The following is a 72,089-nucleotide window of genomic DNA, read 5'->3' as shown; positions in this document are numbered from 1 at the left end:
TTATTATTATTATTATTAATATATAACTATATATATATAAGGCACTTCAGGAAGTTTTTTTATTTCGTGGTTTGGCCCATTTGCGGCATCCGTTCGTCACCAGTAGCTGCGTTCAAATACCCACAAGGCTTGCGGTCTTTGCCAATCGAGAGCGTGGGCAATCGACAGGAAGTAAGTGGCAAACTGCAGTGCCCTTAACCCAAACTAAACCCACACTAGTCGAATCCCGCCTCGGAGCATATGCAACTTTTATTTGTAGCCTACGTTATTGTAAGTTAATAAATGTATATCACAAAACGGAAAGTTTTAAACATTTCATTGGTGCAAACATTGTTACGTATATTTTAAAACATCTGCAAATGCCTTTATGACATAATTAGAAACATCATTAATTGTGTCATTTATTCAGGGACTACTGAAATAAACAATACACTTGAATAAAGCTGCATGCACGAAGAATTCTAGCCTAACTGTGAAAGTTTTAGAAGAGTTGGCAAATCTTTATTTCCGATCGTTTATGTGTTCATTTTATTTAAAGTAAACTTACAAATATATATTTTAAGTAGCCTTAATAAAAAATGAATCCGTTTTGATGCAAATTGCTGCCGCTACCTGGATTAACATTTTTAGTGTACACTAAGGGGCAGTTTCCGGATAGGGTATATCCCAGACTAAAATGCATGTTTTAGCTGCTTTAATTTAAAAACTTTTAAACTAATTTTTAACATATTTCATTGTTTTGTTTTTGTAAGGTCTGCTTGTAAAAAACATCTTAAATGACCTAACAATAATAAGGCCCACTCTAAAAACAAACGGTGCTATATAGCACCAAAAGTGGTTCTTTGCTCGTAATCAAAGAACCATTTTTAGTGCCATATATGAAGAACCATATAGTGCTATGTAGAATCATATGTGGTGCTATAGTTGTGCTATATGGCCCCTATATGGTTCTACACAGCTGCTTCACTGGTGCCATATGGCAATAAAAATGGTTCTTCTATGATTACGAGCAAAGAACCACTTTTGGTGCTATATAGCACCGTTTGTTTTTAGAGTAGTCCTGGGTTAACCTAAACCCTGTCTGGGAAACTACCGCTTAGTGCAGTGGTTCTCAAACGTTTTCAGTGTGTGGCCCTCCTTGTGTACGGTACATTCCTTTGCGGCTCCCCAAAGAAAATTTATGACAAAAACAGTTCTAAAATGTAACATTTGAATTAAACAAAACATATTAAATTATACAAAGTAGTGCTGTTGGTGTAATTACACAGAATTCATGATAAATTTATGTACTTTATAAAATGCCCCCCTCAGCACCATCTCGCGGCCCCCAGTTTGAGAACCACTGCCTTAGTGTACAGTCAAATGTTAATTCAGGTAGTGGCAGCAATTTGCACCAAAACGGATTCCTTTTATATATATATATTGTAAGTGTGTATATCTTATCTTAGTGTCCCATCAGATGAAGCTACATGCACGCTTAAAGGAGTGATCTTCACAACCACTAGAACGCTTGGGCAAAATAGCCTACAGGAAATAACTCATTTAAGTAGTCAAGTGGTCAAATGCAAAGACCGCAAGTGTAGGCAGCCGCGCGCGCGTGCGTCTGTGCTCAAAGTCCCCCGGACGTGCACAGTTTCATATCCAATGTAGAAAATCATAGAAGGTATTTTCGCTTTTGTTTTCAATTACTATATAGTTTCTCTTTCTCTGTGTTCCTATCATATATTTGAGACTTTATCTGCTTCACGAAAATATTAACCATAATGTGACATTAAAAGATTTAGTCAGCTTGTCCCACCCTGCATATAAACGCACGCGCACTGTGGACATGGATGATGTCAAATTTATTTTGGTGCTGCTGCTGCTACCTGCACACAGAGCAGTTAAAGGGACAGTGAGGTAAGTTTGATGTTTTCGTTCCAGACGTATTTAAATAAATCAAATTAGGAAGTAAGAAATAAATAAAGAAATAAAATGATCACAATTACCCATAAAAACACTACAAAGCAAGTGTTTACTGGCTGTTGCTAATACAGGTGATTGTTCAGGTGCATACCGCCATCTACTGTACCGGGATGTGCAACTTCAGGGGTTCATGCACTTATCATATGAAAAAATCCTAAAAATAATCATAAATACTGTGCTCTAACCCTGTGTCTTTAAGAAACTTAAATATGGCTTTACTAGATTCCATCATTTTCTCATATCTTATTTTGCAAGATCCTCCTTTCAGCATTATATCTTATGCTCCACATTTTCTGTAACATTACACTCATGACACTTATCTGATATACATGTTACCATTAAATATAGAGTTGACTTTAAACCAGTATGGCCAAGTCTTAGTCTTGATAAAATCACCTTTTACCCTTTTCTGCAATTCCCTTTAAAAATCATGACATTAATTGAATATTGTATATATATATATATATATATATATTTGGATATTGTAATAATATCACCCTTTGTTATCTATTTTCGCCTTTTCTTGCCATTATTCTCTTACTTTTGTTTTAATTAATGACAATGAGCTGTAAAATAAGCTTTTTTAAAAGTGGAGTGTCCCTTTAAGTACTTTAATACATTTAATTTCAATCTGTTTAACATGTGTCCACCAGAGCCATTTCTCATCAAACCATAATCCTAAATATTTGAATTTTGTGACCCTTTCCAAATTTTAAGCTGTATATTTCACTGAAAAATTATTTATTCAATTTAAGGTAAGTGGTAGCAGACAATTTATTTAAGCTACATTAAAAAATGTAGAAAAACAATACAAAACAAAAAACTTTTGTTTAAATATAGCTTAAATAAATTTATTGCAACCACTTACCTTAAAAAAAAAGAGTAAATTGAATGTATTTTTTTTCAGTGTACCAGGAAAAGAAAGTTAGGAACACTGAAAAAAAGTAATAATTTTCATTCATTAACATGATTTAGCAATTCACATCTTAAATCCATATGTCCATCTTTCAATTTTTATTATAGCATTCTGAATATTATCAATCATATGTCTAATAGTTTCCCTCTTTTTATATATGGTCCCATCATCTGTGTATAATGCATGCCCATGCCTGTACCAATATTCTCAAAAATGTCATTTATCATGATGTTAAACAGAATTGCACTACCTTGTGAAATATCATTTACTATATTAAAACCATTTAAAATATCATCTCCAACTTTAACACGAAATGTCAGATCTGATAAGAAGTCTAAAATCCGATTATGCATCCTTCCTCTAATACCCATATTATGTATTTTAATCAGTAGTACCACATTGAGTCATATGCTTTATCAAATACTATAACCATGATCTTTTTCACACCAGTTCTTTTGAACTGCTTGGGCTATAGCGCCACATGCTGCAACATCAATAATGATGCATTTCATGAATGCAGGTTGATTCATGAATGAGTTTTTTTATCCCATTACACATATAACCAGCTGATTAAATCATGATTCATGCATCTAATCATGATCTAAAACTCATACACCATCTGCATGAATCTGCATGAATCAAACAAACAAACACAAGAATCTTAAAAAAATCTGTAAAAGAATCAGTATAAAATCTAGCACCATCTTGTGACAAGATAGTGTTAGATTAAGACTAAATGGTGCAAGAACTCACTTCTGGTGTCAACTCATTGCGTATTGCAGTTTGTGACTGCAAAGTGCAGACCATTTTATTTACCACAGAAATTCTTCTCCAGCACTAATACTAAAGGAGGTACTTTTTTTGAACTCTACTGGGATATAAGCGAGCTACAGAATGCTCACCCCGACATATCGCTTGAGATTTCAATCATTCAAATCTCAAATCGGTGCTTCCAAGACCTTTAGAAAGAGAGTTATGACTATATACATTATATACATAAACGCCTCATAAACTGACTCTGCCTATTGGAGCTGACGTCAAGCTATTTGATTTTAGAGATAAATCCTCTAGTGTTGAAGTTATGAACAGTGTGACAACTTACCCCACTCTCCCCTACTGACATCGTGCTTAATAGCCTGTATCTCTAATTACACAATAATGGATGAATCTGCATAAAGAAAATGAAATTTACTATTAAAAGACTTTTGTTGCCAATGTTATCCTCAGACTTTCCTAGCCTGACCCGTTTTCTACTCACATCCCCTAAATGTATCCTAAATAATCCACTACAAATGCATTGATAAACAGTCATTTGATTCACATGTAGTGCATCTTAATTTTTAAACGTCTTAAGTCTTAAAACTTTCTTAAAGTTCATCCCACTAAGTCTTTTCTGCTGCAGCTAGCTGACAGTAACTTCCAGGAACTCTTGAGAGGCTCCATGATCCTGAATTCCTGTAAAAAACTCTTCCATTGGAGTGAACAGTGTTGACACAACAAATGGGTCTGGTGCCTCCTAAATACACTGCAGCAGGGAACTCATATTTTTGTAGGCTAGCCAGGAAGTTAGCAGGACACTGGTTCTCTTGAAAAAGCCCATATTTTTCCCATAGACTTTTGGATTATTGCAAAAATAAGCTCTCTGTTTAACAAAAGTTAAAGACACTTACATGTTTTCTCCAACAAGGTAATTTGCACAGATGAATACAAATTGTATGAATTTTGAAGTGCAAATGCGTTTACTAGAAAATATAAAAGCCGAATTTTTACTTCAAAATTCATAAAAGTTTTGTTCATATGTGTAGACTTACTTGTTGGACAAAAAATCACATCAATACTATTACTACTACTACTACTACTACTCCTACTACTACTAATAATAATAATAAAAATAATAATAATACATTTTATCACCAATTGCATCTCTGACAGCAAATCCAGCCTGCTGGGAATCTTGTTGCAGAATTGCTTCATGAGCCACTTCTGCTTCATGGCTCTCCACTTCATCCTTTTCAAAGGCAGACTACGTCTTTGACATGTTGAAAAGAACCACACAATCCACAACCATTTTGCAAACCCTTGACGGCTCAGTGCACAGCTCGCTGAAATTTGTGTTTAAAGGAACAGTATGGGATTGTGGCCAAAACTGGTACTGCAATCACAAAACTTGTGGCTAAAACTGGTACTGTCTAGTGACATATCAGGGCCATTTTATGATTAATTGATATACATTTCTTACATACTGTTCCTTTAAGCTTTCCAATATTCCTTTCAGTTCCAGACATTGTGTGTGTAAAAGCGTTGTTGTATGTTTCCTACAGGTGTAAAAAATGAACATCATTAGTTTAAGCAAGTCACAGCGTGAAAAAATCCGGTTCACATTACTAAATAAGTTAAGTTATAAGTTATAAATTAATTTTTTTTAAGTCAGCTGATGTCATTCAAGTTTAATGACTTATGTTGTTAAGTTGCCTGTGCACATTAAGGGGATTCATGATGGCGTCATGAGCCATGATCCGCAGGGTCTCCAAAACAAAAAAGCCACTGTAAATTCCAGCCTTGAAATCTCTCCCTATCTTGCTCTGTGCCAAATTTGTAAGTATAATCCAATTGGCTTGACATATAAAGTTCAGTGTTTCATACCTTAATATGTCATGTGTATATTTTAATGTGTTAGTATAATATTGTCATATATTTTGCTGTTTATAGTAAAACAGGAAGCAAATGTTGCTTCTTTCCTGTTATGTAATTATACTGTCACAATGAGACCCTATATAAGAAGCACATGCAAAATTTAAGAAAGAAAGTGATCTGTGACACTGAATTATTAAGGTAAGGTTTTTTTTAAAGGTATTTAGGGTTTGCTTCTTTCATTTCTTCAAGTTCACTTTGTGACTGTAAAATCATTGTACCATGTCAATTTTAATAAATAATGTGTGAAACATATTGAAGTTTCTCATTGCCATAAAACTCTTATTATTATTTATTTATTATTATTGTCATATTGATTTAGTACAATACAATGAAATGCATTTTGCTCCATCACACACAGTATATCAGACATCAAGGAATACTTACAAGATTTTTCCTCAAACAATACTTGTTTGCAGTGTTCATGATTGTTCAAGGTAATTAAAGGAAGGGCTAGGGGTGCCGCCTAAAAATAAAATGTAGAATTAATTTAGTGATTTATTGATTCAAACATAAAAATGAAACAAATTAATGCACATGTTGAATGATGTTTTTCTTTTATTAAAGGAATAGCCTACTCATTTTCAATAAAAAGTAGCACTTTTCTAAGCGGATTTAAAAGAGGAACTACACTTATGGCGCAATAGCACTCTTGGGAGCACCTCGACTCGCCTGAAAAGTCTGCTCCCCTTCTCACTCTCATAATGGGAGATGGAGGGTGTTACTGCGCCGAGTCGAAGTACTCCCAAAAGTGCTATTACGCCATAAAATATAGTTCCTCTTTTAAATCCGCTTAGAAAAGCGCTACATTTTATTTTATACCACCAAACTTGCTCGTATAACTACTCGTCTTAAAGAGTAACTAAACCCTAATCCAACTTTTTTTAGTTAATGATCTTTAAGAATGATGGTTTATTAGTGCTGTTCATTGATTTAAGTAAGTTTTTTGACATTTGGATATAAAGTGTTTCAATACTAAAATATATGATGTAAAAACGTCTGAGTGCTGCCCTCTTCAGGTTGAACGGTGGCTACTGCAGTTGAATTTTCCTATTGGATGTTGGGTCCAAAAAATGACTCGTGACGTAAGCAGGTTCACGCTCACCACGCCCTTGTTACGATCTCACCACACACTTGGTACGAGCTTAGTTCGTCCCCTCTATCTCCGTTGGGATCTGCCCACTTTTCTTGCATTTTTCAAATATTGCAGTGGGTGGAGTCAGGCTCTGACCAGGGGTTTAGTTACGCTTTAAAATAGGAAAAACGTTGAAGTGTTTGGTCACTTCTAACTTTATCTCTAAATGGTACCATTGAATGAATGGGGCTAAGCTAAATGCTATCGAAGCGTCGCAGCGCGCTCCAGCGCTTACGTGCACGCACACAGATGATAGAGGGATGTATCAACAATTCTTAGTTAAGGTAATAACATATTTTAATATTGAAAATGAGTAGACTATTCCTTTAATGTTCTTAAAAATGAAGGTAAAAATACATTTGTGAATTTAAAATCATCTTTTAAATTAAAAAATATATATATTTTAAACTCTTTATTTAATTATTGATTTAAAACATATAAATTAAACTATAAAATATTACATTCATTAATCATTCTGTTAAAAATTTAAAATAAGAATGTATCCTAATTTATTTATACAGAAATATATAAAATTATAAAAAATGATACAAAAAATATATAAAATATTAATTAATGCACCTTGAACTAACATGAATAACTGTATTGACATTAACTAACATTAACAAGAATTATTATATGCTGAAAAACTGTATTGTTCATTGTTTGTTGTAACGCATTTAGTCATGTTTATAATGCAACCTTATAACATGTTCCCATAATTTTAAATGCCATTTTTAAATTGCGTAATTTGCCAATTGTTTTTCTTTTTTCATTTTCCCAAATCTTTTTCTGCAAAAATAACACAAAATACTCACAAACACTTTAATACAGAGCTAAAATAAATGTGTTTGCTTACAGCTGCTGAGATGAGAGTCACTAAACAATTGTGAGTCATTTTCTGGGCCTTTAGCAAGACAACACATGCTGTTGTGCAAAAAAACTTTTTCAATGAATGTGAAATCAAGAGTGAATCAAAAGTCCTGTGGGCATTTTTTTTACTTGATTCACATTCATTGAAAAAGCAAGTTTTTTGCACAACAGCATGTGTTGTCTTGCTGAAGGCCCAGAAAATGACTCACAATTGTTTAGTGACTTTCATCTCAGCAGCTGTAAGCAAACACATTTATTTTAGCTCTGTATTAAAGTGTTTGTGAGTACACTGAAAAAAATGATTCATTGAATTTAATCAATTTTTTTAAGGTAAGTGGTTGCAATCAATTAAACAAAAGTTTATATTTTATTTTACTTTACTAATTTTTTTTTGTTTAAATGTAGCTTAAATAAATTGATTGCAACCACTTACCTTAAAAAATTGATTAAATTCAATGAATCATTTTTTTCCAGTGTATTTTGTGTTATTTTTGCATATATTTTTATAGTGTGTTCCCTTTAAAAGTGCTGATTAAATCTAGATCAAAACATGATGATTTTCTATGTTGGGACACACTTGGTTATGTTGGTTAATACTGATCTAGCACAGTTAAAATAGTATGTTTCAGCTAGTCAGGCTGGTGGGGTGACCAGTATGCATGTAATTTGACCTAGTATGTGAAAATTCACAGTACGTTTTTATGATTTATTGTTTTCTACATAAAACCGTAAAGAACATTGTGTGAAAATAACGTTAATATCTTTGCATCAAACGTCGATGCTGCAGATCTTTTCATTAGATTATCAGAATTGATATCTTTGGGCCTGGATTTCACAGAAAGGTCACATACTGTGTGACAGCAGATGTGAAAATGATTCAAAATACTTCAATGGTTCATGCATTCATTATTGTTGTTTCTATTCCAGGGTTGTAGAAATGGCGTGGACAGTGCTTCTCAGTAACCTGGTGTTAGGAATTTATGGATTCACTCTCATCACAGGTCTTCCTGCCAACCTCCTGGCTTTTTACACCTTCTGCCGGAAGATTCGCCAGAGGTCCACCCCTATAGATGTCCTCCTACTGAGTTTAACTATTTCAGACCTGGTTTTCCTGCTCTTTCTGCCATTTCGTATGATAGAGGCGGCAAACATGAAGTGGACGCTGCCGAACTTTCTCTGTCCGCTGTCGGGTTTTATCTACTACTCCACCATCTACAACAGCACCCTTCATCTGACGGCCATCAGCGTCGAGCGCTACCTTAGTGTGGCCTTTCCCATAAAATACAAGTTAAAACGCAATCCCAGACATGCGGCGATAGCTGTGGTTTTTTTCTGGTTGATTTCCTTTGCGCACTGCAGCATCGTCTACATTATGCGAATTGAATATTATTCAGTCCTGGAGTCCACCAGCGTGTGCGGTGAGGAATTCAGCAACAATCAGCTGTTAATCCACAGCAAGGTTCGCCTGGAGATTTTTATTGTGCTCTTCTGTGCACCGCTTCTCATCTGTTGCTTCTGCTACATCAAGTTCATTCACATCCTCTACAATCTACCACACATCAACACCATGAAGCGAATGAGAGCCATCGGGATTGCTTTGGGAACACTGCTGATGTTTATTATCTGTTTCATGCCCTTCAACATATTACAATTTCGGAGATTTTTGGGCAAATACGAAGTTAGGCTATATACTTTGGTTACCTGCACGCTGAATGCGTGTCTCGATCCTTTCATCTTCTACTTTTCTTCTTCAGCATTCAGAGAGACTCTCAAGAGCATCTTGCGAGAGCTGATCAGGCGCATGGCCATGCTTTCCTGCCACTCAGCTCTCTACTGCCCCCTGCTGAAGGTGAGACAGCAGAGGAAAGAGCACAGAGATCTGACAGTTCCCGAAGATGTCACAACATAACATTTGCGGTGGTGGATGTGTTGATGGCTGTGGCTGAGAATCGCCGGGGCTTATATAAGCATCAGTGCTGTTTCTTTTTGCATGTTTATTATGTCATCAATAGATGTAAATGAAAGCTAGAGCCAACTTCATGAAATTCTGATGCATTGATGTGACTGAAGTTATTCTTAGTACTCAGACCACAGAGAAATTCAAGTGGATGCTGAATGCAAAACATTTGCACATTCTGTATGTGACCCTACCTGCAGTGTCGGCGCCAGAGAATACAGAATGAGGGGGCCTCCTGTTTTACTAGGGGGGCACCTGGTTCATCTTATTATTTTATTATTAACATGGCACTGTAAAATGCTTGGTACTGATTGGCCAGTCGCAACATTCAAAGGTATTTTATTCCTTAAACAACCGCCTGAAAAACAGCCTCACCCAGGTACTGTGAGCGAGTCACGTTAACAGGGACAATTTAATACCTACGAATTAATACAGAATAAATATGCATAATTAATAACGTATATGAGATTGTATGTACAATGATTAAACCGAATGTTCGTCTTTTGACTTTTAACTTGTTTTAACGCGTCTGGAAACGTTTTCCCAGAGGGTTTGTATTTCTTAAAAATAAGCTAATAAAAGACATCAAATCAAAATGTCTATATATTTACTCATATAGCAACTAAGTTAGCCGTGAAATTAACGGGATTGTTACAGCCAGCCAAGTTGCATGTTGTCGCAAATAAAACCCTCACTATAGTAAAACCATAACTTATAATGACGTTAAAGTGCAAGACTGGATAACTCACGCAAATCATAAAGACCAGTAACTTACATAACCAAATAACAGCAAAAGAAAACAATGTAACTGACATATCTAACACCAGAATGAACCATGCGTTTACCTTCAGAAGAGCTGCAGGCGACGAGAGGACTTTTTAAAACTTTTTAAGAACGTCCTTTTATTTGTCGCGAAATTTCTTTGTCTTGCTCAAATGCCAAGACTTACAAGTATACATTATTTAGACAGAAAATGAGTTCTCACGCATGGCGATTGAGCCCCCGAACGTGACAGTAACTTTCAGTGCAGACAAAACACTGGGGATAGAATTTGTGTTGTGTATGTAACTGGCTGACTATGTTAGCATTGCATTGTGGGTTAGTATTTTAATTATTATTTTTTATTAATTATACTCCGAATTTTAATCAGTATTCATTGTATAACCAAATGTATTTGCAGCACATTTTTTTAATTATTAAGTCCCTAGGGCCCGCTCGTGGCGCCGACACTGCCTACCTGTAAAAACACAGCTAAAGTCATATATTACACTGCAAAACATGATTTAAGAATTTTTTTATCTTGTTTTCTTTACAAATATCTGAAAATTCTTAAATTGGGATGCTTTTTCTTGATGAGCAGGACGACCCAATAAAAGAAGTCTAGTTTTGGACCAAAAAATATCAAATTTAAGTGGTTTTGTGCATAAAACAAGCAATAAATCTGCCAATGGGGTAAGCAATTTTTTCTAGAATTTTTCTTGAATTTTATGTTTAAAATTTTTTTTTTAAAGATTTTTTGCTTACCCCGTTAGCAGACCTTTTGCTTGTTTTATTAACATAATCACTTAAATTTAAATTTTCTTGGGTCATTTTGCTCATCAAGAAAAAAGCATCTTAATTTAAGAATTTTTAGATATTTTTAAGACAAAAATACTAAGAATTTTTTTCTTGAAAATCATTTTTGCAGTGAAGTGACTTACTGTTTTCTCCATAAAACCATAAAGAACATACAATCTTGATATCTTTAATATTGACTAAGTAAGGTTATGTAAAAAAATGATATCAAACTTTGATGCTCCGAATCTCATAATTAGATTGAGAATTTAGTCTCATAGAAAGGGTCACTTATTTTAAATATCCACAAATGTGATACAGAACCTTCATGTACTTATATATATATATATATATATATTATATATATATATATATATATATATATATATATATATATATATATATATATATATATATATATATATTCTGAATTTGATATATATTCTTTATAATTTGCATTAAGTGTATTTGAAATACCTGTTTGTGGCAGCTGTATTTTACATTTAACTGATCTCTGTCCTTTAAGATACAATGCTGCATTATCTTATTTTTATACATTATCTATCATTATATTATTTGCTATGAGTAAAATCATGTGTAACATTTCTTTATACATTGTTTTATTAATAAAGTTAAACCATATTACTCATAACTCCTAATGATCCAGTCATTCATTATTTTACCAGATGTCACACCAGACCCTTACCAACATCACACCCCTCAAAGCCGACACGTCCAGGAATCTGGTCTGTCTGTTTTAAAGTGCTGTGTTTATTTCAGCATTTATTTGTTCATTCAGATCCAGTAAAACTGATTGCAACATTCGACCAATATTCAGAGTAAAAAACTTGAGTATTGATTCATTTGAAGAAAGATTTCCAAACACATGATGTTCCAGATCAAGTGGACACAATTAGGACTAAACTTTCTGATTAAAGGAATAGTCTACCCTTTTGCCATATTAAACTATGTTATTACCTCAACCTAGATGAATGAATACATACCTATCTTTTTTCAATGCGTGCACTGTACAGCACGTTGTGAATGTGTTAGCATTTAGCCTAGCCCCATTCATTCCTATGGTACTTAAAAAGTTTTATTTTATGGCACCATACTTACTGGTATAACTCCTCATGTAACAGTCTTTAAATAGGGAAAACATGGAAGTGTTTGGTGGATTCCCTGTTTGGTACCATAGGCACGCACGCACGCACACACAGTACACAAATACATACACACGCGCACACACACACACACACACACATTCTGGTTTCCATGTTTTGTGGGGACATTCCATTCACGTAATGCATTTTATACCGTACAAACTGTATATTCTTTTCCCCTTACCTACCCCATTCCCTAACCCCAACCATCACAGAAACCCTTCTCCTACTTCACATTTTCAAAATATACATAATTTTGTTTGATTTATAAGCTTGTTTCCTCATGGGGACGTCAAAATGTCCCCACAAGGTCACAAAAACACTGGTATTCCTATCTTTGTGGGGACAATTGGTCCCCACAACGTGATAATTACCAGGTACACACACACACACGCACGCACGCACGCACGCGCACGCACGCACGCGCACACACACACACACACACACACACACACACACACACACACACACAACTATACACCTGTACCTGCTGCCATAAAAATCACCTTGTACACCCAAATCTCTCTCAACATGTCAATGTATGTCAATTATATTTCAGTGCTGTTTTATGCGTTACTTTGCACATCATATTTAAATGCTGTCCTTTGCACATTACACTTTTACCACACTGGTACAGACAGCTTCTGTAACACATAGAGATGTTTACAAGCACTTTCTTCTGTAATCAGAATCTGTATCTGGTGCGTTTCCCAAAAGCATCATTTGCCAACCATAGTCGCAAGTTCCGTTGTTACATCATTTTTTAAAGAATTGGTGTGTTTTCAGAAACCAAATTTCCAACGAACATTTACAAACTGGTGTGGTTTAAACTACAGTTATCGAGCTGTGGTCTGTGCCATGACATGTATTACAGCGAAAAAGTTACTATGCTTTCGGGAAACAGTCGTGAGTTAGTTCCTCCAATGATGCAACGTATCATGATGGCTAAGCAGAGAGTACCTGGTTGGCATTTTTTGTTGTTATTTCTTTTTATTGTAGGCAGTGTTGTATTGTATTGTTTTGTATTGTTGTTGCACTATTCTTCTGTCTTGCACTAGGTTGCACACATGCACTTTATGTGGTTAAAAATACTTTGAGTCCTTAGTTTTGTGTTGTTTTGTAGTTCAGTGTCATGGAGAAACGTTGTCTCATTTTATTATGTACTGCATTGCTATACGTTGAAATGACAATAAAGCCTCTTGACTTGACTATTATTGCATACATCTTCTATTCAAAATACTTTACATTTGCAATTAGATATAGATCTAGCCTAATAGTAGTTGTGTTTCAAAAGTCATTGCATTAATACTAAATAGTCATGCTGTAAAAACAATGTTGTTAATCTGTTAGTATAATATTGTATTTAATTATAACTTGTTGAATTAAAATAGGAAGCAAATGTTGCTTCTTTCCTGTTATGTCATTATACTGTAGGTATGTCACCACGAGACCGTTTATAAGAAGCACAAGCAACATTTAAGAGTGAAAGTGATTTGTTACACTGAATTATTAAGGTAGGTAAAGTCTTCTTTTATTTTTTTTTAAAGTTTACTTTAAAATCATTATTGTGCAATGAAAATGACACCATTGTGCATTTTAATAAATAATGTGTGAAACATATTGAAGCTTTTTCATCAAACATGTTGTTCGCTTTAATATTTCCTAGATAGGTTTAATTACTAATAAGGGAGTGCAGGGGCGAAAGTATAATTTTTCAGAAATTTTTTATTTTTTAAGATAATGTTTTAGGCAGAGATATATTTTTGCTGTGGCCAACAACTCACAAGTGTGGTCTATCATGACCAGGTAAAATATTGCACAAATGTAAAACGACTCGGTATAATTTACTTTTGACCCCGTCAGCCTGGAGGAAAGTAACACAACAGTACAAGATAGATTTTTTTTGTGTTTTTAGTAAATATACATGGCTATGAAATCGTTTATATGCAACTGCAAACATATTTTGTCGTTTATTTTGCAAAAAAAAAGAAATTACATTTTCATTTTAAATTTTAGTTTATATCAAATGTTTCAAAAGCAGTCCGACAGTAAGAACTTGAATTGTTGAGAATAAAACTTTTTTTCAACATTATGAGCACTATAAAAATTTTATTAAATCAAATTAGAATAATATAAATCTTCAACATAATGTAACAGTATTACAACGACAGGAACTCCTGACATTTAAACCCGATTTACTTTTATTTGGAAAAACTCTGAGATAGAGCTGCAACTAACGACTATTTCTTCTGTCGACTAATCTAGCAATTATTTTTCAGATTAGTCGACTACCCTAACGACTATTTTTTATTATTAATATAGTGTTATTTTTTTGATTAGCTATTTAATCTGTTGGATAATCTGTTTTTCTACTCTCTGTCTGATCTGACAGTCATTGTTTGTTTTATTGTATTTTAACGCAACTGAATGCTATTTTCACATATTATCTGTTCTGTTGTCAGACATATAGTGGCGTTTTCCCAGACAGGGATTAGACTAGTCCTAGACTAAAATAAATATAAGAGCTGTCCAAACTGAAAACATCTTGCACTGACATATCTTTAAATACATCAATGCCTTTAGTTTGTCCTCAAAATGCACACAAGTAATGTTTTTAGTAAGGCATGTTTGTTTAAAATTATATTTCCTAATTAAACTAAGGTCTAGTCCTGGCTTAAACTAATCTCTGTTCAGGAAACCACCCCAAAGGCTATTAAAATAGTGACTAAACATGACCCAATAATCCAATCAGCTGTTACTTTAACTACTAAGTTTCTAAAATCTTGATTTATAAACGCGACATTGCAGACAATTCGGCACAAATAAAAAAATTGCCATTCCACAGAGTTACTACAGAAGGCATGCGCGGGCATAGGAGAGAGAGAGAGCTCGCGCACAAGCACATAGAGAACCAGTGTGTGTGGAAAAACACTGCTAACCTTTCATGATAAACTCGAATTAGTCGTCTTCTCTGTCAGTAACATCTGACGTTTACGTGAAAATGCAAGTACACAGAGGAATCCGCATGGAAAACACAGCCAACTTTTAATTCTTTCACTCAGTGTCATGTATGAGAGGCGCTGTCTATGGGCTTCACGCAGAGAGAGAGAGAGAGAGAGAGAGAGAGAGAGAGAGAGAGAGAGAGAGAGAGAGAGAGAGCGCGCACAAAAGAGGCACCACCGAGCGCTCACAACAATAAATGAAGCCGTTTTAAATGAAAATAAAAATGTAAATGTTGCGGCCATTGTTGATTTTGTGTCGCACACAAACAAATCAATGTGTGGAAAACACTGCCAGGAGCAGAAGCCGCCATTACGCGAGATGAATGTAAACAGCGTGACGCGGCGACGCATTTTACGCATGTCGACGTATTTTCGTAGTCGACGTAATCGATGACGTCGACGCGTTGTTGCAGCACTACTCTGAGAAAGCAAACTTCAGGATGGGTTACAGCACTTAAATAACCTGTAGATTGATCAGTAGTTTAACAAATGAAACAAGAAACACAACGCGTTATAAGAAAAAAATGACCACTTTAGGAATTTACTTATCATTGTTGAAAAACAGCTTTCTGGACCTACACGCGCAAAACGATGACCAAATGAATGCAATATTTGTCAGCTTTCAAAAAATAGATTTTTATTGCTGCTTGTTTGCATTACTGATGCTTCCTCTAGGCAATTAAACGAAACTTAGTTTCTATTGAAAATTCTTATGAAAAATATGTTTCTATAGGTTGTGTAACCACAAGGTTAAAGATTTGGGGTTAGAAATTAAAAGGTAGCAATGTCAACCCAGACAAGGTCACATTTAATGCTGGCCTGCTAAGGGAAGGTTGTACTGTCCAAATGAATTTTACCAGAGACATACACTTATCTGATTATAAAATTTGATAAGTGTCATTTTACACTCACCAAAATCCCAAAAAGACTATTGATTCATTTATTGGAAAGTTGATGCTCTTTAGATGCACAACAGCATTTGTTTGTCTTACTGAAGGGACACTGACTCACAAAGCTCTCATCTCAGCAGCTGTAAGCAAACAAAATTATTTTAGTTCTGTATTGATAAATTTTACGTGTGTAAGTATGTCATTTTTTATGATTGTTTTGTACATTCCACATAATGTAAAGAACATTCGGTCAAAATATAATTTGATAATATTGAGTAAAATCATCTGAACGATTTAAATCAATCTTTGATGCTCCAAATCGCATCATTAAATTATGAGACATTATGCATTTGTTAATCTTTTTGTCTCTATTAAGGCTGGTAGAAATGACGTGGACAGTGACTCTCAGTAACCTGGTGTTAGGAGTCTATGGATTCACTCTCATCACAGGTCTTCCTGCCAACCTCCTGGCTTGTTACACCTTCTGCCGGAAGATTCGGCAGAGGTCCACCCCTATGGATGTCTTCCTAATGAGTTTAACCATTTCAGACCTGCTCTTCCTCCTCTTTCTGCCGTTTCGTATGGTAGAGGCGGCAAACATGAAGTGGACCCTGCCAGACTTCCTCTGTCCGCTGTCAGGTTTTGTCTTCTTCTCCATGATCTACAACAGCACCCTTCATCTGACGGCCATCGCCGTCGAGCGCTACCTGGGTGTGGCCTTCCCCATAAAATACAAGTTAAAACGCCATCCCAAAAATGCAGCGATAGCCATCGTTTTCTTCTGGTTGATTTCCTTTGCGCACTGCAGTATGGTCTATGTCATGCAATACCATTATTTAAACCCGAACATCACCGCCACATCCAAGAGGAACACATGCTACGAGGAATTCAATGACGAACAGCTGAGGATCCTTCTGCCGTATCGTCTGGAGCTTTTCATTGTGCTTTTCTGTGCGCCGCTTCTCGTCTGCTGCTTCTGCTACATCAAGTTCATCCACATCCTCTACAATCTACCCAACATCAACACCATGAAGCGAAGGAGAGCCATCGGGATGGCGGTGGGAACCCTTCTCGTCTTCATTGCCTGTTTCATGCCATTCAGCCTAACACATGTTGTGGGATATATTGGAGGCTACAGCACCGAATGGAGGCAGTATGCATTGCTTACCAACACGCTGAACGCGTGTCTCGATCCTTTCATTTTTTACTTTTCTTCTTCAGCGTTCAGAGAGATTTTTAAGAGCATCTTGCGAGAGTTGCTCAGGCGCATTGCCATGCTTTGCTGTCAGTCAGTTCTCTACTGCCCCCTGTTGAGAGGTGGGATAGCGGGGGAGAGAGCACAGCGATCGGACAGTTCCCACTGATGTCACAAGATAACATTTGTGATGATGAATGTGTTGTGGCTGAGTATGAAGAATTAGATGAGCACCGGTGCTATGCTTATTTTTACTTATGTTTATTATTTATACAGCTGTGGAAAAAATTAAGAGACAATTTTAATGGTCCTTTTCTTTTCTTAAAGGTGCAGTGTGTAATTTTTAGAAGGATCTCATGACAGAAATACAAAATAAGATACAAAACTATATTATCAGGGGTGTATAAAGACCTTACATAATGAACCGTTATGTGTTTATTACCTTAGAATGAGACCTTTTTATCTACATACACAGAAGGTCCCCTTACATGGAAGTCGCCATTTTGTGCTGCCATTTTTCTACAGAAGCCCTTAAAGGACAATTTTTTTTAAAGGCCGTTGGTTGCAATTCGCAACCTCACCACTAGATGCAGCTAAAATTTACACATTGCACCTTTAAGTAAAATTATAATTTTACCGACAACATTTTTGCCAAATTCCTAATAAAAATTTGGTTTTTATTTGCATTTATTTACAGAAAGTTGAAATGGGGGAAACATGGTCAAAATAAAAAAATAGATGCATTGTTTTATGATTTTTTAAAACTTGAAAGAAAACAAGTTCAAATTAATTTCTCAACAACAAAATACTAATTTGTTCATGTATTTTACGAAAAATTCCAAAATGAAATATTTTTTCTTGTCATTTGTCTTTTACATTCGCTGTTGGATGACTTAATGTCATCTCCCGATGTTTGCTTTTACAGAAACTAGACTAAAAAGGTAACAATATATCTAGAATAATGATTAAAGTCAAAACTAAAGTGGTCTCCTAATTTTTTCCACGACTGAATATTTTTTAACAGTCAACCTTTGTCAATAGACGATGTAAATTAACGCTGATGCCAATTTATGCACCGATGTGACCAAAGTTACATTCCTAGTATTCAGACCACAGAGATGCTCAAGCGGATGCTGAATGCAAAACATTTGCACATTTTGTATTTGACCCTACCTGTGAAAACCCAGCTAAAGTCATATATTATTAACTAAGTAAGATCATGTCAAAGACTTTGATGACCCCAAATATGAGACTTTAGTCTGCACTGTAATTTTTGTTGTTGAATCAATTTACAAGTAATGTCAACTTACTATCATTTATTTTGAAAAGAGATGAGTTGCTACAACTTATAAAATGAAGTTGGCCTTTTTCAGCTCATCTGTAGTTATAACAACTCATAATAGTCAAGATAAGTAATAGTAAGTTAAAATAACTTATACATCTGAGTTGATTCAACAAAACAATTATATATTTTTTCATAATTTTAAATATTTAAATATTTTTAAATATTCACAAAGGTAATTACAAACCTGAATGTAATTTCATTTTTTAAATATATATTTTTATCATTTGTATTAAATGTATCTGAAATGTACATGTTTATGGCAACTGTATTTTACATTTAACTGTATCTCTGTATTTTAAGCTAAAATGCTGCATTATCTAACATACATCATCAGACATCAGACTTATCGGCAATGAATTTAATCATGTGTAACATTTCTTTGCTACTTTTTTTATTAATAAAAGAAATACTCATAACTTCTTATGATGCAGTCCTGTCCCCCAAATGTCACATCAGACCCAGACCAACATCACACCCAGTACAAAACAAAACCAGAAATCTGGACTGTCTGTTTAAAAGTGCTGTGTTTATTTCAGTATTCATTCATTCAGATACTGCAAAACAAACTGCCGTACTTGACCAAGACTCAAAGCAGGAAATGTACAATCGAGACCAAGACCGCAATCTAGACCCCACCCCAGATGTGTGATCAACAACAGCGAGATGTCAAATGAGGTCATGCAATATTTTAGGACACACAAAGTTTTATCCACCCTTAAAATGTTTATGTGAACTTTTATGTCTTCTACATTCTGTATGACTATCAGTGATGAACTGACAACATATGTAGATGTAGATCAGTCACAGCCTTTAGTTTCTGTGGGACTGCTAGTTAATGTGCAATTAACCGTTACCCCCCAAATGTCATCTAGGGTTAGTATGCATTGGATTTCATATCAAATAGTTTCTGTGGTAAAACATGTATGACTTGCATCAAATATACAAAACAGCCATGTTGAGTTGTGAAATGTGTAGCAGCAGAATAGTTTATCTATGTGTTTGTACTCGCAAAACTTTGCAAATATAAAATGTTTCTAATATGGGTCATTTCTGAACCAGCATCTGTGTAAAATTAATGCATACAAAACACATTTGTTTTAGAGAGTAGCCTAAGGAAAAATAAATATAATGATCTGTGGAAATCAGAAACAAGATATTAAAATAATAACTGCATTAATAGACTAAATACATTTCTTTTAAAAATTCAGCAAAGAAACACTCATACTTGATTAAAAATAGCATAAGAAATGAATACAGGTCATTTTAGATATGTTGTGCATTAGAAGTGTGTTACAAAAAGAAACAAATGAAAATAAGAATTTGTGATAATCAAAAAAAAAAAGTTAATTAAGGAATACCTGGAACAATGAATGATAAAATTAATTTCTTGCTAAGATATAGTAAATAAAAACTACAGAACAAAAGACCAACATAAGACTATGAGCTGGTTTTACCTATAAGGCAAAGAAATGCACTTCTCTGGCCAAAAATATGTTTTAAATATATGCCAAATGCATGCTCAATTGAATATACTTTTTAATTTGGAAAATAGGAAATATATCAACATATATTTCAAAATGTATTTCAAGGGCAAGCAATTACATTTCTAATTTTACATATAAAAATATAATATATTTAAATATAAAAATAGATCTTTGAAAAATTTATCTTTGAAAAATAATCTTTGTAAACATATTACAAAATATATTTTAGCAAATATATATTTTTTTGGCCATTTTTGTACATTTTAAAATATATAGCCTATATATTTTTGCCTTATGGGTCTCCCAGTTTAGTTTTAACTGGTTTTGCTGGTGTACCTAGCTTGCCAGGCTGGAAGGACCAGCTTAAACTACTGCCACCTTAAACCAGCTAAAACCAGCTACCAGCTTGTCCTTGATGGATTTTTCAAGGTTTTGACCCATGTTGTGCATCAAAGGGTTAAAATAATTTGACTGCGGGTCAAAATCTCTTCCGGATGAACGCAAATAAAATGCAAGCATCAAATGTTTTATTTTTGTAAAAATAAATAAATATAAAATAAAAAACTACAAACTGCTATTTGATTTTCAAATATAAATGAGTTTAAACAAGGAAAATAATTGGTATTTGGTTTATCTCTTCACAAGTTTGAATACAAATAATTTTTTAAATATATTTTAGTGTTTTATAGTCTGATGACATCATAAACATACGGTATCTGTTTACCTTCTCAGTAGTTTGCCCAAACTTGTTGAGATCAGAAGAGAAAATTCCTCATGTAGTAAGAAGTTGGCCAAGGTAAGGAATGGCTGTCAGCTTTCTCTCTTTTGTTTGCATAAATTGCTATAATGTTTTAAAGTGTTCATTTAAGTTTTGGTGTTCGCTAATTAGTGTTTAATAGCCCAGGCAAAAGAATTTACATAATATACTTGAAAGCTATATGCGGAGCAGCACATTAGCTTGCTACTTTTAGCTTATGTTAAGTTTACCCGTTGTGCAAGAAAAAAATTAATAAAGCGTTTCAATGTTATACAGCATTACAAGTTTAAACCACGATATTTGTGTATCCGACCGGCAGCAGGGCAGAGGCAGTGCGCATTTTTGCGGTACGCATGTTAACAATGAATGCTTTTACACCGGACGCTGCAGCAGCTCAGCAGCGGTTTTGGCGTCGAATCTGCGCAAGTACAAGATCGAAGGACGATTTGACAGAAATTGAGTTGATACAAAAAAGTATAAGGTAAGTTTACCCATTTAGCCCACCAAAATCTACTTTTATTTTTTTTAATAGATATTGAGATGGTTTATAGGAAATACAATTTGTTAAAATGCAAGATTTATCTCTTTATTAATTGGTTATTGATTTCAGAGTAGCCTATAAAATGAAGGTATTTTATGAATTAAGTAAAAAGTCTGAAGTGGGCTTAATGCAGGGCATTTCTGTTCCTGGAGGGCTACATGCAAATTTAACCTCCAACCCTAATCAAACACACCTGAATTTCATTTCTAAGTAATCCTGTTGCCTTTAATTTGGTTTTTCAGGTGTTTGATTAGGATTGGAGCTAAACTTTGCAGGACAGTGGTCCTCTAGTAACTTACCATTTAAACTCACATGTGTTCCAAATAACTCATTTCATGATTGATTTAAAAAAATAAACAAATAAACTATAGTAAAACATTACATTAATACATTCAGTGCAGTGGCATGACTAGAATTGTTTTAATGTAGTGAGCAGGAGTGGCCAAGGCTATTCTGACATTTGAGCATTTGTTCCTTTTAAGCAAAAAACTCAAAACATGAACTCGCATGCGCGTTATCAAGTTCAAGGCGACAGTACAGTCCAATTAATAATCACAGTAGCCTATAAAATCACCATATAGAAAAAAAGCACAGCTTTGGGTTTTGTGGTAAAAAAACAGTGCAAACAGAAAAAGACTATATAAAGACAATAGACTTTCAATTACTATACAAACTTCGGTAACACTTTATTATAATGTTCATTAGTTAACATTAGTTAACTGCATTAGTTAACATGAACTAATGATGAACTGCACTTGTGCAGCATTTATTAATCTTTATTAATGTTAATTTCAACAATTGCTATTATTTTGTTAAAATTTGGTTAACGTTAGTTAATGCACCGTGAACGAACAAACAATGAACAGCTTTATTTCTATTAACTAACATTAACAAAGATGAACAAATACTGTTACAAATGTATTGCTCATGGTTTGTTCATGTTAGTTAATACATTAACTAATGTTAAATCATGAACATTATAATAAAGTCCCAGCCAACATTGCAAGGTGGGTCCCATGTGGGCCCCATATGGGCTTCCTATGTGGGCCCTATATGGGTTTGTCCATGGGTTCCACTATGGCCCCACGTGGGTTGCCCACATGAATTTGATATAAAAACTGAGTGGGGCTTATGTGGGGCCCAGCTGGGCAACACACATGGGGCCCATGTGGGCCCTATATGGGCCCCATATGGGCTTCCAATGTGGGCTGTACATGGGTTTGTCCATGGGTTCCACTGTGGCCCCACCTGGGTTGCCCACATGAATTTGATATAGAAACTGAGTGGGGCCTATGTGGGGCCCATGTGGGCAACACACATAGGGCCCATATTGCACCCACGTAATGAAGCCCACGTTACATATCAGGGCCCAGAATGGATTTTTAATGGGTACTGGACTGGTCCCTTATTATGAAATAATTATACTTTTAATGCTTAATTGTAATTTACTTAAATAATATATTTGTTTTAAATTGAAAACCGATAAAAGCAAATCATCTCAGTTCGGTAAATATCAGATTTCAGCATAAATATTCAACAGTTCATTCATCTGTAACATCACAAAACATGAAGGAGGTGCAATATGAGAAATCAAATTAAAAAACTGTAAAGGTTCAATATATCAAAATACTGTATTGTCAATTTATAACAATAAAATGCTAAAATAATCATGAACATTTAAAAACTGCTAAGGCAGGTAATGACTAACAATTTAACATAACACTTAAAATAAGCATTGAAAGAAGTCAAACTCTTAAAATACTTTGAACTCAAAAACAACACAAACATTGCTCACTCTTCTGGAGATGGTCTTCTGATCATCAATTAATCTTTGCTCAAACGTTTTATGAAGAACTTCCAAAGCATTCACAGCCAAACTCATTAAATGTCCAATGTTGCTTTGATTCATCCCTGTGCAGTCCGTGAACTTGTACCGTAGTATTACATTTTCTAAAAACACAACTCAGGATAAATTACAAGTATAACAGTTGTGAGAGACTCCTGCTGCTCCGATAGAAACCGTATCCTTGCGTCTGAGCGGAAATTCTTGTAGTTTAAATGTTTATCATCTTTATAGTTGTAATTTTAAAAGTCTGCCTATTTTAGCAAAAATTATTTAAAATATCATATTATATTATGTGATAAAAATCACAATTAAAAACATTTGAAGCAGGACTACTTTGTCAAGCGTAATGTGTCGTTGCAGTGAGCAGATCGTAATGAGGTCTCGTTATATGAAACACCTGACTCCACTAATCAGGCTTTTTTCAGAATGTTTGAAACATTTCTTTAATTAACACACTTATCAAACTGATGAACTTTCTGACATTTCTTATTTTCACTCATGCTCAGCTGTGCAAATTAAAATTCATAATTGGCAGGTTAAAATTAGAAATATCACAAATAAATGTTAACAATAATGCATTTTTATTTAAAATGTTTTATACTGATCATATCCTATCTGTGATATAATTTGCTCTTTGTATAAAAGTGACTATAAACCAAAAGTAATAATTTTAAGAGTTTAAATGTATATAAAATGTATTTTAAGCATAAAATGTTTTGCCCACATAGGTGCCATGAGGGCCCCACATTACTATCCCACATGGGCAAACCTATATGGGGCCCACATAGGGAAACCCACATGGGACCCACATAGTCAACCCACATGGGACCCATATATATTGCCCATGTTAAGCCCATGGCCACATAAAACCCATGTTGCCCATATGGGACCCATGTGGTGCCCACATATCAATGTTAATTAAATGTAAAAAATAATGCATTTTTATTTAAAATGTTTTATACTGATCAAATCATATCTGTTATATTATTTGCTATTTGTTTAAAAGTGACAATCAACCAAAAGTTATTATTTTAAGATTGTAAATGTATAAAGATATATTTCAAGCATAACATTTTTTTGCCCACATAGGTGCCATGAGGGGCCCACATTATTATCCCACATGGGCAAACCTATATGGGGCCCACATAGGGAAACCCACATGGGACCCACATAGTCAACCCACATGGGACCCATATATATTGCCCATGTTAAGGCCATGGCCACATGAAACCCATGTTGCCCATATGGGACCCATGTGGGGCCCACATATCAATGTTAATTAAATGTAAAAAATAATGCATTTTTATTTAAAATGTTTTATACTGCTCACAGCAGATCTCTTATATTATTTGCTATTTGTTTAAAAGTGACAATCAACCAAAAGTTATTATTTTAAGATTGTAAATGTATAAATATGTATTTCAAGCATAAAAATGTTTTGCCCACATAGGTGCCATGAGGGGCCCACATTATTATCCCACATGGGCAAACCCTTATGGGGCCCACATAGGAAACCCACATGGGACCCACATATATTGCCCATGTGAAGCCCATGCCCACATGTAACCCATGCTGCCCAGATGGGACCCACGTGGGGCCCACATGTCAATGTTGGCTGGGGTGTTACCCAAACTTCCAGCCTACGCAGAAATCACGTCCTGTATTAGCAATGTACGTTAATATTCACTTTATATTTGTTTTAACAATGTACTGCGCTGCCGCACTTCGAAATAAAATGCAAAATTATTTGAGGGAGTGAAAGTATAGTGCATTAAATTTGGGATGGTACAGATGTCAGGGTCAAGTGCCATAATAAATATATTATTTAGTGACAGGAAAACAACTAAAAATAATTTTACCAATGTTTGCAAGTGCCTGTACAAAATAACATTCAAAACCAATATCATGCACTATTCAAAATGTATACAGCCCTTTGCAATAATCACTGTTTTGTCACTAAGAAGATTTCGAGCATATAGACAAAAAAATTTAATGCGACATGCTTCTGCAAGTCTTGGTAAAGTGCTGTAGTTTTTTCTCCTCAGACGGGCTTAAATGGTACCATGGTAAATAATGGTGAATAAAGACAATGTTTTGCATTCAAAATATAAATGTTTACAAAGACATGCAGTACACTGTTGACTCAAGAGGGTCGCACACTGGACACAAATCGGAAAAAAAAATCGAGCACATTGCTTTTTATGAGTATACGCACACTGGCGCCGACAGGTTGCTCAAAATCCCTGTCCCAAATCATTAATGATTAACATTGTCTGCTAATGTATATTTTGCATTTTAAAGTAGACCCTATCTGACGAAGTTCGCGCTATTGCCCACTTCCAGTTTACGATACCTCCGAGTTTTCCTAGATGCGACTTGACGTGACGGAGAACTGCGCGTCTGGTGTGCGATCCCCTTAAGGCCGTTTACACTAGAACGCTCGAGGGTGAAAACCTAAAAATATTTCACCGGATGTGCCTTTCGTTTACACAGCGACAGCGTTTTTGGGGCTTGAAACGTAAAAAAGTGAAACCACCCTCCAGAGTGGAAATCTTAAAAACGCTCTACCATCGCATTCCCGTCTAAAGGGTAAAAACGCAAAAGTCTGCTTACGGTGACTCTCCTCGCATACGCGTTTACGTCTAGGGCTGTGCAAAATATAGATACAGCTAACTATCGTGATACATTTCCCCCGGAAATGTGTATCGATATTTCAGTCTCTACTATCGATATTTTTAAAAACCCACCAAATCCCTCTGTGTGCGTCAAACGACCTCCTTCGTCGCCGCTGTAGTTGTCGCTGTCCAGTTGTCTATCATATACGGCTATTCGGCCAATGTCTCAGAAGTTAGCGGGAGTGAGAAAATGGCAGAACATTGTTCAATTTCTTTATTCAAAGCTGACATGTGGAAGCACTTTGGCTTAAAAAAGTTTTTTTTTAAATTCAGCTCTATTTTTTTTTACATTTTTGAAAGAAAAAAGAAAAGTATTGCAATGTATCGCAACATGCAACGTATTGCATGTATCGTGATGCGTACCGTATCGTGAGGCCCTTGCCAATACCCAGCCCTATTTACGTCACAGGCATACACCAGTTCAGGAAAATACCAACAAACATGTCGGATTATTTCCATACGTCGGAACTTCAAGTTGTCATAGCAGCTCTGATAAATATACAAGAGTCTTTTCCAGCAATTGTATTTTAAATATTCACAGCTAGTATTACTGATCAGAGAAGGTGCATTAAAGGTATAGCGGAAGATTTTCGTTTTCCGGGTGGATCACCTCTGTTATTGGTCATCCCAGATGTCAATCATTCTGATTATATGTTGATGTATAACCGTCGTACGTGCTCGCCTCTAGGTTCGCTTTCTGCACATGCGCACTTTCACGTGTATGTGTGTTGTGCTACGGTTTCAACCATTCATTGAAGGTCGCGTTCTCACTGTGTTTTTTTTTCTTTTAAATAATTTGGGGAAAATCTTCCGCTATACCTTTAATAACCCCAATCAAATTGTTGATGTGCCAATTTGTCAGAGGCAAACCAGACGGCTTTGGACCTGGGAGAACAAAGAAGAAGGTTGTACGCAGGCCCGTGGACTTGGTGTAGTTGTGTGTCAGTGCTTCACATTGCCACCTAGCTGCCTGGAGTGCATACTACATCGAATATCACACACTTTTGCGTCATCATATGCACAGAGATTTCCCCCCAAAACGCTCGTATAAATAAAAAGCGATAATGCAACACCACTTTTGCAATTTCTCTTCAGATAATTTCCGTGTAAACGTAGCCTTAGTATCATATTATAAATATATAAAGTATCACCATATTATAAATTATGTGTCAATGATGTATACAGTAATACAATCTGTTAAATTATTGCATGACTCGGGCAGAGAAAAGCTGTTGCTTTCAAATATAGTTTACTTCAGGGGTCACCAATCCTGGTCCTGGAGGGCTGGTGTCTCTGCAGAGTTTAGCTCCAACCCTAATCAGTGTTTGTTTAGGGTTGGAGCTTAACTCTGCAGAGACACCGGCCCTCCAGGACCAGGATTGGTGACCCCTGGTTTACTTAATCAAGTCAGTGTAATAATGGTGATAGATCAAATAGGACAATCGAAGGAAGGATTTGCAAAGAAATTTCATTATATAAAATTCCTCAATTATCTATGCATTCATTGTTGTTTCTATTCCAGGGTGGTCAAATGGCGTGGACAGTGACTCTCAGTAATCTGGTGTTAGGAGTCTATGGATTCACTCTCATCACAGGTCTTCCTGCCAACATCTTGGCTTTTTACGCCTTCTGCCAGAAGATTCGCACCGGATCCACCCCTATAGTTATCCTCCTACTTAGTTTAACTATTTCAGACCTGATCTTCCTCTGCTTTCTGCCGTTTCGTATGATAGAGGCGGTAAACATGAAGTGGACGCTGCCGTACTTCCTCTGTCCGTTGACGGGTTTTATCTACTACTCCACCATCTACAACAGCACCCTTCATCTGACGGCCATCAGCGTCGAGCGCTACCTGGGTGTGGCCTTCCCCATAAAATACAAGTTAAAAAGCAATCCCAGAAATGCAGTGATAGCCGTCATTTTTTTCTGGTTGATTTCCTTTGCGCAGTGCAGTATCATCTATATCACATACTACCGCTATACTTCAAACCAGAACTTCACCAACCCATCTGATAGGAACAGCTGCCAAGAGGAATTCAGCGACATACAGCTGAAGATTTCCGTGCCGTATCGTTTGGAGATTTTTGTTGTGCTTCTCTGTGCACCGTTTCTCATCTGCTGCTTCTGCTACATCAAGTTTATCCACATCCTCTCCAATCTACCAGATATGAATGCCAAGATGAGAAAGCGAGCCATCGGGATGGCTGTGGTAACACTTCTGGTCTTCATTATCTGCTTCATACCCTTCAACATATTTCTTGTTGAGGGTTATGATGGCAGCGACAGCACCGAATGGAGGCTGTGTACTCTGGTCCCCTGTACACTAAACGCGTGTCTCGATCCTTTTATATTCTACCTTTCTTCTTCAGCATTCAGAGAAACTTTCAAGAGCGCCTTGCGAGAGCTGACCAGCCGCATGGCCATGCTTTCGTGCCAACCAGCTTCTTCTGTCTTTTGTTTAAAGATGGGACCGCAAAGTAGAGAACAGAGAGATCACATCCCAATGACATAATAACAATATTTGTGATGCAGGATTTTGGGAGAATCTCTAAGGATTAAAAGCCCACCGCTGCTTTGACCGAAGTTACAATATTAGTATTTAGACCAGTCGAGATGCTCAAGCGGATGCTGAATGCAAAACATTTGCACATTCTGTATTTATGTAATCATGTGTAACATTTCTTTGCTATTTCTTATTAATAAAGGAAAACTATTTTACTCATAACTGCTTATGATGCAGCCATTTCTCATTTTACCAAACGTCACACCACCAGACCCAAACCAACATCACACCCAATATAAAGCAAAACCAATCCACTGTCTGTTTTAAAGTTCTGTGTTTACTTCGGCATTCATTCATTCAGATACTGCAAAACAGACTGCAGCACGCGACCAAGACTCAAAGCAGGAAATTGAGCATTGAGACCAAGACAGAGATCTAGAGCCCAGATGTGTGATCGACAACAGATGTCAAATGAATCAGTCCTGTATATGGTCACTGTCGTCGTTAATTGTTAAAAAATCTTCTGCATTTAATGGCTTAACATAATTTGACTTTCAAAAACTTGTAACTTTACTTTGATTCACAAATCAAGTTGGGCAAGATGATGGTCATTTCAGTTTTGTAGGTGTTTAGCCTCGTAAGCCGTGGCAGCTCGTGACTTCTTTTTCGAGGAAACTTGTGTAAACATCAGCTTGTGTGTGGCTCTTCATGTAAAAATGTGGGTGATTCTCATGAAATCCAGATTTAGAAGGTGTCCAGCATCAGATTTTTTTGCACATATAATATTAAGGTCTGAATTTACTATAACCATTATTTTTAGAGGATTTAACAAATATTTCCTATAAAATTATTATCATTTTTTTTAAAAATTATCATTATCAAAAATTGTCATTACCGCAACATGATATTACATTAAATATATGCATTTACAAACTCATGTTTCGGTAATGAGAACTAAAAAGTTGTCTAGGTACTATGACAAACTAAATTTTTACTTTTATCTGAAGAGAAAAAATAAGAACTGCTTACCTGGTAGCCATCTTGAGTGTCACAGTCAATTATGTCCCTTCCAACATTTTTTTGTTGTTGAAAAAGTTAGTTCCTTGAGGGCTTAAAAAATGATTAAAAATGCAGAAGATGAGTAAATTGGTCTTGGACACATTTATATTCCTTATTATTGTCTCTACATTAACCAATGATCGGCAAATACCACCTGTTTCTTTACTGTAAATGTTTAACATGCACTGAAGCTTTTATTTTTTTAGATTTTTTAATTATAAATATTTCCATGTCAAAGAACCCAAATCCAGTCATGGACACATTGCGGTAATTAAAAATTTTCCCTTAAATGTGGAAAAAACAACAAAATTGGGTTGTATGATGTCATTTGAAATCATGTGCAAAATAGTACATGAAGAGATGTTTGTACACTGTAAAAAATTAGCTGTAATTATGCAGCTGTTTGCCAGTAACTTACTGTAGAAGATAAAGACTGAAAATGTTTCATGTTCATTTAACTTTGAACAAACTGTTGCCAGTAAATAACATAAATGTAAAATCTACAGTAAGTTACTGGCAGCTAGTTGCCAGTAATACCCATTAATACTGTAATTTGTACAGAATTTGTTACAGTGTATGCTTCTTATTTTGATAGCATTTACTTTTTTATCAAAATGTTTTATGACATTTTCTCTAAAATCACCCATATGTGTTTCTTGCGTCATGTGGACCCATGTGAATTGCATGTCATGCCTGCTACGTAACGCTTTATAAGGGTTTATGATAAAAGAGATGCTCGCATTTGCTAGATACTCGCTTAACCTTATATGTAATAAGAGTTTAGTGTTAGTGTCTTGCGAGAAATGAGCGTCTCTTTATCATAAACTCTTTTGACAGGTATGCAGCAAGCACGTATTTTGACATGACACGCAATGCACATAGGTTCCCATGACATCCCAAACACATACTTTGCTTTTTTCCGAGGAGGCACCGCCCGCCAATATTTGTTAAGTTATAAATGTTTTAACAAAAACGAATAGCAATAATAAAACATGAATACTGGGCCTTTGGACCTGTGCCACATGAATTCACAAAAATCATAATGAATAGAATGTGATGATGTTTACCGAATGTGAAACTGCTAAACTTTATGGTGATCTTTAACTGCAGGACAGAATGGTCATCTAAATCTTCCGGGTCAATGCAAATAAAATGCAAGAATCAAATTGTGCATTTTTGTAAAACTGAAAGTAAGTGTTGTTATGAGTATTTTGTGTATGTTATTTATGCATTTTTTATAGGGCGTTGATCAAATCTAGATCTGATGTTCTATGTTGGGATACACTGGTTTATGCCGGTTGGTACTAGCTAAAATGTTCACCAGAGCTTGTTTAGTCAAAATTAGTTTACACGCTGGTGGTGTGATCCAGTCTATGAAAACACAAACTGTTTTCTACATAAAATCATCCTATAAAGGACATTAATTGACTTAGTAAGGTCATCTTAAAGATTGAAATCAATGTCAAACCTAATATTTCAATGATTTATGCATTCATTATTGTTGTCTGTATATTACAGGGTTGTAGAAATGACTTGGACAGTGGCTCTCAGTAACCTGGTGTTAGCAGTGTATGGATTTACTTTCATCACAGGTCTTCCCGCCAACCTTTTGGCTTTTTACGCCTTCTGCCGGAAGATTCACAAGAAGTCCACACCTATGGATGTCCTCCTGCTCAGCTTAACTATTTCAGACCTGATCTTCCTCTTTATCTTGCCGTTTCGTATGATAGATGCGGCAAACACCGAGTGGATGCTTCCGTACGACTTCTGTCTTTGGACGGGTTTTATCTCCTACTCCACCATCTACAACAGCACCGTTCATCTGACGGCCATCAGCGTCGAGCGCTACCTGGGTGTGGCCTTCCCCATAAAATACAAGTTAAAACGCAATCCCAGAAATGCAGCAATAGCTGTCATTTTTATCTGGTTGATTTCCTTTGCGCACTACAGTATAGTCTATAGCATGCAATACCACAATCGCTCAAGCCCGAACATCACCGACCCATCTGAGAGGAGGGACACCTGCTACAAGGAATTTAGCCAGAAAGAGGCGAGGATCCCTGTGCCGCTTCGTCTGGAGATTTTCGGCGTCCTCCTCTGTGCACCGTTTCTCATCTGCTGCTTCTGCTACATCAAGTTCATCCACATCCTCTACAATCTACCAGACATGAATGCCAAGATAAGAAAGCGAGCCATCGGGATGGCTGTGGCAACACTGTTTGTGTTTATTATCTGTCTCATGCCCTTCAGCATATCAAATGTTGTGGGATATGGTGACAGCAACGGCACCGAATGGAGGCTGTATGCTTTGGTTACCTGCACACTGAACGCGTGTCTCGATCCTTTCATCTTCTACTTTTCTTCTTCAGCGTTCAGAGAGACTTTCAAGAGCGTCTTACGAGAGCTGATCAGGCGCATGGCCATGCTTGGGTGTCACTCAGCTTCTACTGTCTCTTGTTTAAAGATGGGACAGCAGAGGAGAGAACAGAGAGATCACATCCCAATGGTATAATAAAATAACATTTGTGGTGTTGGATATGTTGAGTGCTGTGGTTGTGAGGATTGGGAGAATCTCTGAGATTTAGAAGAGTGTCAATGTTATGCCTGTTATTTAGTTAACTGAAACCAATGGATGTAAATCAAAGCCAATTTAACTTCTTCCACCCTGAAGCTATTTTGGGGATTTTCGCCTGGATTTGGCCTACCCAATTTCAAAAGCTTCCCATACCCACATGCAGAGGTTTACATACAAATGTTTGGTATCATTTTACAGGAAACCCTTTGAAATTACATAAAACACTGTTGAAAGTGCTAAACATGGTTGTATGTGATGTCAGTCCTCTAATAAACACAAAAATAAATAGGCGCTTTTTGATGTTTTTTTTTCTAAAGTTTTTATTTAAAAGTGTATAACTCTGGCCCTGAGTGCCTCAGCTCCCTGCAGACAGTTTTGTTTGATTCCAGCAATTGCCAGCTTACAGAGGAAAAAAGATTTTTTTCTCTATCATAATCTATGCAAAAGTTATTTTACTCCAACTGATGGGAGGAATAATACCCTTTTTGTATACAATTTCTGCCTAAAAACATTTGAAGTGCTACCATAACCACATACAGTGGAATAAATGCAATTGCTTTATATCATTTTAAAGAAAACCCTTTGAAGTTACATAAAAAGCTGCTGTTGGTGACAAATAGTGTTATTTATGTTGTTTTTCATATGAGGAAACACCAAATTTTCTTTTTTTATGTTGTAAATACTACCTCTGATAGTGTATAACTCTGGTTCTGGGTGCTCTAGCAGACTGCAGACAGTTCTGGTTGTTACCAGCAGCAGACAGTAAACACCCAAAAAAAGAATGATCTCTTTAGCATGTCGCATTCAAAAGTTATTTTCATTTTACTGAAGTGTCCGAAAATACATTTTTCATATAAATATTAATTTTTTGTTTTGGACATATAATAAATAACAAGGGATTATTCATGCACACAACCTAAGAAAATGCTGTGAATGGACTCATTTTTTAGAGTAGGACCTAAGAGAAAAGATGGTGTATCATTTGTGGCTATATGTGCTATCTGAGGCAGTCCACACTCTGTTTACAAAAGACGATTTTTTACCTTATTATTCATTCAACTATTGTTGGATATGTGTTGATAATAGAACAAAAATAACGCTGAAGCCTTATTCCTGAGAATGAGAGCTTTCATTTGATATAAGACTTGCCCATGTTTGTCATACTTGAAAAATATGAAATATGTGAATATTAAATCATATAAAAAATTATGGGGGGGGTGATAGTGTAAATTAAGTGTAAATAACTTTCTTACAGTAAAAGATTTCTCAAAGTGATGCATATCTGGAGAAAGTAGAGAGTCTAAGCTTTCAAACAGTATCTCATATGTGTTACTGGGGTCCATGATGGACCATTAAAGATTAAAAGAATTTTTTATTTGAGTCAAAATACGAAATTTTGTACCCGGGACTGGGTCCTCAGGGTTTAAGAGGTTAATGAAATTCTGCAGAAATTCTATATTTTCATTATTTTCTTTACATTATGTAGGATGATGTGTATAGACAACAAAACGGGGATTTACATTTTCACAGACCCGGTCACATATTTTAACCTGCATGTTGGCTTTTTGGCTCTATCATTCAAAATATATTTAAGTTAGATTAATATTTTTTACACAATCGACACACATCTTTGCTACAATTGAACACCTAAAGTTTGTTTGTGGGACCGTTATCAAACAATTACCCCGAAACTAAGTGACCTAATCCATAGATGGGATTCATTGTAACAAACAGAGGGTTTATTGTTTAATTTAACACAAATAATTCAATAAAATTCTGTCTATATACTAAAGGTGGATATTGTTTCTATATCTGCCTATAATAGATAGATACCCATACATTCATCCATCCATAATCCTTCATCTAACCATCCTTGTGTTATGCAGCAATGCATAGAAATAGATTTTCTGAAAAAAAAAGTTCATAATTGTGAGTTATTTCTCTTGTTATCATTTTGATGAATAAGTATTTAGCTGTCTTACAATTAACCCCACGCCACAATTCCCATTATAAAAGGGTGTGCATACTTATGCAACCAGGTTATTTTACTTTTTATTTATTTATAATTCTGCAATTTCGCAGTAAAGGTGGAACAGGGTCCAACGTGATTCATCTTGATGTCATTATTTTACATAACAAAAACCTGCAATTTTTACAGGGACTTTTTGTATCGACTAACTCCTAATGATACAGTCATTTTTTGTCAGGCAAGACCCAGACCAACATCACACCCCTCAAAGCCTATGATTATACCTGACACAAGCCAGAACCTGTACAGGAATCTGGACTGTCTGTTTCAATGTGTTGTGTTTATTTTACCATTCATTCATTCAGATACTGTAAAACAAACTTCATGATGCAACTAAGATTTAAAGCAGAAATCTTTAGTACTAAGATCCAGACACCAGATCAGCAGAAATGTTGTATGTGTAATTGATTCACATCTGTGACCCAAGAAAGACCGCAAAACCTTAAGTCGCACGGTATATTTGTAGCAATAGCCAGGATATTAAGTAAAGATCATGTTGCATGAAAATCTTTTCTAAATTTCCTACTGCAGTTGCTGCTGGGAACTTAATTTCTTTAAAGGCGATTTTCTCAATAAATGTTTGCAACTTCAGATTCCAGTTTTTTAAATAATTGTGTATAATCAATGAAAAGATTATCCACTGGCAGTGGGAAGTGTCATTCCCATTAGACAACTGCTTTTATACGGTTTGAATAATGATCAACAAGACATTTAAATTAGACCAGGGGCCTCATTTATAAAATGCTGCGTAAAACCATCCTACATTTGATCTTACGATCATTTAACAAAAATGCGTAGGTGTGATTCATAAACCGAACGTACGTGCAGAAAACGCGTGTACCCCTTTCAAATCTATAACAAATGAACTTGAAACGATGCCTAATTAATGTCATAGACATATAAAAGAGCGCTTGTCAATGTTTAAACCCAATTTTAAACAACAAGAATGGCTTATATTTCAAAAAACCTGCAGCAATCAGACAAGCAAAAAGTGCGTACGTCTGCTCAGACCCTGACGTGGCGCTAAGCACTTTTCCGCGTCAAAGACAGTTTTTATTAATATACCGTGGATTTTTGCATACGCACACTTTACGATTAAATCTGTGCGTATGCACGCTTTATAAATGAGGCCCCTGAACTTACGCTCAAACTGATTTTGCCAAGTGGTTGATGTCCTCAGGGCAACATATTGTGTTGACCCAAGGACAACATTTTTCTAAATAAAACCTAAACCCACCCCAAACCCCAACCATAACCAAACCCTAAAATCAGAGGGACATGATAAGTGAAAAACGATGGTCTAGAAATAGCTAATCCTAGTTGTAAGCTTAAACTTAAAACAAACTGTAAACTTATTTCTTAAATCTGATTGGTTGATTGAAATGTTGTCCCAGGGTCAACATAATGTTGCTCTGAGGACATCATCCACTTGGCAAAATCAGGAGAACCCTGAAGGCTCCAGTCAGAACTGCATTTCTGAGCGATACGTGTACCGTGTGTTTTGGTCATACCCAGTTTACTATATGACAGGCCAAAGCGGACGTTACATATTTGATATTTCGGTATTAGTTGTGTCTGTGCAGCGTTGTCAATTTTAAATTTGGAGTGGTGATGGCGCAATGGATAAGACACTCGCCTTTGGTGTGAGAGACTTGGGTTCGAATCCACTGTGAGACACCATTGTGTCCCTGAGCAAGAAACTTAACCCCTAGTTGCTCCAGAGGCGTGCGACCTCTGACATATATAGCAATTGTAAGTCACTTTTGGATTAAAGCGTCATGTAAATGTGAAATTAGGTTATACTGACCTATTTCCACTTTAAAGATTTCACATAGCTTGCATAACAGAGTCTAGAAGAGACCTTTTTTAATTCCTGTGGAGGCATCGTGTGAAAATAATTTATATTTCCGTAAAACCAGCGGTTCTTATTTTTGCCTCATTTTGCCATGAAATGACGACCAACGGGGTAACAAAAAGTCATTACATTCAAAGATGATGTTTAAATATTATCATTGGCTGCATTGGCTCAACAACATGCTAAATTATTAACATGACAGATCAAGGCTGAAGAGGAAAACTGACGAAACAGTTTGCGGATACATAATTGAATTAAAATCACTGGGCCAAATATGATATATTACCAAGTGTTGCTTTTGATTTGATTTATTCTGTGATGAAAACATTTTTCTGTACCAGGCAGTTATGGCTCTTAAACTACACATTAGCTGAGCATTAAAACCCTGAATGTTTCCTAACATTTGTACAAGAAATATTTTGATATAATATCTGCCTAAATTGTCCAAATATAGCAACATGTTTCAAGTACATTATTGTTATTGTCAGAATTAGTTTTTTGTGTGTATTTAAATGAGTCTCATCCACAACAGGAGGAAACTGCATATCTCAATATAAGGAAGAAACCTCAACATTAAAGATCTTTAATGACTGACAGTCAACTTAACTCAAACCATTTAAGGAAACCGGTTGCCTTAAACCATTTAAGTTTTAAAACATATACATTTAAGTACTATGAACTTGAGTCATGTTATGCACTTATATTTAACTTAAATATAAGTGCATAACTGCATATGACTCAATTTGTTTAAGTTTACAGTACTCAAATGTATGTGTTTTTAAACTTAAATGGTTTAATGCAACCGGTTTCCCTAAATGGTTTTGAGTTGAGTTAACTTTTAGGTTTTACAGTGTATTGAGACATCTGCCATCTCCATCTACTAAAAAGTTTTCATTTGATTTTTCTTTATTTAATCTTGTTAATCAATTATGAAAACCAGTGATGGGCAGTATTTATATGATCCATGTATTTCAATTATAAAATAGGGTTTTGTATTTAAAAGTGTTGATGAAAATGGTTCATATTTTGTATTAAAATAGGTTAGTGTACTTTAATGTTTTGTGGTTTTAAAATATTGTAAAACACTTTGTAAGAAGTCATGATGACATCATAAAAAATGTGGTCTCTGATTGGTGCCTGTTCAGTAGTTTGTCCTGACTTGTTGGGATCAGAACAAACATCCTTTGTACTGTATGTACTGTAAGAAGGTGGTAAAGGTAAGAAATGTGCCGGCTTTCTACCAATTTTATTTTATTTTTGCATAAATTGCTATGATTTTTTTTATACGTTTATGTTAAGTTTTGGTGTTTATCTTAGTAGCCTGGAACTATAGTTTACCTAATTTACATAATGTTCTTGAAAATTATTATACCGAGTAGCAGCCACATAGTTAACAGTTAGCTTGCTACTTTTAGCCTATGTTAACCTTGTCGGTTGTTCGCGAGAAAATGATAATAAAGTGTTTCAGTGTTGTACAACGTTGCATTTTAATGCAGATGACACAAGTACTGAGGTCTGTAAGATGTCTGCTAAAGATCTGTAATACATATGATGTGTAAAATATCTGATAAATGTCTTAAAATGCATTTTAAATCAAATACATCTTCATGTCTATGTCTATATTACATCTTTTAGGAAAAGTCTCAGAGATGTACTGCAAATGAGCAAACAATAAAAAAATACATCTTGCAGATGCAATCTTTTACACTTTAACATTTGATGATATATGTACAATATCAAAAAAGCATTTATTTATTTACACTATGTTCTGCTGTTATCTAATGGTAGGGTATGATGCTATCCTGTATTCCATGCAGTCGGGCTATTTCTTTTTTTCTGGACAATGTGAGACGACATCGATTAAATATTTAAAACGAATTTTGAGATCAAGATTCGATTTAGGATTTTATAAGAAGGTGTATATGAAACAATTATCACTCAGTTCAAGTGCAAATTAAACTTCTGGATTTGATCTTCATGATAACGTGGATCTAACTTATATGATAATAATGTTTCTTTTTTTTTTAAAAAAAGGGGATTATTTATGTTTTTATGTTCATGTCATTAAATTGATAACCTACAAAACATTATATATTGACATTCAATACTGACATTGCCAATGTTGACAACCAGGGACCAATTTAAATCTCATTTGAATGGAACTAAAACGTTGCTATTGTTTAGGCCAGTGGTTCTCAAACTGGGGTCCGGGGCCCCCAGGGGGGCCGCGAGATGGTGCCAGGGGGGCCCCAGTTTTATGACATTTTTATAAAATACATGAATTTATCTTGAATTCTGTGAAATTAAACTTAAAAAAATAAGGTAGTACTTTGTATAATTTCATGTTTTGTTTAATTAAAATGTGAAGTTTTAGAACTGTTTTTTTTGTCATAAATTTTCTTTGGGGGGGCCGCAAAGGAATGCACCGTACACAAAGGGGGCCGCACACTGAAAAAGTTTGAGAACCACTGGTTTAGGCTATACTATGTAGTTTACTAGCCCTTTGCTAGGTGCCACAAACAGCTTTACACCCTAAAAATGGTTATTTTTGACCCATAATGGGTAAATATTGGACAGAACATGTGCTGGGTTAAAAATTACTCAATGTTGGGTTGTTGTTATGCAACCATGGGGTATAACAACCCAGTAGTTGGGTTAAAATGGCCCAGCATTGGGTAAGTTTTTGGCCCAGCATGTGTTCTGTCCAACCCATTATGGGTCAAAAATAAACCAGCCATTTTTAGAGTGTAAACATATTTCAATGATTTAATGCCCCCTGCTAAAACAGCATCAAACCGGCATGGACCAGCATGGGAATTATGCTGGTCTACGCTAGTTTAACTGGTGGCCACCGGCATGACCAACATGAGATGCTGGTGCTAGTGCCGGTTTGGTGCTTGTTTAGCTGGTGCTGATACTGGTTTGGTGCTGGTTTAACTGGTGTTCACTAGCAAACCAGCACCAAAACACAACATATGCTGGTACAGTATGCTGTTTTTTCAGCAAGTTTGGTTCAGCTCATTCCAAAAATATATATTGTGTCAATCCTGGTATTTTTAAAATCATTAATGTGTGCGCAATATACATAGGGATGGGGGACCCTGCTGGAAAAACAGCATACCAGCATATGTTGTATTTGGTTTGCTGGTGACCACCAGCTAAACCAGGACCACTAGCATGGGAATTATTCTGGTCTATGCTGTTTTTTCAGCAGAGGAAATATCGATTCTAAATCGATTCACAAATGAAAACTCATATTTTCTCAAATAAAATAAAACATATCTGGCTCCATCAATATTTTTGAAAGTCTGAAACATCTCTGGTGTTGAGTCCCACTGACAGGCGTGTTGGGCGGGAACAGCAGGTGACGCAACTCCCTCCGTAGGCTAGACCGGGGATGCTTCTCAATTCTTATTTGTGCATCCTCGTTTCCTTTCCTTGCAAGGACGCAGAAGACGAAGAATTAAGTGAAATGATATCCTCTTTCCTTACTCTCTTTATAATGTTTTTTTTATGTTATCAAATAATAAACTGCATTAAAACCCCCAAATATTTAATAAAATAAAGTTAAATAATACATATGAGTTATAGTTCATATCCTTACTAAACACATTCTTAAAAGTGCTGTAAAATTAATATATTTGTCTATACCACTGATCGTTTATATAGATCGGTGGTTTACATAAATATTAAATATACTGTCTGAAACAAGTCTAAATTTACAATCATTTAATGATTAATAGCAAGATTTATGTGTATTTAATGACGTGACGACGTGAAGGGAGAGGAGATTTAACGTGCCAGGTTTAGTTGATAAAACACTTCCGCATATAGCAGTGGTTCTCAAACTGGGGTCCGGGGCCCCCAGGGGGGCCGCAAGGTGGTGCCAGGGGGGCCCCAGCTTTATGACATTTTATAAAATACATTCATTTATAATGAATTCTATGTAATTAAACCTAAAAGAATAAGGCTACTAACCAACAGCACTACTTTGTTTAATATAATGTTGTTGTTTTTTAATAAAATGTTAGGTTTTTAGAACAAATTTGTCATAAATTTTCTTTGGGGGGCCGCAAAGGAATGCACCGTATATAAGGGGGGCCGCAGGCTGAAAAAGTTTGAGAACCACTGGCATATAGGATACATTTGTATATCCTAGCTCATGACTCCTCAGAAGCTTCTCGTTCCTCGCTTCCTCGCGGTTTAAAGAATTGAGATGTCCTACATTATGGCGGAGCTCGATCAGTTTCCAGGTCGTAGGATGTACAGTAGGAGCGAGGAGACGAGGAAGCTTATTGAGAAGCACCCCTGATCATTTCAGTTCGCCATGTGGACTTTGTAGGCTGAATTCTTCAAAGACCGAATCCCCGCCTTTAAAGTCCACGTCCTTCAAAGGATCCAGGCCCACCGCGCAGTACAAATGGAAAAATAACAACAAAAACAGCTAAAGATAAAAAATACATTTTGGGAAGGTCTTCCTCTGACTTTTCTCTGTTCGCTCACTGAACAGGGATAAACAGCTCTTGTTTCACCATACGGCATCTGATTTGTCAATAAATTAACGTTTCCCAAAATCTGTAACAGATTGTTAAGACAAAAGAACATGAACATACTTCTGTAAAAATATGCACTTACATTGTAAACCAGATGGAGGCGCTGAGTGCGCTTGTATTAGACAAAACCAAAACCACTGCTCCTTAACGTAGGTGTATAATGATAATGATCAGAAAACGTTGCAGTTCGTGGACGTTAACAAGTAGAATGTTAACATGTAGATTTAATGAGTCAACAATTTGTCAGAAATCAGAAACGAGAATGGCTTTTTTAAGCACACAGTTGCATACGGTATATGACAGTTTAGAGACAAGTAACAAAAGTCCTTACTAGTCTAACCTTAAGGGCAAATAATGTATGCTAATTAATATGTCAACAATCGATTTTGAATCGAATCGGGATTCTAAGAATTGATTCATGAGGGTCCCAATAATTTCCACTTGTTAATATCCATCAGATATGAAGTGAATACACTGCAGGTGATATTTTGGTGTCAAATTGAGGCTGAAACTAAAAGTGATGACGTTTTGAGGTGGTTAGAAATGAAAAGGTTACAAGTTCAACCCTGCCACTGGTTTTTGACACGTAACACTTGCCTGTTTCAGGAAGCTCATATCACCAGAGATATGCAGATAATCTAACAAGAGAGATTAATGGAGAGTCGTTTTACACTCAGCAGAATCCCAACAGGACTCTTGATTCACACTTATTGAAAAGTTGATCCTCTTTAGATGCACAACAGCATTTTTTTGTCTTACTGAAGGAACATCAGAAACCGACTCACAATTGTGTAGTGGCTCTCATCTTCGCAGCTGTAAGCAAACAAATTTAGTTTAGTGTTGTAGCCTATTGATGAATTTCAAGAGTTTGTAAGTGTTGTTATTAGTATTTTGCATATTTATGTTTTTTGCATATTTTTATAGTGTGTTCCCTTTAGATACCGATCAAATCTAGATCAAACCAGGGGTGCATTTCCCAAAAGCATAGTTAGCCAATGAAGATCGTAAGTTCCATCGTTACTAACATCGTTCAACGATTTGGTGTTTCCCGAAACCACCGTTCAAACGAACATTCGCAAACTGCATCGCTAACTTGTGTCGTTGGAACGACAGCTCTTGACCTGCCGTTAGAAGCATCGTTCCTTGTTATTATCAAATGTAGACTTACGTTGATCATGCTTTTGAACAAAATAAGAAAAAAAAACATGTAGTACAGTCAATATCCATCATTCTAAATATATTACAATTTTATTTTACGTCTTTAAATTTGTAAACAGAATGAAAGCGCTGCATTTGAAAACTGCGCAAGACCCCGGGGAATCCCTGGGAGGAGTGACGTCATCCCTGGGAGGAGTGACGTATATCTTGAATATAAACAGTAGATAACTAAATCACGATAACAAAATCAGTCTTCTGATGCAATATATGTTATTTACAGCAATAATCTGACATTAAATCGATTTGCACAGATTAATTACTACTTCACCTCCCACATGACATCATCAACTATGTTGTTAAACCAACATCGTTCAAACGACGAATGTGCGACAAAGTTACTATGCTTTTGGGAAACAGTCGTGACAAGGTAGTTAGTTTCTCCAACGATGCATCGTAATATGGTCGTTCATCAACGAGTTACGTCGTTGTTTGGGAAACGCACCCCAGGATGATTTTCTATGTTGGGACCAGGGACCATATTTTTTCCCCATTGGTGTGTTCCAAACAGAAACAGTGTTTTAACGTTAACGAACCGGTTTATAAGTTCCATGTCAGCTGTGGGACATACAATTAAGTAGGCTGATCATTAGAACATTAAACTTAGATTATTTGTCTACATAATTTTTGTTAAGTCTCTATTTTGTCATCAAACATTAAAAAGGCTACATTATGTAAGCGGCATAACTATAATTCTGACATGCCTACATTTGTTTCAGCATTATACATGAATTAAGACAAGGACAATTTCTACCATTTTGTTTATTGGCAAGCAACTTAAACAAATGTTTTTTTTTTTTGAAAAATAATACTGTGGTATTTCGAGATCATTTTGTTTGTATGTGTCCTGTCAAGAACAGAAAGATTGTTTGCTTGCTTTTTGAAACGCGTCTCTCCGTGTATGCACTTTTGAGTGGACTTAAACACGCACACACACAGGCTGAGGACGAATTCCAAATGGAGCTTCGGGAAGATGATGCAGCCTAAACAGTCGCTCCACATAAAGTGAAAATTATGTTGTTTTTCAGTGCTTTATTCGCCAAATGTATTTTAATGGACTACAATATGAGACACAGTAGCGCAAATCTCTCTCAAGTTTATACATCAAGAGTTCTGAACTTTGAAGGGATGATCAAGTTTGATTGGAGTTGCACCGGACACATTCAACCACATGTGCGTCTGTGCGTACAGAAAATTGCTCACTTTAGCGCCTTTTTGTGGTTAAATTGTTTAAAATCTTAAGTGTTAACATTTGCAAGCATTTGAAACACGTGCAAATTATCAACTTTCACCCTATTTAAATTTGCATATTAATCTGCGAATCGCAAGCGAGCCGAACCGTTAACTGCGATCCGTTACACCACTTATTAGTAAAACTCTTGAAATACTTGGTAACCTACAATATTTACCTCTTATGATTAAGCATTAGAGACTTGAGTATACTACTTGCTGGTGGCAAGCTTCTCATTTCTCCGATGAGTCAATAGCCTCTTTCACACAGTAATTCTGGTAACTTACCATGAATTTACCAGAATGAATTTAAAAGTAAATACAAAAATGTGCTGTTCAAACACGCAGTGGCGTTCCGTAATTTTACCAGTAAGACATCATTCACACATCAGTATCAAAATACCGGTAAATTCGTTGAGAAAGCGGAAGTATAACACGCGGCGAGCTCAGTGTTGTATTTGTAAACAATCCACGTCGTTCATAACCACGGTCCGTCTTTTGTTGTTTTCACGTCTGTGGTAAACAGTCGCGAAGTTGCTCATGACCAAACAACATTGAATGAGACGACTTCAAACCGAAAATGCGTTTTTAACAACACTACTGTTTGCACTTTAGGCTTCACAGAGGGCGTGCTAAGGACGTCGGCAATTCGGCGGTAAGCTGTTTTAAACAACTTTGGTGAAGAAATGTGGACGTAAACTTCAGGTGTGCTCAACTTTCAAGCAGCATGTGTGTGGAAACGTCAGTAAACAGTGCGGGGGTAAACGCATCATCTGTATTAAAACGCTATGATTGGCCCGAAGCTGTCCGCACGGTCTGACGTCGTCCGTTCTAAATGCCGGTAATCCTATAATTTTCGTTCACACACAGCGCTTACCGGTAAATTACTGGTAATCTTACAACCTGTTTTACTGGTAAATTGGGAGCACAGATTTACCGGAAAGGTTCTGTTCACACATGACATGTTAACTGCAATTTACCAGTAAATTACCAGTAAAGACTGTATGTGTGAAAGGGACTAATGACGACCGGAAGTGAACTTCACCGAGTCATAGAACCAAAAAAATAACGATATTAACCAGTTACCATTATTTTAAATAAACAATTCTGTTCCGGAACATATATATTTTTTAAGTTTCTGGTTTCGTTTCTGTTCCTTGCAAAACATCAAAGGTTTCTGGTTTTCGTCCTGTGAACAGGTTCAAAGCCTTGGTTGGGAACCACGTGTTTATGCTGGTTAGTAGCAAAGTTAAAATGTTACAATAGCTTGATTCAGCATGTTAGTCAAATTAGTTTACAGGCTGGCGGGGTCATGTCATTTTTTCTACATAAAATCATTCTATATAAAGAACATTCTGTGTAAATATAACTTTGATACCCTTAATTTTAACTGAGTAAGATCAGTAAAAAAATAAATGTGAAACCAAACTTTGATTGTCCAAATCTCATCATTAGATTATCAGACTTATATGCAGCAGGTGGTTTCAGCAGATTTTAAAATTATTCAAAATACTTAAATGATTCATGAATTCATTATTGTTTTCTCGTAGAAATGACGTGGACGGTGGCTCTCAGTAACCTGGTGTTAGGAGTTTATGGATTTACTCTCATCACAGGTCTTCCTGCCAACATCTTGGCTTTTTACGCCTTCTGCCAGAAGATTCGCAAAAAAACCACCCCTATGGATATCCTCTTACTCAGCCTTACTATTTCAGACCTGATCTTCCTCTTCTTTCTGCCGTTTCGCATGGTCGAAGCAGCAAACATGGAGTGGACGCTATCGTACTCCATCTGTCTGTTGACGGGTTTTGTCTACTTCTCCACCATCTACAACAGCGTCCTTCATCTGACGGCCATCAGCGTTGAGCGCTACCTTGGTGTGGCCTTCCCCATAAAATACAAGATAAAACGCAATCCCAGACATGCAGCGATAGCCGTCGTTTTTTTCTGGGTGATTTCCTTTGTAACCTGCAGTATCGTCTATATCACATATTACCGCTATCCTCCAGAGCCGGACTTCATCGACCCGTCTGACAGGAACACCTGCCAAGAGGAATTCACTGTCGAAAAAGTGAGGATAACTGAGACGTTTCCTCAGATAGTTTTCATCGTGCTCCTCTGTGCATCGTTTCTCATCTGCTGCTTTTGTTACGTCAAGTTCATATACATACTGTCCAATCTACCCAACATGAAAACTCAGATAAGAACGAGAGCCATCGGGTTGGCTTTGGTAACACTGCTGGTGTTTATTATCTGTTTTATGCCCTTCGGCATATCACATTTTGTGAGTTATAGTGTTAGCAGTGACAGCACTGAACGGAATATGTATGTTCTGGTCCCCTGTACACTAAACGCGTGTCTCGATCCTTTCATCTTCTACTTTTCTTCTTCAGCATTCAGAGAGACTTTTAAGAGCGTCTTGCGAGAGCTGATCAGGCGCATGGCCATGCTTTGCTGCCATTCAGCTTCTTCTGTCTGTTGTTTAAAGGTGGGACAGCAGCGAAGAGAACACAGAGATCACATCCCAATGACATAATAAAATAACATTTGTGATGCTGGATGGATTGAGTTATGTTTTTTTTCTTGATAGTTAACCATCGTCAATATAAGTCAAATCATGTGTACGGGTGTGTGGTGTGTGGCCCGTCATGTTAAAATATGTGTTGGTATAGCCGTTATGTAATCACTGATCTCCTTGTCCGTTTTAGCTGGTTCACGTGTTCTGAATGAAAACACGTTGTGAAAACACATTGGTAGGCTAGTGCTTTTTGTCCCTCTCTGCTATTATAGTTTATCAATACGGCGGAATGACATGGAAGCCTTCTTGGACTTACCCGTTCAATGTAAATAAAGAGAAGAAATTTTAAGCTTACAAAGAAAAGTCAGATCACTGGCAGAGGTCATTTGACACCAACGAGGACATATTTATGAATAAAGACATTGATTTTGATTAATAAAACACTTAAAACCCTACTTACTGTTCCTTTAATAAAGGAAAACCATTGTTCTGCCAGTATTTTTTTTATTTCACCACCCTAAACCAGTCACACAAGACCCAGACCAACATCACACCCCTCAAAGCCTTTGATCTTACCCGACACAAGCCAGAACCCATCCAGGAATCTGGACTGTGTGTTTCAATGTGTTGTGTTTATTTTAGCGTTCATTCATTCATTCAGATACTGTAAAACAGACTATAGCATGCAAATAAGGTTTACATGGATATACTTGTAGCAATAGCCAGCAATAATACATTATAAAGGTCAAAATGAATGATTTTACTTTTATGCCAAAAATCATTAGGATACTATAAGATCATGATACTTGAAGATATTTGGTTAATTTTCTACCGTAAATATAGCAAAACTTTATGTTTTGTGAGTGGATGCAGTTGCTGGGGACTTTATTTCTTTAAAGGTGATTTTCTAATTTTAATCCAGATTTTGAAATAGTTATATACACTCTAAAAATAGGCCAAATAATGTCCTATCATAACATCAATGAAAAGATTATCTAATAGCAGTGAGAACTGTGACCATTACACAACTGTTTTTATACAGTTTAAATAATGAACAAGAAAATATTTAAATTAAACCAGACATTTAATTTCTAAGCAATAAAGTATCTGTGCTTTGGTCATAACCCAAGAGGTAACAGGCAAAAATGGACATTACATATTTGTTATTTCTGTATTCAGTGCCGGTCTGTCCTACAGTATATGCAAATTACGCAATTTGCATAGGGCCCCGCACCACTAGGGGGCCCCCTTGATCTCAAGATAATTTAAAACCATTATACCAAATCAAAATGATTATTATGTTTAATGAAAACAAGACGCTGTAATTTTAAATAATTTGCAAATATGCAGATTTATGCGGGTTTTTAAAAATACTTAATGATTTCTTTATTCACTGATATGTACTCGGGCAACATGCAGGCCGTTTCTTAATCTGAAGGCTGCATACGTCATAAAGACGTATTTCAGAATATTAACAATTATAAAGTTGACTATTATTGTTAACAATGCTTATTTAACTTAAATAAACCAAGCTTGATGACGTGCAGCACGCATATGCGACCTCCGGAGGTTGTAGCCTTCAAATTTAGAAAAGGCCGTGTGCATGACGCAGGAGAGTGATGTGCTAACGATGCGCATATAATTATGCCCACCATTGCTTTAAAACAAAACTATCCGTCTGGAGCAGAATAAAGGAAAATATAGCTGCAGGCAGCGATACCGGGGTCAAGCCAAAAAGGGCACAGAAGAAGGTAAACTTGAGTCCAGTTGAGCAGTTTAAAAAACCTAGCAAAACCTCCTGATTTCAGACAAATTAATATAACAGTAATCAGCAAAAAAGCTGTGTTCTAATTCAGTGAAATCTCTCCCTCACGTCTTGAGGAGCATTGACAACTAGAACACTGAAGGAAATGTGAGTGGTGCTTGCAGTGGTAATACTCAGCTCACAAAATGTTACTGTGGTGTTAATGAGTCGAAAGAGCCCACCCCCATGTCTCAACGCTGTTCTGATGAAGAGATATAGCTCTTGCAAAAACAGTTGATAAGGTATTCTCATTGGTTGCTAGACAGTAAATGGACATCCACCAGTGATTATAATCCAAGCCATGAAATGAATAATCCATGATGACTTGTGGTTTTAGATGTGTTTGTTGCAGTAGTTTTAGGCAAAAATTACCATTTTCTATCTCAAAACCACTAGGTGGCGCTGTGACAAAATTGTGCATGCAACTTCAGGTCATGATTACGTTACATTGAGCTAGTTTTATGACTATACACTTTAGTTTAGTGAAGAAACAGTTGTATGACCATAGGGCTGGCTTGATATCACAGTTTTTGTTCAATTATAACGCCACCTAGTGGTGCAAGCAAGCAATTTTTTTTGTGTAGCCTCAAACTGTGGTCGTACATCAGCATATCAAATCTGGTAAAAAAATCTCTTTTCGTTGCGAAGTTATAACCATTTATGTGTAAAAAATACAAAATTTAAAGGTAATTAAATTACGTTTTTTTGCATTTTTCGGCCATTTCTGATGAAAATTTTAATATAACGCCAATAGAACTTTTTGTTCAGAAGGTAAGGTTAGTTTCTTCCTATGGTGTTTTTGAGTCGATCAGAATTACGGTCGCGGAGATATTTGCGCGTGTTTTTTAAGCGCTATTTTGCCGCACAGGGTTAACCGTAAGGCGAATCCTGGCATGTTTGGTATCGTTGGACTCGGCAACTATTCAAAACTCCAAGGAAACAAGTCCCTTGTAAATATGATGATCATAGCCAAAGTTATAGGCCTATAAATCATTCGTCTGGCCACTAGGTGGCGCTGCAACGAAACTGTGCATGCTCCCTCAGTTCCTGACTGGCATCTCAAGTACCAAGATTTGTGTCAATAGGCCTAAGTTTGGCGAAGATACAGCCTAAAATCTGTTTTTTTGCGCTCTATGTAAAATTCGTTGATGCGCTATACGACAACGGATTGGTTTATCAAAATTCTTTTAATAACAAAGTTTGCCTTGAGTGTCTCTAGATGCTGCATACCAATTTTCGTGGAAATTGGCCAAAAGCTCAAGGACGAGTTCGCAAAAGTAGGTTTTGAGTGTCCTTGAGTGTCTCTAGATGCTGCATACCAATTTTCGTGGAAATCGGCCAAAAGCTCTAGGACGAGTTCGCAAAAGTAGGTTTTACGAATAATTAAAAATGGCGGAAAAATTTTCATGACGGAAAATGACGTCATAGGGTCCAATCGAATCGGCTTGAGCCAAGGAATCAGAGGAAACAAGAATTTTGTTTCTAGGACATACGGATCAGAAGTTATAAGCAAAAACGTAAGTGCAAATTTGGACTGTTGGTGGTGCTAGCGGGTATGAGATAGAGACTCCAAATTTGCTGTGGATAATATTTGGACTGTCCTTTATCAGTGTGCCAAATTTCATAACTTTCCTACGTACGATTCTATGGGCTGCCATAGACCGCAATGGAACAGGAAGAAGAATAATATGTAAGAAAAAGAAAAAGAAAAAGAAGAAAACTAACAGATACAATAGGGGTCTTCGCCCATTCTGGGCTTGACCCCTAAAAACGTGAATTAAGGTAACAAGAGGAAGGTATGTGTTTGTTATATTTTAAAGTCTTGTTAGTATTGCCAAACAAAGCAGTGTAATCTTTAAAAAAATAGCCTACTCCAGTACAGATTTCCAAATTTAAATTTCCAAATTGTTTCGTTTGCACTTTATAGGTAATTTTCAGTTATTAATAATTTGTCAGTAAGTAAAGTTAACCACATTTATGCACTTTAATGTGTTTGTCTTTCAGTTTGTTTAGGTTTGGTAAATGGGTATGTTTTACTGTATTAAAGGTGCAGTGTGTAATTTTTAGAAGGATCTCTTAACAGAAATGCAAAATAATATACAAAACTATATTATCAGGTGTGCATTTATCTACATACACTGAGGGTCCCCCTACGTGGAAGTTGCCATTTTGTGCCGCCATTTTTCTACAGAAGCCCTTACAGGACAAACTTTTTATACTAAGTTGTCTCCAATCGATGGCATGTTTTTCCAGTGGTGGCTACCGTAGCTTCTCTATGCATTTCAAAAGCGAGGGGTGAGCAGTGGACTGAGCTGTTAGTTGCAATTTTCAACCTCACCACTAGAAGCCGCTAAAATTTACACACTGCACTTTTAGGAGTATGTATTTATATTTAATTTGATTCATTAAATGAATTTAAATTTAAATCAGGTTTATTTTTTGTGCTTCTCACAACACATTTTAAATCAAAACAGCTTTACAGAAAATACATGTTTCATGTTATAATAAGTTTATCAGTCAGGGTTTCAAAGTAATGTGCATATGGAAAAATATACAGCTGTAAGATAATACACTATGTGGTTAGTTAACAAATAACTAACAGCAACATTGAATAGTTTTTAAAAATGCACTGACAAGAGGGCCCGTAACAAAGGTTTGCTTAGGGCCCCCCAGCGTTTAGGACCGGCACTGTCTGTATTAGATGTGCCTGTGCAGAGTTGTCAACTTTAAATGTGACGTTGTGTTTTACTGACCTACTTCCACTTTAAAGATTTCACAAGCTTGCATAACAGAGTCTATTTTATTTCCTGTGGAGGAGTTGTGTGAAAATAGTTAACATTTATTATATTGTAAACTTTTAGAGGATTTTGTTCAGCTTTAAGCACTATTGATCATATTTTTGTATCCAAACTTTGGAAAAGAATCATAAAGTAGTTTATTTCTGATAACAATTAAGATTACCTTAGTTAAAGTGGATCAAAAACACTGAGCTAACGCTACTGTGTAAAATGTGTACTATATAATGTATACAATGTTAACTATAGATCGGCTGCCAAACCTCCTTACACATTGATCTCTCCTTGTCTTTAGGAAACCAAAACATTTGTTTTTTTTCTAAGAGATATACAGTTCAGTTTGGCCTTACTCAACACCCACCATAAAAAAGAAATATAGAGCAAAACACAAACACATTCAGTATAGTTTTTAAATAATTTAAATTAATTATATTAAAATACCTTATGGTAGGGCTGCAAGATTATGGCAAAAAGCATACTTGTTTAGGCTACTGTATTTGCACTGAATTGGAAATTATATATTTGAAAAATACAATGAATTGCAAAGTTTCAGAGAACAATGCACTATTACAGACTTATATACTGATGATTTAATGATATTATTTTAATACTGTGTATAGTCAGTCGTGAACTAAAGTGGGCCGGTCAAACTACAGGGCTTTGGGTCCGCCTTTACCATTGCACTCATGTCATACCATATAAAGTCGATCACAAAGCATCAAGGTCTGGATGAAGAGCAGACCGGCCCGGATTTCTTGCACGCAGTACCTTCAGAAAACTCAGACGATTTCTGCAGATAAGTAGTAAGTAAGTATTCATACTGTACCCCACGTATGCGTGTTTGTGAGCAGTACAAGCCTGTGTGGTGTTTGCTGTGACAGTTTTTAATAAAAGAGTAAAAAACTATTTGATATATATAAACAATCATTTATTTATATACAAAATATTATTATACGGCACGTTATCTGTTGCTTCAGTTTAATATAAAGTCTTGGTTTGGTGTATTTTGAGTGTGACAGTCCCTTTATAGCACCATCAATCAAAAATCATCCCATTATGCTTTCTTTTCTTTCTCAGTGCGTGCACTGAATCAAATCTGCTATCATTTGCAGTTATATACATTATATACAGAGACCAATATTAGATTTTAAGAACTTTTTGGGCACTTTAATCAGGAGGGAAAGAATGGGATAAAATAATAGACTGTGAGTTACTCAGTAAAAGCTTTATTTCAATTTAATTTCGAAAGTCTAATTGGATTTGTACTGTAAATCATTTTTTCGCAGACTTTTCTAACAATTCAACAATAGCAAAAAAATCCATATTATTATCAAGTTGTTTGCCAAATGGTTACTTTAGTAAAAAACTTGTATGATAATTTTAGTCTTTAATAACTTAATAAATAATAATAATAATAATAATAAGAATCATCACAACAACAACAACAACAACAACAACAACAGCTACAACAACCTTAATAAATAATAATAATACTTATAATAATATTAATACAAATAATAATAATACGAATAATAATAATAATAATAATAATATGAATAATAATAATAATAATAATAATAATAATAATACGAATAATAATAATAATAATAATAATAATAATAATAATAATAATAATAATAAGAAGAATAATAAACTTCACAAATAATAATAATAATAATGATAAACTTCACAAATAATAATAATAATAATAATAATAATAATAATAATAATAATAATAATAATAATAATAACTTCACAAATAATAATAATAATAATAATAATAATAAACTTCACAAATAATAATAATAATAATAATAATAATAATAATAATAATAATAATAATAATAATAATAATAATAATAATAATAATAAAAAAACTTCACAAATAATAATAATAATAAACTTCACAAATAATAATAATAATAATAATAATAATAATAATAATAATAATAATAAACTTCACAAATAATAATAATAATAATAAACTTCACAAATAATAATAATAATAATAATAATAATAATAATAATAATAATAATAATAAACTTCACAAATAATAATAATAATATTAATAATAATAATAAACTTCACAAATAATTATAATAATAATAATAATAAACTTCACAAATACTAATAATAATAATAATAATAATAATAATAATAATAATAATAATAATAATAATAATAATAATAATAATAATAATAATAATAAACTTCACAAATAATAATAATAATAATAATATACTTCACAAATAATAATTATAATAATAATAATAATAATAATAAACTTCACAAATAATAATAATAATAATAATAATAATAATAATAACTCCTCTATGCATCCCCTCTCCCATGTAAATCTCACTCCAAGCTGAACTCAAAAGTTGTCAGCCCTGTTGAAATACATTATTGTTATTGTCAGGAGGGTTTTTGTGTATTGAATGAGTCTTGTCCACAACAAGAAGAAACTTGTCAGGTTGTGTACTGAAACTAAACTAAAGAAACTAAGGCCTTCGGCATCAGATACCGGTAATGACTCGTAATCCATACTCAGTATTGTGACACTTGCCATCTCTATCTCTTTAACAGATGTTTCATTTGTTTCACATGTGTGACTGGATGTAATATTTATTATTACCTTGTTATTATTCTGAAGACTATCATTTCTAAATATGCATTGAAATATCGGCCTATATGAAGTTATGTCAGTTTATAGAGTCAGCAATTTTTAGATTTGTATAACAGATAAAAACATGATGTGTATTTGAAAATGTTAAGAGTAATATTCAAATAAATCTCTCTGTGTATGAATGTCTGCAGCAGACAATGCTTGTATGAGTTGTTATAGGTTATTTCTAGCCAGGGGTTATTTTTAGGGTTGCAAAAATCTGTGATTTTTTAATGCTGGAAATGGGAAATAACATGAATATATGGGTATTAATGGGAAAATTGCATATAACAGGGAGTAAAGTTTTGTTTAAAACAACAAGTTTTAATGCAATTTCAGTTGAATTTCATGCTTTCACGTTCCTCGGTCACTTACTGAAGGGCCATTGAGGCCACACCCCCTGCATGTTGCATTCATCCATAACATGCATAGATCATTTGAATCCTGCACAAAAAAATAACGTTAAAATGTCCATCTTTGCATGCATTCATGATGATATCTTAATATAAGCTAGCACTATTATAATAACTTTTGTAATGTTTATTATGCTTGTTTATTACTCAGTAAAATAATCAATTACAAATAAATCAGTCAAGGCATCATGTTTTCACCCCTTTGCAACCCTAGTTATTCTTGACATCTCACCCAGGCCTCACATCCTGTACTGCAATGCTTTTAATAGAAAGCATATCCTGTATTTGCCTGTCAACATCTCACAATTTCAAAGAATGATGTGAAGTTGCTGTATCACGTAGTGTTCCTGTAGCTCAGTTGGTAAAGTGCTTTGTTTGCAACACACCACACACATACTTATAAAGATATATACTGTAGCTTGAATGAACTGTAAATCACTTTGGATAAAAGTGTCTGCCAGATGCATGACTGTAAATGTATTTCTAGCATCATGCACTGATCAGACAGTCATGGGTTGTATATTAAGTACCTACAGTACAGACTTTAATCATGTTGAAATTTAACAAGTTTGTGAGGTATACTGTAAAAGATGTTTCATTAGCTAAACAGGTTTATTTAAACCACAATAGAAACTGCTGAACAAGCTCTAGTGTTAACCCAGTTATTTGTCTTTACTTATACCAGGCACGGATTAACGCACGGGCCTACTGGGCACTTGCCCAGGGCACTGGCCACCAGGGGGCCCTGTCAAATTTACTGTGTCTATTCTTTTCAAATAAATATTTTAATTTTAATTTTATTTTCAGTAAAATTGTGTTAAATATTGAGGAATAATGTGTTTTTTTGCAGTTACAAAGTATTAACTAGTAAATAAATCAAATAAATAATTTTTATGTATTGCTGCGCTGTTGAGAGGGACATCTAGAGGCGAGTGAAAAGCATTGCGTAATATAAAAGTCACGCGTAGAAGACGGTTACTCAAAAACCAAAACAAAAATGAGTTTAAAACCACAACCAAGTGTATGAGTGATAAGAAAGCACAAAAAGGACAGCTTTTCATCACCTTACCAGTCAGCAACTGTGAAGTAGAACGTTCATTTTCTCTAATGGCAAGAGTAAAAAACGAACTAAGAAGCAAAATGTGTCAAGGATGTCTAAATTCACTGTCTTTAATGGCCATTGAATGCGATCTTGTGAGGAGACTGGATTTTGATGATGATGTGGAAGCTAAGGTAAATTTAAACCAACTTTTTATTCTAAGATTCAAGGGGCTGGACACACAAAGCTTTTACACTCGCGGCCAGCGCATGTTTTCAATTGATTCCAATGGAAACTCTGCGTTTTTCAAATAAGAATTTTCTCCTGTGATATGATTTGGAGAGGTGTGCCAGCCCGGTTGCATGAAACTCTTTAAGTGAGGGTTTCCCTGAGGGAGAAAAAAATCTCTGAGGTAAGGCATTTATTTAGGAGCGTTGCAACAAAGGTCTTAACTGTCACCCTTACCTAAGTGTCTATTCTAAGTATTTTACAATAGTCTCTGCCAAAAGACAGCAGAGGAGGAGCGGTTGCTATAATTACAAAATCTCACAGCGTAAACAAATCAACGCACGCAGTTCAACAGACGGCGGATTTGTGTACAATGAAACATCGCAAATAACAGACTGTAAAGTGCCGCATGTTTAAAACCTGAAAGTAATTCAAACTGGAAACTGTTTAGATTGATGGACGATCAAACCGCTATTCTCCTAATAAATGCACATCACTTTTCTCTAAGGGATTATTTCAAACGTTAGAAATGCGCGTTGGTACTTCATTTTCTTAAATAACCATAAAATCAGCCATCGCGTGTGAGGTTAAGGGACCTGTTATAGTCCCTTAAGTTTTAAGGGGAAAATGGGACTTAAGGACTTTGTAGCAACGCATAACAGAACTTAAGGTAATACTTTAGCATTTAAGGGTAAATACTTATTGACAGCCTTAAGGTTCACTTAAGGTTTTTTCTTGCAACCCATTTTTTTATTAAGAACACCCTTAACCTTATATTTAAGGGATTTCTTATCTTAAGGACTTTCATGCAACCGGGCTTTTTGATTGAGTATGTTGTACAGTATGTTGTCAGATACTGGTGAGATATAAATAAACCAATTTGTGGTGTGAAAGTACAGAACATTGTGTGCATTCTCTCCCCGCGGATTAGTGCCATTGTTAATCCTGTAAAATGGGGCATACAGGCAGAGGCCCTTGAGCCCTGTGCATACAGGTGCAACGCTGTTGCCCAAAAAATTGGTAAAGGGGGGCCGTTGAGACATCCGTGCCCAGGGCACATCATCGCCATAATCCGTCCCTGACTTATACCACTGACCTGTTGAATGCTTTATTCTGATTGGTTAAGAAATGTTCCATAGGTGTTGATTATTTTTCTGTGAACCGCATGCCAAACCTTTTAAATGTCTTATAGACACCAAAGCAATTTTTCGTGGTAACCGTGGTATAAGAGGAATAATTGACTCTTTTGACTTTTTTAATTATTCGAAAATAATGCACACCCGCAATGTATTAAGTGCTCTGCATCGCGTCATGCCGCATTACCACCTTGGGTGTGCATTATTTTCTTATTATACCACGGGTCTGTTGAATGCTGCATTCTGATTGGCTGAAAAATGTTCTATGTTGATTATTTTTCTGTAAACCGCACACCTATCTTTTCAAATGTCTTAAAAATAGGCACCAGAGCAATGTTTGTGGTAACCGTGGTATAAGCGGAATAATTGACTCCGATCCTTTGAATAATGCGTTGTGCCGCATTACCACCTTGGTGTGCATTATTTTCTTATAATTCAATGGCCCGTCGTCAATTATTCCTTACTTATTTAACTGCCGTCGTCTATTATTCCTTACTTAAACAATGATGTAAACATCACTTAATATTTTGAGTTTGAGTACAAAAGTAAAACTATTAAAAGTTAAGAGTTAAAAATATTAAGAGTTTAGTTAATTTACTCTTAAGCATATCAATTCATTCAACTAAAACATTCCAGTGAAATTAACTTAAAATCATGGAATGCCCATAATCCTTTGTGCCTGAATATTTTGAGTATTTATGCTTTATTCACAAAATATATGGACTGATAAGAAATGTAACTACTTAAATATTTGCTAATGAAATGTCAGAGGTTTAAGCTCTTATATTTATGTTGTTTTGTTGTAATTTTGTTGTATTTATGTCGTTTATTGTAGTTTTCTCCACAGTACTGACAATGCATGTCAAGAAATAAGTTTTTCTGTGTAGAATATAGTTTACTTATATAGTCAGTTTCGAATTTTGTGTTATAATACAATTTATAACACTTAGAGTAATGTAATTATACATTAATTACAAATAGTGAAGATGTTGTACAAAGCAACTGATAATACAAATTACATCAAGTTAAATCAACTTAAAATGAAGTTTAATGAAAATTGTATTGGAATTACTAGCACTTTTTTTGTTCACATTACTTAATTTTTTTTAGGGCAACAACTTTCCTCCAATTTTTTTAAAAGTAAATTCAACTATTTGGGTTTGGGTTTAATCTTGGGATTCCTATCAAAAACGATTTATACTTTAGCTTCTCTTTCTGCTCCTATCGTATTAGTTATAACCAACTGATTAGTTGCATCATGCATATTTCTAAAACTCATATACAGTCTGCATGAAACAGATATGCAAGGCCACAAGATGGCGCTAGAATAATGTGAATAAAAAGTTCATGAGACATTCAAGTTGTCCATACTTGCAGAAATAGTTTACAGCATCAGCACAAATAAAAACGGATATTTTACGTTTACATTCATGGATTTGGCAGACACTTGTATTTATAGAAACTTACAGTGCATTTAAGCAATACATTTATTTCACTGAACACCACACATCACCAAGTTATTAAATGGGAATGTAAAGTAATTTATGGGATGTTGTGGGTGGTGGATGTTGCTAGAGTGCCAGTGAATGGTTGCTTAGCAACCTCCATGTCCCCCATGCATTTTATATCCTATAGACAAGATATGGCCAACATGCAATGCTATACCTATACTGTATATAATGCTAAGATTGTTACTAAGGAGTTTTTCAATGCACAACTAATTTTGTGCAATGATATTTTGTATTTAAAGATTGCTGATGCACAATCTTTGAAAGAATCAATAGTCTTAGCTGTGTGCATGCAAGCAAATGCCAGTCAGATCTGCTTTGATAAACATTTCCCCGCTCATTCAGAGCTCTCATTGGCACAGCTGATTTCTGGGTAATAACAGGTTGAGTTGAACAGAGCACTGTAATTATCACATTGATTCATCTTTCAGGATGCGGCAAAGATTTTATCAGCTGAAATGTCAGTGGAGGCGGAGCTGATTGGCACAGACTCTGATTAAATAGCAGGAAAGGTTTCATTGTGTCATCATGACATGTCACCTTTAACATCATCGCACCTTCACCCTCATCAGGGGTCTGACATGAGCTGCTTCTGTTAACAGACATTCAAATAAGACATCCGTGAACACTGTTAAACAATAATTCACCTCAAAATGAGAATGAAATTGTGTCATCCACTTTTTTTACTCACATAACATTCAAGTTTTTTTTTTGTGATTATTGAAACCATCTCATTTCTGGCAACTCTTTATGGTGTGAATCTTGTACGGTATGCAAGAAATATTCAAAATACTTTTTTTTGCATTGTCTTGAATAAAAATTCCTTAAGAAAAATATATAGGGTATCTTTACATATTAAGACAATATGTAAATGTGAAACGTTGCATTGGAGTGTACAATCCCACTATTGCATAATCTTAAACTTGCATTAGAAGTGTGCAAGACTTGTGTGCGATGACTGTCCAATCGCTTCGCAGAACCCTCTGTGATGTCATCAGTGACTGTTGCACAAAGTGCTTAGTCAAACTGCACAACTTTAGAGATTCTGTCTTTGATATCTAGATACATTTGAAACACACATTATAAATCATTCATATTACATCATATTGGCTGTACAGTCCAAGAGTTTATTTTTAAATCATGACTAGTCATGAGTTCCTGTAACTTATAAAGTTTTTTTTTTTTTTTAGAAAAAAAAATGCTTAAGTTAAAGTAATGTGATGACTAATGGATCACATCATTTAATTTAATCCACCACTGTTTACATGAAATGCTATTTTATTTCAATCATGTTGTCTTTTAGGGCTATGTTCAGATTAGTTTATATGTAGAGGAGATCTGAACTCTGGACTGATATTACTTTTGTCTCAAAGGTCATTGCATTAAAAGATATTACGCTACAATATAAAATGTTATAAACAACCCGAAATTATGGATGGAATTTTGTTTTTATACCTTAATTATGCAATGCATGTTTTAATGTGTTAGTATAATATTGTTTTATATTGTTTGGAAAAAAAGCAGGAAGCGAATGTTGCTTCTTTCCTGTTATGTCACTGTAGGTATGTCACAATAAGACCCTTTATAAGAAGCACAAGCAACGTTAGAGAGCGAAAGTGATCTGTGACACTGAATTACTAAGGTAGGAAAAGTTCAACTTCTTTAATTTCTTTAAGTTCACTTTGTAACCTTAAAACTCAAGAGTTATATTGTTTAGCATTTATAAAGGTTATCATTGGTTATTGAAAATGACAGAAGTATACTAAAAGGTCCCTATAGCTGACATTTAAGTACAATATATGTATACCTCTGAGGTACTTATGTGAACTTTTTGAAAGGATACAGCCACAGTGTCAGGGACCATTGTATGTTTTAATAAATATGATGATGATAAGTGTTATGAATTTACATTATGTAAATACAATAAAGCTTATTTGACTAATGACTATGATCTTATTTTCTCTGCTGTGTTATTTATAATTCGACCTTTCATCTACACATACCGCACATGTGCAAAACATAGCTTTATATTGTATGTTACTACCGTTGTTTGCTTTAATAAGACTGTGTGTTAAACTGTGATGTTATTGCTATTAATTATCTACTTCCCAAAAATAGATTTATATTGCCATAACGCTTGTTTGCAGTAGTTGTGATTGTTTGAAGGCAATTAAAGCATGACTTGTTCCTTTAAAATAATAATTTATTGAATGTTATTGCCATTGCCAGTGTTTTATTATTAAGGGAATAAGCAGGGACCAATTTGCATCTCATATGAATTATGAAAATGTTTTTTTTTTAAGAGAGGTTTGAAAAGTGGAAAATACTAAGGTGCTATGAAACAAAATTTTTTTTAAAAAAGATTTAATGGCAGAAACTAAAGAAATCAAACTCTTTCATTTTAAAATATATTCAAACATGTTCTCTCGCAAATCATTGCTTTGTGTACTGTATTTGTCACTCTTTTTTAATCATTGCTTGCGATATGTGTCAGGAAGTGCATGAAAATACTGCAGTCGACCTTTGGTTGTCAAAAGAGACCGAGGTTGTGTTTTAGTCCGCTCACTAGCTCATATGTCGCGTATATGCAGGTCCGGCCACTGGTAGCTTACTTCACATTGGGACACCGTTCACTTATTTTCCTGTGATGTGGCTGCTTAAGCATGTTGTGATAATCCACAGCTGTTATTCATCAACAACTCCTCTCTTACTTTTTTACATTTAGTATATTGTGAAAAACAATTTCATTATTTCATACATATCCAGTCTGATCTCACAAGAAATCGTACAAATTTATAGTTGGCTAGAAGTTAATCGTGCAAAATCGTATGATTCTTGTGAAAAACAACAACAAAACTGAACCACTAACCCAACGTCATGGGGTCAATGCAAATCATACCAAAACTTACGAATGTGGTCGTATGAATTAATTAGAATGATCCAACTCGTAAAATATATATGATAGTGTTGACATATAGACACCTTCAATGTTTGTAAACATCGACACCTAGGTTGGGTGCGCGTATAGCATGGGGTCAGAAAAATAATGCAGCTAATAAAAACTGATCACAGGCTTTCTAGTTTAATCTAACAGGGCTGTTAAATGATGACTTACCTGAAATGAAGTGAGCACTACAAACACAAGCCTCTTTGATCTTTGCATTGTCCCAGTCTGCACGTTTAATTGCTTGCAACCACATATGTCGCCTACTTTTTTTATGAATGAGATCCTGCAGGAATCCTGAAAAACTTAACTGCAGAGCCGGTGCAATTTTCAACAAGTAGGTGACAACCCTACTGAAAAATCCAGCTTAGACCAGCATAAGCTGGTAGCTGGTTTTAGCTGGTTAAAGGTGGCACTAGCTGGTTTACCCTGGTCCTCCCAGCCTGACAAAGCTGGTCCAGCTAGGTCCAGCTAGACCAGCTTAAAAAGTGACAAAAACACAGCTAGACCAGCTTGATACACCAGTAAAACCAGCTAAAACCAAGCTGGGAGACCAGCTTAAACCAGTTTACCAGCTTATGCTGGTCTTAGCTGGATTTTTCAGTAGGGGATACTCTTTGGATTCAACCGAACAATACGCAACTCAACTTGATAGATTGACTTTTCTTACCCCGACATGCGCAGTACGAACCGCAAATTCTCATGTGACGTGAACCGTGAAGGGATCTATATGTGCATACAATTGTAGGAATGTTACATTTAAATATTAAATCGATTGTGGTCCCTTCTAGCTATGTGTGTTTATATTAAAACTAAAACAGACGATTGTTTTTATAAAAGTTTCATGAGGTTTATCGAGTTGGCTCGTGCGATTTTTAGTTGGAGAGCTTCAGAAAAGGTCATGTGATTCACGGGAACATAGGGACCATCAAAGCTCACTGGTTTTTGCATTGCATTTTAGGGAACGAATGTTCCAGTGCACTGGAAGGATTTTGCGATTGAAACAGCCCTTATAATGTCCGACTCCCTGATCAGTGCCCGGACTGAACAAGGGAGCTGACTGAGAGACAGCCTGAAATTAAAAGTGGTGTAGTTTTGAGGTTAAACATCTGGGGTTAGAAATGAAACCTGTTTCAGGAAGCTCTCGCTGTCTAAACTGATATCACCAGAGATATCCACACATCTGATTATGAAATGTGATAATATAACAAGAGAGATTAATGGAGAGTCGTTTTACACTCGCAGAATCCCAACAGGACTCTTGATTCACACTTATTGAAAAGTTGATCCTCTTTAGATGCACAACAGCATGTGTTTGTCTTACTGAAGGGCCATCAGAAACTGACTCGCAATTGTGTAGTGGCTCTTATCTTAGCAGCTGTAAGCAAACAAGTTTAGTTTAGTTTTGTAGCCTATTGATGAATTTCAAGAGTTGGTATGAGTATTTTATGTTTTTATATATTTTTGGAGTGGGTTCCCGTACACTGGCTTGTCTGTTCAGCAAGATTGTCATTATTTCCTCAATAATTTATGCATTCATTGTTGTTTCTATTCCAGAAATGGCGTGGACAGTGACTCTCAGTAACCTGGTGTTAGGAGTCTATGGATTCACCCTCATCACAGGTCTTCCTGCCAACCTCCTGGCTTTTTACACCTTCTTCCAGAAGATTCGCCAGAGGTCCACCCCTATAGATATCTTCCTGCTCAGCTTAACCATTTCAGACCTGATCTTCCTCTTTTTTCTGCCGTTTCGCATGGTCGAAGCCGCAAACATGCAGTGGACGCTGCCGTACTTTCTCTGTCCGTTGACGGGTTTTGTCTTCTACTCCACCATCTACAACAGCACCTTTCATCTGACGGCCATCAGCGTCGAGCGCTACCTTGGTGTGGCCTTCCCCATAAAATACAAGTTAAAACGCCATCCCAGAAATGCAGTGATAGCTGTCGTTTTTTTCTGGTTGTTTTCCTTTGCGCACTGCAGTATCGTCTACATCATGCAATACCACCATCATTCAAACCCGAACATCACCGACCCATCCAAGAGGAATACGTGCTACGAGGAATTCAGCACGGAACAGCTAAAAATCCTCCTGCCGGTTCGTCTGGAGCTTTTCATCGTGCTCTTCTTTGCGCCGTTTCTCATCTGCTGCTTCTGCTACATCAAGTTCATCCACATCCTCTCCAATCTACCCAACATCAATGCCAAGAAGAGGATGAGAGCCATCGGGATGGCTTTGGGAACGCTGGTGGTCTTCATTATCTGTTTCATGCCTTACAATGTATCTCATGTGGTGGGGTTTGTGGGCGGTTACAGCCCAGAGTGGCGAGTGCAAGCTTTGCTCACCAGCACGTTTAACGCGTGTCTCGACCCGTTCATATTCTACTTCTCTTCTTCGGCACTCAGAGGGACGTTTAAGAAAATCTTGCGAGAGCTGACCAGGCGGCTGCCGTTACCCTGCTGCCATTCGCCTCTCTACTGCCCCCTACTGAACTGTGTGAGTACAGATGAGAGAACTCAGAGCTCTACTGACAGCTCTCCATAACATCACAAGCTAAATACATTTGGGGATTTTTGCGTAATGTTTGCATTAACTGGCCTGAATGTGAAGAGGAGGGTAAATACACTGTTCAATGCTTCAAAGGATTATTTTTTGGACTGAATTGTAGGGTGCTGATGCTGAATGCAATCCTGATACAGATCTGGATGATATTAAGCCTGTATTACTATTATTAATGAATAAAATCGGTCTGCAAATTATATGTTAATCCCAACCAGCAGATGACTCCGGACCGGATCCGTGCCACATCTCATCGGAAGTGTTTCTGAATGTTTGTAATTATTTTTTAAGGTTTTTTAAATGATACATTAATATTTATAACTCAGTTTACTTTTCCAAACATATTTTCTGTGATCTGTGGTTATCAGCAAAGAAGCAAGTGGTTTAAGCTTTAATTTGTTAGTTTTATCTGTGAGGCTTTACAATAATTTACTGATTTATCTAAGGTATATATTTTCAAAGTGTTCATTATAGTATTATATTGTATATTATTATTATTTTGTAGGGCATTGTTTTTGCGTATGTTTTTGTCACGTGATATTTTTGGTGAATTTGCTTCGTTGAGCAAATGGTAAAACACGCAGGCCGTGTACTTCCAATCTTTTTTCCTGATATGTCCTTTTCACATTGAATGTGAAGTATTTCTGCCATGGTCTAAATATTTTGCACTATACATTTTTTTAAATATATTTTTTTGTTTTGTTCTTTTGTGTCTTCAATGATTGGAAATCTATTATTTTACTTGGGATTTATATTTTTTAAGAAATGAACTGTTTTATTATTAATTGTGTTCGTTTTACATGTAAATATATACATTATATTTTCATATTCATCATAACAGCATTTATGTACAGAAAACGTTTGATATTAAAAACTTAATGGTTCCAGTCGTTGTCATCAGTTCCTTTAACTTAGATTACTCAAAGTGATGTCAATAACTGTGTATTTAAAAAACAAAAACTCCAATATGTTTTCTGAAATTGGTCTTTACTCACTATATCATCCACTTAATTGTAATTCTTCACATTTACATTCCCTATGTACTGCTTATACAGTATAATAAACCATTTAAAGTGCACAAATGTACAAACCCCATTTGCAAAAAAGTTGGGGCACTGTGAAAAATGTAAATAAAATCTGAATGCAATTTACAAATCTCATAAATCCATATTTTTTATTTACAACACAACATACAACATATCAAATGGTTAAACTGAGGAAATGTACCATTTTATAAAAATAATGTAATTTTAAATTTGATGGTTGCAACACGTCCCAACAAAGAGTCCGTGCTACACAGTAAATGTGGCCCTCTCCAAACGTTTTTTTGAGACATGTTGTTGCTGCTGCTGCTGTTTAGTTTACACAAATAAATAATCATTATTTCACCTAGTACGTAAGTCATGCATTGACTAAAAACAATGTGAACCAATATTATACAGAGTAAAAGATATTTAACAACATAGATACCTAAAGAATTTATTCATTACAAAATCCTATTTTGAGTAAAAAAATAATTTGAAGTAATTTGAAGTGCGTATAAAGGAATCCATGAAAAAGTACATGAGATGTTACAATGGTATCTCATGACAAGTCATACGTATTTTATATTCAACCTGATCTCACGAGAATTTGTATGTCATTTATGAGTTAACTAATTCATATTAATTCGTACAACCACATTTATACATTAGGGTTACGGCAGACTGATCTCATGGAAAGTCATGTTATAATCACGAACAATTTGATAAACTTATTCGTGTCCATGGCATTCATTTCATCTTTTTTGTGCCTTGAGCATGAAATGTTTTTTTCATGTCACTTGCACAAATCTCTATAAATACTTTTATGTGTCTGTTGCACAACTTTCTCTTCGTGTCATTTTATGCTTTTTTTTCTCTTTGTTTTTCCTATTTTCTTACCATTGTTGGTTGGGGTTAGGATTAGAATCACTTTCTGTTACATTTTTAAACATCCAAACCCAAACCCCAATCCAGGCAAGAATAGTTTTAAAAGCGGAAGAAAGACATGTAGAAACCAATACATAAAAGTACATCCTAACCCAAACCCCAAATCTAACCCCAACCCCAAGTGACAATGAATTAAAAATGAGAAAACAATACATAAAATGACACGGAAAAAACTCATGCCACGGACACTACTTTATAGAAATTTATTGAAACTATTTATAGAAATTTGTGCGTGTGACACGAAAATGACATTGGTGCTAAAAGCACAAAAAGCTGAATTTCGTACAATGGACATGAATAAATTAATAACATTTTTTGTGACTATAACATCTTTCCGTGAGATCATGTTGGGTTAGGGGCAAAGTTAGGGGTGTGGTTTTGTTAATATATTTTTTTTGTATGATTCACTTGTTCAAAGTAGCTAACTTGTAAATTACATACAAATTCTTGTGAGGTCAGTCTGAATGTTACTGCAAAATAAATGCATTTTTCATTACGAATGATATTATAAACTAAATCATTTGAGTGAAATGTTGGTAAAGAAAGTGTCTTTTTAATAACAACATGCAATGAAACTGCTTAATTTTGGTTAAACACTAATGATCCTGTTATAAGCAACATCATCTGATCTTTTATAATGTTCACTTTGACTTGTGACCTTAAAACAATATTCATTTTACTTTCATGTAACTAAAAGTTTAATTTAGATTTAGAAAATGATTACAGTTTAATATATGTGACAGCTCCAGACCAGATTTAATCAAGTCACTTTTAATTCTGCTCCAAATACTGCAGGATGAATGAGAGAAGGATTAATGTACAAACCCAGCTCGACTTTCAAACTTTACAGGGTGAAACACGACATTGCTATGCGTGATGTAACAAAGTTTATGCGATTGTGAAACACCTGAAATCCTGACCTTCCTTATTTGGGAATTCCATATTTAAAGACTGGGTTTTCCATTGCCTTAGTATTGTCAATGGTGCTTGTATTCATCCATTGCACATTTATGATTTCAGTATATTTTACAAATAAATGCCAGCAAAGCCAAAGGTATTGTTTTTTTGACAGTCAGACAATGAAACACTTTTGTACATCATGAAGTACTAGAGAGAGGAGTAATGAGATTGTAAATGCTGATTTAAATGACTATAGCTTTAATCCTAAATTTAAATACGTAGAGCAGAGACTATCTAAACTAATTCATTGCCTTTCCCGTCTCTATTTTTTCATAAGTACACACACCCATCCAGGGCCGTGCACAGACCTTTTGAGGGGCATGTGCTGAAACTGAAAAAGGGCACCAACTCCAAATAAATATCACATAATAATCATCTTAAAAGCTTTATATTTATTCACTATTAATGATTGAAAAAATCACTATAAATGAATGAAAAATGACATTTTATGATAGCTTGGCATTATGCAGTGCAAAGAGAAATATATCTGGCCTTGTAAGTTGGTTTTAACAATTTACCTCCTGGGTGTTTGTCTGTATTAGGCCTATTTGTAGTCATGTGTTTGTGAACTGCTCTTGTGTACTCGCTCTTATTTAATTGTAGAATATATAAATTTTTCCTCTGCTTACATACATAAAGTTAAACAAAATATGTTTGAAGTGATTATGTGATTGAGAAGAGGGGGAAATAGGAGATTAAAGATCAAAATAGGAGATTATACTAGCCATACCATTAGCATATCCAACATGTATCTGCCTACCTAGCTAAAACTGTGCTGAGGAGCAGGAACCTTGGTCTTTTAATAACTTAATAACTGCATTACTGAAAAATATACTAAACATTAAATAGACTTAACTATATGCAGTTGATTTCAGAATAAAAAGTTATGAACCAAATAATCATACAACTCCCTTGACTAATTCAAGGCATAAAATACATACATATACAATAAGTTATATCCAGATAGCATATTGTAATGAGTGACAGGACAATATAATGTACATACTTGTATCCTTTACACGTTTCTCGTCTCTATCCAGTTTTCCTAACTGGGCTTCTGATGTCTTTCTAATCTGTAATGTTTTTGGTGTTAATGTAGGCTAGACATTTACCCGCGTGGGCGCGTCTTCTCGCGTGAGAGATGTGTTGACTTTAGTTAAACGATTGAGACGCGTCATGCAAAAAAGCGGTAAAAACCCGAACCTGCTTTCCATTGTTGTCACGGGTGCCCTTCACATGCGTGAACACTTTTTAAAAACTGCTCGCGCTTTGTCAAAAACTCCATTTGGTCGCAGTTTTGAGCCCTTGGTGCCTCTGATTGCCCACTCGCCCAATCCCGTCCATGGATAATTCGGCTCTGCTCAAATTTATAAAACATGCGCCGTTATAAACATACTAGTGTTTCTTTCGTAATGAGACAGCATTGAACTCAAACAACAAGAAACGTATTTACCGTTGCAAGACGTTCAGCTGCTCTGACTGCTGTGTGGAACTTCTTCAACTCGCTGCACTCAGGGGGCGGAGTTAATTGACAGACAGTTTGAGCGCGGATCCAGAAAGATTTAGTTTTTTAATAATTTTATTTGATAAATATATTTGTAAAACACATAGACAGACGTAAATGGTTAAAAATAGCATTAATTCATATATTTAAAAAAATAATAAAACACCTCCAAAAAAAGGGCACTTCGGAGTGTAAGGACAAAAAGGGCATGTGTTCTGCACAGGTTGAGCCCTATCTGTGCACGTGCCTGCACCCATCATCTTTAAACACATCTCCCACAGATCCTGCCGGAGTTCAAAGTCCAGACTATATATTTCCAAACAATATTTCTCCTGCTCACATGCACACACAACATCTCAATATCAGTGTCAGATGTTTGATTTGGAGACCAAAGGGTCGGATCTACACCTCATCCATTCACTTCATCTTATCACTGCTCAGTATTAATAATGGAAAGCAAACATTCGGTGCGGAAGTGGCAGACAGACTTTATAATAACTATTGAAAACAGAGGATTGATACAGAAACTTGGCTGAAGACCTGCATTGTGTCATGGTGAGTTTTTCCTCTCTATCAGCATTTTAAAGTCAGGTTACTGTTGAAAGTACTCGCTGGTAATTTCCCTTATTGCACGAGTCTCGCATTTTGATGCTTGTGTAACTTTTCTTGTTTTTGTGAACGTGGAGAATTCCTGTTTTTACTTTGACTTCCAGTTTTAAAAGTAACATTACTGTACTGTATGTCACCATCAGGCATGCACAATATTTGCTGACTTGTTTTGGATTTTCAGGATTGATGCTGACGCATGCTACACATTTACTGATATGCAAAATTCACAAATTAATAAAAAAATAATAAGGAGGACATTTAGTAGCAGAGGTTGGATCTGAAAAACTAAGCGGAGTTTATACCTGATTTTTTTCAACGCATCACATGAACTGTATCATTTTATCGACATTATATATATCAAATCACTTTGTGATTGTGATTGCAGATCTGAATAAAGGACGTCCATTCTCTCTCTCTCTCCAAGTGTGAAACATGCAAACAAGCATGCAGCAGTGTGATTTTAATCTGTGTCTATCCATCTACATCATCACCTTCATCACTGGTTTCCCAGCCAACATTTTGGCCTTCTACACGTTTGGCCGTAAGGTGTGGAGGAAGCCGACCCCCATCGACATCCTCCTCCTCAACCTCACGATCTCAGACCTGCTCTTCCTCATCGTCTTGCCCTTTAGGATGCAGGAGGTGGTGGATAACATGATCTGGAACATGCCTTACTTTCTATGTCCGATGTCGGGCTTTATCTTCTACATGACCATCTATAACAGCACCTTCTTCTTGACCGCCGTGAGCGTTGAGCGTTACCTCGGCGTGGCTTTCCCCATCCAGCACTCGATGAGAAGACGACCTCTCTACGCCGTGTTTGCCAGTATCTTCATATGGTTGTTTTCGGTGCTCCACCTAAGCATCGTCTACATCATGCCCTACTACAACCCACCCGGGATGGAGTCGGCTCCCAGGAACATCTGTTACGAGGGATTCACGGACGCTCAGCTGCAGATCCTCCTGCCCGTACGCCTGGAGCTGTGTGTGGTTCTCTTCTGCATCCCCTTCATCATCTGCAGCTTCTGCTACGTAAACTTCATTCGCATCCTCTCGCGGCTGCCCAACATCGGGCGGCGTAGAAAGTTGCGGGCCATCGGTTTGGCTTTGGGTACGCTGTTGGTGTTCGCTCTCTGTTTTGGACCCTACAACGTCTCTCACATCGTCGGCTTTGTAACAAATTCGAGCCCGGGCTGGAGAGACAAAGCTCTGCTGTTTAGCACATTTAACGCCTGTTTGGACCCGCTTATCTTTTACTTCACGTCTGCGGCCGTGCGTAAAGCGCTGGGAAGCGTCTGGAAGAGATGCTGGTGTCCGCACGTCCACTGGGGTTCTAAGAAGCAACCCATCGAAACTGAAAAAAGCAACCTGCCGAAACCTCAGGAGGTCAACGCCATATGACAACCGACTGTTTGTATTTTTGCATTTTATCACCATCCAATAAAAAATGTTATACTTCCTGGAAAGACGTGCGAGCAGGAACTGCTCCACGTGGAGAGTGTTATCTTATGAGAAGAAAAACACTGCGGCGAAACTCGTGTGTACATAAAGAGACTGAATTGTGTGTCTGCAAACAGGGAATAAACTTCCCTTTATTAGGTTTTGTGCGGAGTGTTTATACAGCGAGAATTAAAACCACAGTCGGAGCTCATTGCAGACAGAGACTAAATAACAAACTTGTAGCCATTACTCACTTACCTCAATACAAACAGAAAGGAGAATGAAGACATTGATTATTGAGCGACAGCTTACAGATGAAGGAGCCACATTCAGCACGAGCACCAGCATCATTTAAAAGTGTCACATTAATATTTCAAAGCTGTTCACATCTGAGGATTTTACTGACTGGGATCTGACAGTGATGTCGATTTGAGGACGTATACGGATAATGCGTATCTTTAATGCATTACATGTCACTTTGGATAAAAGCATCTGGTGAATAAAGGTGCTGATTAAAACTGTACAACTCTGACTATCCTATTTATAAATATTCTGAAACAACAACATGAGTTAACCGACTGTTAACGGTAACATGACGGGACTGTATAGCCGCTTTGGGACTGCTTAGTTCCAGTACTAATTTACAGGAACAAGTACTGAGGCAATCACATGAGAACTAGTACTCAATAGCATCTTCCCGGTTGCATTCGCACCACCAGTCGGGAGTTTTGTCTACACCGTAAACCCGAACAGTACAATGTACTCATTTAAAATGAGTGAAAACCAGCGAAAAAAAGTTTATTCAACTTAAAAATGTTATGTGTGTGCGGAGGGAGGGGGTGGCTTCTGGGGCTCAAGCCCCGAATGTTTTGTCAAAAGCCCTGAATCTTTTCAGCTCTTTAAAATAAATTCATCCAGGATGCTAGGTGGCGGCATTCAGCTTTAACTCTCCAGTCCTCCACTCCAGGGAAAACGAATGAGAGATGCGAGTTAAAGGCAAATGAATATGCTGAATCTCCCCACAGTAAATGCTTTACTATCTTTATTATTTCAGTGCCTTCGTTATTACTGAGGGTGTATATTAATAGTTATGTGATGTAAATACTGTAAAATAGCGTCAACTGAAATATTGTCTGCATGGCTAACGGCTAATGTTAGCGCCCTGATCTAGTCTGACTGCTCTGCTGCACACTGTCGTTGGTAATGTTGTATTTAAAGTACATTTAATCACAGTGAATTAAAACTTTAAAAAAAAACTTGCTCATTGCACACATCCCTTTTTTATAGATGGATATACGTTTAATTTTTTTAAGACGTCAGAAGTAAGAAGGCGAAAATAGTTGCTAAGGGGCTAATCAGTGTTGGGAAAGTTCACTTTTTACATAAACTAGTGCAGTTCACAGTTCACAAATTTTAAAATGAAATAGTTCACTTCATAGTTCATATTTCAAAAATTTTAACTAGTTCACAGTTACAAAAATGAACAAATTTATAGTTCTTTTCCCCCATATTATTTTTTAAAATTATTGCCATTATAGCCCATATAGAACCACAGACAGCAATTATTTTATCAGTTTTAACACTGAAGCTAAATGCGTCAGATTTCATCTTCATTTCCAACTTTAAAACCAGAGTTTACACTAGCATTGACTGTTTTTTAATTTTTGTATTTGCTTGCACATACCTTGAAAGGCTAGCCGGGTGCTTTAAGGGGGTTTTCCGGGCGAGAAGCGCTGCGAGGCATCGCGTTTAGGACAACTCATAGGTATTGCACACCGCACGTGCTCGTTAAATAGCGTGATCTTAGTCAGAGTATATTTCAAGATCCAGAATATGCGTTAGCAGCATATGTTAATCTTTAACGATTTAAGACAAATATGATGTTATTTCATGTTAAACTATGTGAGTGGTGCGGCAGGGATTTCAGCAGCATCCAGTGCGTCACCTCCATGCTGGTCTTTGTTTTGATGACGCATGTAGCCATGAAACGGAGGTGTTGCCAGATTGGGTATTTTTTCCGCTACACATTAAAGCCTTTTTACAGTGTGTTTTAGCCGGGTTTTCATCTGGAAGACTCTATAGAAATCTGGCACCCTATTGAACGACATTAAACTGAGAGAGCGTGCCGTTCACAAGCCCCAGAATGAAAGAGTTCACACAATAACGTTCATCAGGCAGTAATACAGTACGTTCAGTTCACGTTCGCCCAAAATATGAACGAGTTCATGAACTTTCGTTCAATGAACTCGTTCAGGCACAACACTGGGGCTTATCACACCAAACGCGTTTTAAACGTTTGGAAACGCAAGGCGCGACACACTGCCTTTTTTTAAAAGAGCAACGCAATGCAGCTTTTTATATTGCTAGGCAACCACTGAGTCAGCTGTCCTGTCAATTAAAAATTGAAGCGTGGGCACTCTTTTGCTGTTAACTGTCATATTAGCAGAAACTTTAAAAAGAGGGCGCTTGCTCTGATCTTGTTTGAGGATGAGAGGTGCACAAACAGGCAGGAAAGAGTGAGCGAGTGGAGTCCGGTTCTTCAAAGCAACTGTAAACTTCCCTCACCACACCACAAGGCGTTTGGCATGCATAAACAGCGCGCATATGCTCACTGCCCATGAATATCATTCAAAAAAGTCGCCTGCAACTGCCATAAACGCGTTTGGTGTGATTGGCCCCTTAAGGTACATTCACACGGGGCGAAACCGTTAACGCTTGCCGGAAGGCTTGTCTGAAGCGGGGCCAACGGCCCATCACATGCTCCGATCTTCCATAAACGTAATTGGCTGGCCCCGCCTAGGTTATTTGCATAAGGCGATCTGATTGGCTGACGCATGCGTTGCCGCTTGAAAAGTTGAGAAATGTTCAATTTCTGACTCGAGCAACGGCACTGATGCAGCACCGACGGATCGACAATTCAGTTCGGCAACGCAGGATGTCACCCATTAAAAGTGAATGGGAAGCATCAACGCTTTCTCCCTGTGTGAATGTC

General features: G+C 35.9%; 7 protein-coding genes across 10 annotated transcripts; all 7 read left to right on the top strand.

Moving 5' to 3' along the window:
- The first annotated feature begins 8,514 nt into the window (after nt 1-8,514).
- Nucleotides 8,515-10,057, top strand: LOC129448786 (free fatty acid receptor 2-like). The gene has a single exon (XM_055211390.2). It carries the CDS (start codon nt 8,515-8,517, stop codon nt 9,484-9,486), a length of 972 nt encoding a protein of 323 aa, XP_055067365.2. The 3' UTR covers nt 9,487-10,057.
- Nucleotides 10,058-13,688: 3,631 nt separating this feature from the next.
- Nucleotides 13,689-17,892, top strand: LOC129447648 (free fatty acid receptor 3-like). 2 transcript variants are annotated; one of them, XM_055209396.2, is made up of 2 exons: nt 13,689-13,765; nt 16,520-17,892. In XM_055209396.2, exon 2 carries the CDS (start codon nt 16,530-16,532, stop codon nt 17,505-17,507), a length of 978 nt encoding a protein of 325 aa, XP_055065371.1. In that variant the 5' UTR covers nt 13,689-13,765; nt 16,520-16,529; the 3' UTR covers nt 17,508-17,892. The 2 variants fall into 2 exon arrangements, with proteins under 2 accessions (XP_055065371.1, XP_055065372.1); XM_055209397.2 differs by lacking the exon at nt 13,689-13,765 and adding an exon at nt 16,087-16,285.
- Nucleotides 17,893-20,823: 2,931 nt separating this feature from the next.
- LOC129449155 (free fatty acid receptor 2-like) lies at nt 20,824-32,196 on the top strand. The gene is made up of 2 exons (XM_055211938.2): nt 20,824-20,963; nt 31,067-32,196. The coding sequence occupies exon 2, from the start codon at nt 31,077-31,079 to the stop codon at nt 32,058-32,060; it is 984 nt and encodes a 327-aa protein (XP_055067913.2). The 5' UTR covers nt 20,824-20,963; nt 31,067-31,076; the 3' UTR covers nt 32,061-32,196.
- On the top strand, nt 20,845-28,704 carry LOC129449154 (free fatty acid receptor 3). 2 transcript variants are annotated; one of them, XM_055211936.2, is made up of 2 exons: nt 20,845-20,963; nt 27,509-28,704. In XM_055211936.2, exon 2 carries the CDS (start codon nt 27,518-27,520, stop codon nt 28,496-28,498), a length of 981 nt encoding a protein of 326 aa, XP_055067911.2. In that variant the 5' UTR covers nt 20,845-20,963; nt 27,509-27,517; the 3' UTR covers nt 28,499-28,704. The 2 variants fall into 2 exon arrangements, with proteins under 2 accessions (XP_055067911.2, XP_055067912.2); XM_055211937.2 differs by lacking the exon at nt 20,845-20,963 and adding an exon at nt 21,044-21,405.
- Nucleotides 32,197-44,557: 12,361 nt separating the features above from the next.
- On the top strand, nt 44,558-45,553 carry LOC129449213 (free fatty acid receptor 2-like). Its single transcript, XM_073872705.1, has one exon. It carries the CDS (start codon nt 44,558-44,560, stop codon nt 45,539-45,541), a length of 984 nt encoding a protein of 327 aa, XP_073728806.1. The 3' UTR covers nt 45,542-45,553.
- A 13,048-nt stretch (nt 45,554-58,601) lies between these two features.
- On the top strand, nt 58,602-63,498 carry LOC129449027 (free fatty acid receptor 2). Its single transcript, XM_055211777.2, has 2 exons — nt 58,602-58,754; nt 61,614-63,498. The coding sequence occupies exon 2, from the start codon at nt 61,616-61,618 to the stop codon at nt 62,597-62,599; it is 984 nt and encodes a 327-aa protein (XP_055067752.1). The 5' UTR covers nt 58,602-58,754; nt 61,614-61,615; the 3' UTR covers nt 62,600-63,498.
- Nucleotides 63,499-67,304: 3,806 nt separating this feature from the next.
- On the top strand, nt 67,305-71,236 carry LOC129449101 (free fatty acid receptor 2). 2 transcript variants are annotated; one of them, XM_055211874.2, is made up of 2 exons: nt 67,305-67,603; nt 68,082-71,236. In XM_055211874.2, exon 2 carries the CDS (start codon nt 68,090-68,092, stop codon nt 69,056-69,058), a length of 969 nt encoding a protein of 322 aa, XP_055067849.1. In that variant the 5' UTR covers nt 67,305-67,603; nt 68,082-68,089; the 3' UTR covers nt 69,059-71,236. The 2 variants fall into 2 exon arrangements, with proteins under 2 accessions (XP_055067849.1, XP_055067848.1); XM_055211873.2 differs by having other exon boundaries at nt 68,043-71,234.
- Nucleotides 71,237-72,089: the final 853 nt, after the last annotated feature.

Source organism: Misgurnus anguillicaudatus, chromosome 10, assembly GCF_027580225.2.
Source record: "Misgurnus anguillicaudatus chromosome 10, ASM2758022v2, whole genome shotgun sequence".
Classification (NCBI taxonomy): domain Eukaryota; kingdom Metazoa; phylum Chordata; class Actinopteri; order Cypriniformes; family Cobitidae; genus Misgurnus; species Misgurnus anguillicaudatus.
This window is presented reverse-complemented; position numbering and strand designations above follow the sequence as displayed.

Coding starts and splice junctions, on each gene's coding strand:
- LOC129448786 (XM_055211390.2), top strand. CDS start 8,515: ATGGCGTGGACAGTGCTTCTCAGTAACCTGGTGTTAGGAATTTATGGA.
- LOC129447648 (XM_055209396.2), top strand. CDS start 16,530: ATGACGTGGACAGTGACTCTCAGTAACCTGGTGTTAGGAGTCTATGGA.
- LOC129449154 (XM_055211936.2), top strand. CDS start 27,518: ATGGCGTGGACAGTGACTCTCAGTAATCTGGTGTTAGGAGTCTATGGA.
- LOC129449155 (XM_055211938.2), top strand. CDS start 31,077: ATGACTTGGACAGTGGCTCTCAGTAACCTGGTGTTAGCAGTGTATGGA.
- LOC129449213 (XM_073872705.1), top strand. CDS start 44,558: ATGACGTGGACGGTGGCTCTCAGTAACCTGGTGTTAGGAGTTTATGGA.
- LOC129449027 (XM_055211777.2), top strand. CDS start 61,616: ATGGCGTGGACAGTGACTCTCAGTAACCTGGTGTTAGGAGTCTATGGA.
- LOC129449101 (XM_055211874.2), top strand. CDS start 68,090: ATGCAAACAAGCATGCAGCAGTGTGATTTTAATCTGTGTCTATCCATC.